The following is a 63250-nucleotide window of genomic DNA, read 5'->3' as shown; positions in this document are numbered from 1 at the left end:
AATTGCTGAAGAAGTTCATGCTGCTAAAGCTCAATGGTTCATGACTGTTTTGGCAGCAAAAGTGTATATATATATATATATATATATATATATATATATATATATATAAATAAAAAAATATATATATATATATATATATATATAGGAAAATAAGTATTTGAACACCCTGCTATTTTGCAAATTCTCCCATTTAGAAATCATGGAGGGGTCTGAAATTGTCATCGTAGGTGCATGTCCACTGTAAAAGACATAATCTAAAAAAAAAAAATCCAGAAATCACAATATATGATTTTTAAACTATTTATTTGTATGATACAGCTGCAAGTAAGCATTTGAACACCTGTCTATCAGCTAGAATTCTGACCCTCAAAGACCTGTTAGTCTGCCTTTAAAATGTCCACCTCCACTACAGTTATTATCCTAAATTAGATGCACCTGTTTGAGGTTGTTAGCTGCATAAAGACACCTGTCCACCCCATACAATCAGTAAGAATCCAACTACTAACATGGCCAAGACCAAAGAGCTGTCCAAAGACACTAGAGACAAAATTGTACACCTCCACAAGGCTGGAAAAGGCTACGGGGAAATTGCCAAGCAGCTTGGTGAAAAAAGGTCCACTGTTGGAGCAATCATTAGAAAATGGAAGAAGCTAAACATGACTGTCAATCTCCCTCAGACTGGGGCTCCATGCAAGATCTCACCTCGTGGGGTCTCAATGATCCTAAGGAAGGTGAGAAATCAGCCCAGAACTACACGGAAGGGGCTGGTCAATGACCTGAAAAGAGCTGGGACCACCGTTTCCAAAGTTACTATTGGTAATACACTAAGACGTCATGGTTGGAAATCATGCATGGCACGAAAGGTTCCCCTGCTTAAACCAGCACATGTCCAGGCACGTCTCAAGTTTGCCAATGACCATTTGGATGATCCAGAGGAGTCATGGGAGAAAGTCATGTGGTCAGATGAGACCAAAATAGAACTTTTGGGTCATAATTCCACTAAACGTGTTTGAAGGAAGAAGAATGATGAGTACCATCCCAAGAACACCATCCCTGCTGTGAAGCATGGGGGTGGTAGTACATGCTTTGGGGGTGTTTTTCTGCACATGGGACAGGGCGACTGCACTGTATTAAGGAGAGGATGACCGGGGCCATGTATTGCGAGATTAGTTCCCTCAGTTAGAGCATTGAAGATGGGTCAAGGCTGGGTCTTCCAACATGACAATAACCCGAAGCACACAGCCAGGATAACCAAGGAGTGGCTCTGTAAGAAGCATATCAAGGTTCTGGTGTGGCCTAGCCAGTCTCCAGACCTAAACCCAATAGAGAATCTTTGGAGGGAGCTAAAATTCCGTGTTTCTCAGCGACAGGCCAGAAACCTGACTGATCTAGAGAAGATCTGTGTGGAGGAGTGGGCCAAAATCCCTCCTGCAGTGTCTGCAAACCTGGTGAAAAACTACAGAAAACGTTTGACCTCTGTAATTGCAAACAAAGGCTACTGTACCAAATATTAACATTGACTTTCTCAGGTGTTTAAATACTTATTTGCAGTTGTATCATACAAATAAATAGTTAAAAAATCATAGATTATGTCTCTCACAGGGACATGCACCTACGATGACAATTTCAGACCCCTCCATGATTTCTAAGTGGGAAAACTTGCAAAATAGCAGGGTGTTCAAATACTTATTTTCCTCACTGTATATATATATATATATATATATATATATATATATATATATATATATATATATATATATATATACATACACACACACTGAACAAAAATTTTAACGCAACACTTTTGTTTTTGCCCCGGTTTTTCATGAGCTGAACTCAATGGTCTAAGACTTTTCTATGTACACAAAAGGCCTATTCTCTCAAATATTGTTTACAAATCTGTCTAAATCTGTGTTAGTGAGCACTTTTCCTTTGCTGAAATAATTCATACACCTCACAGGTGTGGCGTATTAAAATGCTGAATAGACAGCATGATGATTGCGCAAATGTGCCTTAGGCTGGCCACAGTAAAATGCCACTCTAAAATGTGCAATTTTATCACTCAACACAATGCCACAGATGTCGCAAGTGTTGAGGAAGCATGCAATTGGCATGCTGACTGCAGGAATGGCCACCAGAGCTGTTGCCCATGAATTGAAGGTTATTCTCTCTACTATAAGCCATCTCTAAAGGAGTTTCAGAGAATTTGGAAAAAATTACATCCAACCGGCCTCACAACCCACAGACCACGTGTAACCACACCAGCCCAAGACCTCCACATCCAGCATCTTCACATCCAAGATTGTCTGAGACCAGCCACCTGGACAGCTGCTACAACAATCGGTTTGCTTAACTAAAGAATTTCTGCTCAAACTGTCAGAAAGCATCTCACTGAAGCTCATCTGCATCTCCTGTTAATATCCAGCAACTTGGCACAGCCCTTGAAGAGAGGTGGACCAACATTCCACAATCAACAACCTGAATAACTCTATGTGAAGGGGATGTGTTGTACTGCGTGAGGGAAATGGTGGTCACACCAGATACTGACTTGATTTATTGTATTTTAACACTTATGTTAATTTGAACTGCAAGCTACTTATTACAAAACCCTTAATCATAAAGGTGTTGGCTGGTTTCAAATAAACAGATGAAGAATACTGAAAAGCTTTAACTTTTCAATTTTTATTTAGTTTTTATAAATTAAACACACTGTTCTAAGTCTGATCTTAGGTTTAGCGATTATATGTCTCATGATAATTTCCACATCTAATGCATTTCAGTTCAAGCCATTGTATTTAAGTGCTTTGTGCCACTATGATGAGCTGAAATTACTCATGGAGAAGGTCTTTGTTGTATTCTTCTCTTCAAAGGTGGACTTGCATATGATTGATAAGAACCACAGAAACAGCAAAAAACCTGGAAGATAAAAGCATATGTGCATCCAGTTCTTTAAACCAATAATTCATTAATAGCCAATGCATGAAGGAAAAAGTTGTAGAAAACTGTAAACAATTACCACAATGGAACTTACCCTGAAAAGCATTCAGGGTGGTAAAGAGGTAAATCCCTGGTAGGCTCAGGGGTCCATAAGTGGTAAAGGCCAGTCCCCACGGGAGTCCCAAAACCACACTGAGCCCCAGCACAGTAGCACAGTCTTTCCACAGCCTTTTTATTTTGGTTCCAGTCTGGATGCCCCGCATTTTTAACTGCCACATCTTTACCACAATCAAGACCATAATCGCTGTGTTGAAGAGTAACACCAGCCCCAAATAAGCGTTCACTGTTATGTAACTCATTGTCCTATCAGTTATCCAGCAGCTGCATAATGGGTAAGAAATGCAAATGTTATAATGAAGATATGCAACACAGACAAAAGACAATACTTTAAGGTTCCCATAACAAACATTGTTTACAGCATTAGTTAATTATTATCTATCCATGCACTTTAGCATTAATTTAAAATAAATAAAATAAGTTATATTACACCAGCAGTGACATTTTAAATCTAAATTGTGAGATAGTGTTTACTTCCATTAGTGATGGCTGGTGATAGTGATATTTTATATTACTCTGCTGCTTCTACAGGAACACAGGACATATGCCATATGCCAATCCACCTAAATATAATTTTTTTTAACTGTGTGCAATTTTTACAGAGGCAAAGTTGTAACTTTAATTATCCAGTAACAAAAAATTATTCAGGATGCTTCTGTCTTTTGAATAACCTGACTGATGAGTAAAGGATTATTTGCACCAAACAGCCATAACAATAAAACCACTAACAGACCACTAATCACAGTGATTATCTCGTACAATGGAATCTGCCAAGAGGTGGGATAAATGAGGCTCCATCAGTCATCATCAAAAATGGGCCTAAAGCAATGGAAGAAGGTGGCCTGGTCTGGACTCATGTTTTCTTTTGCATCATGTGGACAGTCTGATGCTTCCATGTCACATACCTGGAAGAGATACAGCACTATTCTGCACTGCAGAAAGAAGGCAAGATGGCAGAGGCATTGGGATTTACATTTTATTTTACAATTATCTATTTTATACAGCTGAGCAGTTGAGGATTAAGACCCTTGCTCAAGAAGTGGAACCTCACTGGTGCTTGGATTTAAATAAATTACCTTCTGATTAGAAGTCCAATGTTTTAATCACTAATCCAGCACTTCTTCTGTGTAAAAAAAAATATCCTCATGTTCTGCCATTCATGTGGATTTTACTTTGTACAGCCTGCATAAACATGGTGCTGACTACATACACCTCTTTCAGCAGGATAGTACTCAACGGAACACCGAAAAAAAATATTCAGGAATGGTTTGAGGAATATGACAAAGAGTTTAATTTATTGAATTGGCCTCTAAATATTCCAGCCTTCAGTCCAATAGAGTATCTGCTTATGTGCTGGACAAACACATCTGATCCATCGAGCTCACACCTCACAACTTAGACAACTTGAAGCGTATGCTGCATTCTGGTGCCATAAATCACAGCACAACTTCAGAAGTGTAGGGATCTGCACAACATTAGGCAAATGGTTTTAATGTTATGGCTGATGTAGTGTATAGCAATAATATAAGCGAGAACAGAAACTATAGTCAGTTCCATGACATTAAACAGGAATATAACAGTTTGGAATTATAAACAGCAACTTCGAATGGGAAAGATAATTCTGCTTTGCGCATCAAACCAAATTGTTGATTTGATCATGTAACAGCAAGTGTTTTATGAATAAACAGTATATGTGGTTTTATGGCACTAGCATATTTAAGTAGCGATTAACACGTGTATCACATGGACTTTTTATGCTAAAACAATACAACTGCATTTATTCACTGCAGGACTAAAATCACCTGTCTCAGAGTGAAAACATTACAACTTGCATTTCACTTGCCTCACAACCACAAATGTTAAAGAAGGTGTTGTTCAAGGTGATCATTGGGGACACTATTTTAGTCACTAAGGTATTAAGGCTAAAGTACATGGTTTGTTAATCTAAGCCAATACAGTAATTAATTCTAGTTACAGGAACAATGTAAAGATTTACTGTTTAGTTTAGAATGATTGGACTTACAGATTTGTTTCATTATTGTTACTTTCTGTAAAGCTGTATTTGCCATATCCACCAGCCAGTCCACAGATCACCACTGTAATTATAGGAGCTCCTATAGCAAGATGGGAAAAACATTCAAACATCTGAATAATACTTATTCAAGCAAACACCATAGCTCAAAAATGTCTATGAAAAGGATTTTTTTCAGGATAACATTTAATTAGTGGGTTTCAAAATTTCTAACCTCACAATGTATGTCAACTTACCCCAGCCCACTAAGCAGAGTTTAAGCAAATATCTCCTGATGTAGATGTTGAAGACCTGCACGAGGAGTAGGTACAAGTGGAACCCTTCGATAGCGGTCCATGTAAAAGTGGCAAGCAGGGTAAAATGTAAGATAAGGCCAAGGCACTGACATACTGTCTTCTTTTCTGCTCCTGACCACAGTGTACTCGCCAGAAAGAAGAGGTGAAGCAGGAACAGTGAGCCTGATAGTTGCACATGAATTACAACAGAGTGCTCTGACTTCCTTTTCCTGTGACAGTGGTGAGAACATGAACTTATGTGATGAACATCATGACTTTCAAACTGATTTCTCACACTGTGTGTTTTGGTACACTCTTATTGAACACTAGAAATGTGAAGAACACATAAGTGAGGAATAAAAAAACAGGCTGGTGTGATGTGTTCTAAGGTGAAACCACATCTTTGAATACTCGGAACACAATATTTTCTAATAATGTGATGCTTAACATGTTGAAATACTTTATTCCACAGCAACATTTTATTGTGTCAATTGTGAACAATTTATTCAATTTTGGAGAGTTTTGGAGAGTTTTTTTCCACACTTGAAGACAGGATTTGCTTAGTAGCTAATATTGGATATTACATTTTGGCTAGTTTGCCTGACTATCTGTCATGCCTGTTCATGTAAGGTTGAAGTAAATCCATATAGTTTATAAATTTGCTGAATGTGTTTTTTAAAATCAGTTCCAACTCTCCCACATTATAGTGTGCTACTAATTACTGAACCTTTAGCTATTGCTACTGAAAAAGGTGTGCCAGGGGTACATATTTTACACGGGCTTAGAATTATCTAACTATTATTATCAAGGTTGGATGGACTTATAAAAATGCCAGAACATTATTTCCTAAAATAATTGGTGATGATAAACCTTAAATTATAAGTTGGAAATTAGCAGGGTTAAAATTGTACTGCAGTCAACCACTAGAGTGCAATTCAGCATTTAAAAAAAAAAAACCCTTAGACCCTTACAACACTGGAGATGCTATTAAAGGTCAAATAAAAATTTGCCATAGCAAAGATTATTTTTACAATTAATGCCACTCTACTATAAAATAATGATTAAAGTGAGATTATTTACATAAACCTTGCAGTTGAATTTATTGGTATATATTAAATAAATCAACACAGAGAAGGATACTTAACAATGCTGTGATATAAACCAGTGTGATATATGTAAATAATTGTGCCTGAATAATGTGAGGATATTTCATAGCTTACATACTTTTGAATTAAAAACATTATGATGATGATGGCTGTGAACAGCACAGAGAAAGAAGATCCAATGTATGTTATATATTCAAGACGACGAACATCTTTAGCATCTTGCACACTCTCTGGGCTCTGTCAGTACCCAACATTAAAAGCAAGAAAAATACAGAAAAAGATTAACCATCCAAACATCACTTATTGGAAGATTATACATATATCATAATGTTTTCTCATAACTCACAATGAGCACTGCAAAAAAACTGAGGTGATTGCAACTGCAGACAAAATCTGTATCATTCCTGTTTGTGTTGCATCCCTCACTGCTCCAGTGACCTGTTAAACAAATTTAAACATTTAAATATACAATTAATTCATGCAAGAACATAATGATATCTTTCTATATCAACATACATACATTTTGATTCATACAAGTCTCAAAAATTGTTTTAGGACCTGTTAAATTTGAATGCTTCCAGAAGACACATTTTCCACTCATATTCTGAAAAATATAATTAAGAAAAAAAAGAAGAAAAAATTAATATTTCCAAAAAAAATTTAAACAATAAAAAACCAATATGACTCTTCATCAAAAATTATGTTATGTGCGTTTGGTTTTAAGTTTCATTTCTAATAGTTTAATTATCTATAATAATAGTAAGTGGTGGGCCATGCATATCACACCTAGCCCTTCAGTGGTGTCCTACCCTAATCAATCCACATCTTAGTACAATCATTACACCACAGCTATAGAAACCATCAGTATTATACAAAAGCACAGTATAACAGAGTGCTGCATCACAGACAGGTATCTCATGCAGTTAGAATGAATGCCATTACTAAAGCAAGAAACCCAATGAACACAATTTAACTAATCACTGCAGGGACAGCTGTGCCACATACATCATCTCTAGCAGAAGCATAAAAATTCCTTTTTTTTAAATTAAGGCAAATGATGTGTTTTTGTGCAAATTATACAGGAAAGAAAACACAAAAGTATTAATGGTTCATGAAAAAGCTTAACAACTGTTTTTAAGGGTTTTGGCTGACCTCTTCTTATGAAGTCTTTTTTCTTTAAAAAAATCTTGTAAATGTCCTTGTAAATTTATCTGGGACTAAAATAATTTCCCTTTTCTTTATCAGCCATTGTGGATTGAAAAAACAGCTATTAAATCCACATGAACATATTTAAACTTGTACAGGTTACTACAGATGCGGATTGCGAGCTCTGACTAATGTGTGCTCTGACCATTCAACCCAAAGCAAGTGAAAATGACACCATCTAGAGGACCTTGGAGTGAACTTGAAATAGGATTCGTTAAAGCAACAGCCTTCTTTCTTTCAAAACTCTGGAATGAATTGTTTATAACCAACTGTCTGCCTATCTCTCAGAGAACAACCTCCAAGACCTCAAACTCATCCTTCTCAACCTTCTTCCTCCTTCCTCCCCCTTGTACCAGGTAGCGACATCTGCCACATGTAGACTCTCAAATGGCATCCCAACCCTCTGCTTGCAGGTCTACCTCTGAATGCAATTCGTCCTTAGCAAATGATCCAAAACGCAGCTGCACCACTGTGTTCAAACTGCCCAAGTTCTCACACACTGCGCTCCCCCATTGGCTTTGGTACCTACCCACATTAGATTCAAAACACTGATGCTTGCCTACAAAAGCAAAAATAGACCAGTAAACTCTTACCTCAAACCTCTCATTACTTCTTACCCTGCACCATGCTGCCTGAGATCTAGCAGCATGCTCAACTCGTTCCACTTAAGAGGAAGGTATACATCAAGTCTTTTCTCTGTTCTAGCACTGAGAGGGTGGAATGATCTTTCACTAGAGGTTTGAACAGCTGAGTCCCAGCCTATCCTCAAACAAAAGGTGAAGACTTATCTTTTCCAAAAACACTTCAACTAGCACTTATTTTCCATGTTTGTTATATGCATGTGTAATAAGAATTAAAAAGTGCTATAATTCCTCTCAACAGAGTTTAGGCTGATGGTATTGTAAGTCTGCAACCTAGTGAACCAGTGCTGATTTATTATTGATGGAGCTTCTAAGCACTTTTGTAGGTCGCTCTGAAAAAGGGTGTCTGCTATATAGTGTAAATGTAAATGAAGCTTCAGACAGCCACAGTGTTTAGCATGAAGGGCTTACCGCAGTTCCCTTTGACCCTGGCAAAATGTGATGTGATGTCTGAAATCTGATTGGATAGAAACTCTAACACTAAAATTACACTTGGATGTGCTGCTATTTGAAGCAGTGCACCAGAGAGAAAAGCTATGAATTAAAGATTGTAGACTATTGGTTATAACGATGGGTTACTTAACGTAATCCCGGGTTCTTTGATAACAGAGTGAGGTGTTTCACTATGGGAATCGCTTTGGGCGTGACCAACTACGGAAGCTCTTATGACACCACGTCTGTCTTGACAGACAGGTCGACCTGAGATCAGGCTCAAACACATCTAGTCTATTAAACGAAAAGTTCCGTAACGGGACATCTATAGGAAGAATCCACCACTTTAGGTACAAACGGCGGGTTAGGGCGCAAGGAAACGTTCGGGAGCCCAGGGCAAACTGTAAACAGGATGGACTGACAGACAGGGCTTGCAGCTCGCTCACATGCTTAGCAGTCACTAGAGCCACAAGCAGTTCTGTCTTAAGAGAAAGAAATTTCAGCCCTTTGCCATCCACCGGCTTGAAGGGGTGATAAGAAAGGGCCTCCAAAACCAAAGACAGGTCCCACTGAGGCACTAACCGCCGAGACACCGGCCTCTTACGGCGTGCACCTTTCATAAACGGACTAATCAAAGGGTGCCGACCCGCAGGTTCGTTACCAAACCCGACATGACACGCAGAAATAGCCGCCAGATACACCTTTAAAGTAGAAAAAGCTTTTCCTCTATCCAGCAAATCCTGGAGAAAGCACAATATGTCTCCCACAGAACACGGGAAAGAAACAATGTGACCACGGCCACACCACTCCTCAAAAACTCGCCATTTATTGTTATAAAGCGTGCGAGTAGTCGAAGCTCTAGCACTCTGGATAGTGTGTTTAACCGATGGGGGTAAACCTGCCGCACTCAAGTTCCACCTCTCACGGGCCAGGCCCAAAAAGCTATTCTGTCCGGGTGCGGAGGATAAATCTCCCCGCCTGCCTGGGACAGAAGGTCCCTCCGTAGAGGGAGTGGCTACGGCTGATCTGACAGTAGCTGAACTATTTCTGCGATCCAGTGTCTGGACACCCAACGTGGAGCTATCAGAATCAGTGACAAGCTAAGTTCTCTACCCCTGGCCAGGGTGGGGGAAATCAAGCTCAGTGGAGGGAATGCGTAGAGAAGAACGTTTGGCCATGGGTGGGCTAACGCATCCACACCCAACGGTGCATCTTTGTCCCTTAGAGAAAAGTACAGAGAACACTGAGCGTTTTCTCGCGAGGCGTAAAGATCTACGGCAGCCCGGCCGTATCTCTGCCATATCTGCTCCACCACCTGGGTGTGCAGTTTCCATTCCCCGTACAGGAGGTTTTCCCTGGACAACAGATCTGCACCCTTGTTCCATATGCCTGGAACATGAGTCGCTCTGATGGACAAAAGCCTCGTGTCGCACCACATTATCAGTTTCCTCGCTAACTGATGCCACTGGAGGTAGCGCACACCCCCCTGCCGGTTGATGTATGCGACCACTGTGAAATTGTCGGTTTTCACCAACACATGCTGGCCCTTTATGAAAGCCAGAAAATGTTTCAGCGCTAGAAACACTGCCAACAACTCTAAGTAGTTTATTTGTCCGAGATTTGCTGTGGAGGCCAAACGCCGTTTACAGCTCTGCCCATAAGAGTCGCGCCCCAGCCCGCCAAAGACGCGTCCGTCGTCATAGTAACCCTTGAGGACATCGCCCCCAAGGGAATCCCCGACCGAAGAGTCGCGGGGCATCCCCATTGGCGGAGCACTAAGACGCACGCATGCGTTATTTTGACCGGCCGGTTACGATGACGTCGGGGACATAAGCGCAACCGCGCGACTCATCTCTGAAAATCTCTCATCATGAGAAGTCCCAGACGCACCACAGAAATCACTGAGGCCATTAAACCCAGCATTCGTAAGCACACTCGGAACGGGACCATAGTCCCTGCCTGAAAACGGGAGCGACACTGTATGAGAGATGCGATTCTCCTCTCTGTCAGCGTGACTCGATAGGAGAGGGAATCTATACTGAGTCCTAGATATTTCGAGCACTGCACGGGACACAAGCTGCTCTTTTCCCTGTTTATTTTGAAACCCAAGTTGCAGAGATGTGGGACTACGCTCTCCGCATCCCTGATCGCTCGCTCTTTTGACGAGGAGCATATCAGATAATCGTCTATATAAGACAAAATCCGAATCCTGCTGTTTCTCAATGGCAAAAGAACCGCCTCCACACACTTGCTGAAAGTTCTCGGAGCGAGAGACAGCGAGAGACAGACCAAACGGAATGGTTTGAAACTCGTAGGCAGTGCTTCTGTGTGCAAACCTCAAATATTTTCTGTGTGACGGGTAAACGTCTATGTGAAAATACGCGTCCGATAGATCGATCGTCACAAACCAATCGACCGACAGAGTGCTTAGTCAACATGTCAACATTCGGAATTAATATTTTGTCAGGTGCTTGTTTAACACACGCAAGTCCAAGATCGGATGTAGAGATGTGCTTCCCCTCTTCGGGATTACAAAGTACCGGAAGTAAAAACCCTGACGGCATTCAGCCACTGAGACCAACACACCGTTAAATCTGGGTGGTTTCATTGCGAATTGAAGCCTGTATCCCCGTGAAATCGTGCTTAACACCCATGGATGAACAGCGCATTATTATTTTTAAACACATTGCCCTCAGTCCGCGGCTTGGATGCGATGATGCAATCTTTATTGTGCAATCGTCTGAACTGACGTGCGAGTGAACAAATGTCGTGAGTGCTTGGTGACACCGAACATTTTCCCTTATACGTCGAACCTGAGTAGAAACTAGGGAGGAAGCCCTTACGGAACTTAGAACCGGGCTGAGCGGAGAAAGGAGGATAGGAGAACATTCGCTTGTCAGGTTGCACGCTTCTTCTTCCACTCCTCGGGGTGGGGTGGACGGTTTCTAGCCGCCACGGCCGCAAATTAATGCTTTCCCCATGGTCCCGAGCCATCCGATCTCAGAGGTTGACCAGCTTGCTGTCTGCAGGGAGCCGATCTCGCATTCCTCGCGCTTATCGGTCTCCCTCTCGCAGCCGTGGCTGCGGCAAAACCCCGTCGCGCTGCCTGAGGGGGCGGGTTCTGAGACAGCTTACGAGGCAAACAGAGGTTGAAAACTTCGTCCTCCTGTTTCCTGAGAGTGCTGGTTTCTCTCATCTTTTCTAGAGCTGAACCGAACAGACCTTTAGCGGGGTCGTAGGCAGCATCCATGACCTCCGCTTTCTGTGTGTCACCCAAGCCTGACAGGTTAAGCCACAGCGCTCTCTCACCTAACACAGCCAAGCCCATCACATGGCCGCAGCCCTGAACCGCGCCTCGTGAAGAGTGCAGGTTTAGGTTGTTTACTACACAGATCTCGTCCCAAAGTACCGGGTTAGGTACTCCCGTGTCGAGCTGTCGTCTCATCTCCTCTAAAATCTCCTCCTGGTATGCGGACAGCAAAGTCACCGCGTTTAGCGAGCACACTGACTGAGCTGCGTATTTATACATCCTCTGATGGATGGACGCCATCAATCTCTTGATTTTTCCAGGCAGCGCAATTTGAGATATCCAAGTCGAGGAGGTCTGAGTTCGCATCTGCATCCTCGTCGCACGGTCATTCCTCATCCTCCGCAAGGAGGTTATCATACAGAGGCGGCATGACCGGCGAGTCGGCCTCCATCAGGTCCGCCCAGCTCGTGGCTCGTGATGTTCGACGGCCGTAGACCTCGCGGCGGCGCCGGACAGACACGGGTCCTGTTGGTTAGCCACCGCTACTCTCAGCCGTCTCTCTAAGTGTTTCACCGGCATTGATGCGCAGTGAGCGCATGCTTGCGGGTCTGCGAGCGACGTTTGAGCGTGCTTCGGGCCCATGCACAGGATGCACATCGGGTGAGGGTCCCTGCCCGAGATGGTTGCTCCACATGATGATGGACATGGGCGGGATGCAACCTCCCTGATCTTCGACTCATTCCCTTTGGTGGGGGGGATGACCGTTGACATGGCTGAGGACGGAGAATACTAGACTCGTCTGCCGATGTTCGCAGGGTAGTTAGCTCTCCGAAGGCTTCGCCTTGACGTGCTAAGCCTGTAATTAGCTTGACGCTACTACGTCCCTACCGTGTAAATTAATACCCAGCAGGTTGAAATAGGAATAGCTCGCCTCGATGCGGACGCTATTCCTTGATGTCGCTAGTACGATCCCGTATGACTGACCTTGCGTTCGGTGGCGAAATCCAATGACGGCCCGCACGATGAACAGTTAAGTGAAAAACAGCCGAGAACTGGATGTGCTGAGAGAGCTTAGTGTAGTCCCTCACAGGAAGAAAGAGCGAATGATGTAGAAGGGGTCTCAGGTCGACCTGTCTGTCAAGACAGACGTGGTGTCATAAGAGCTTCCGTAGTTGGTCACGCCCAAAGCGATTCCCATAGTGAAACACCGAGCGAAGTTAGAAAAAGAACTTAATACATATTCAAAGACAAAAATATATTTAAACGAAGGTCAGTGAAAGTCTTGCTGGCCCTGACGGCCCTCCGCTAATAACAGTGTACTTTGCATACAAGTTTTTGTATGTGTAATAAGTTGGAAAACAAAGAATTCTTACTTGATTGGTATTAACAAATTGCATTTGAACAGGTTCAGAAAGGTTGTGAAGGTCTTCTTTACCAAGCCACACACCTAAGACGCTTCCATGAACAGATCCATGAACAGAAAGATCCTGCGAAACAATGAAAGGATGAAGAGAAGAACAATCAAGCATGACTGGTATAAATGGGCATCACTTGCCCTATTTTTTATCAAAAATAAAAAAAGACATCAATATAATGTTTCGGGTTTGGTAAACACATCAAATTATTTTTTACTTTTGTGCAACTAAGCACAACACCACCAGCAGAATTGGTCAGAAGCAGACATGGCAAAAGTACACACATTCTTCACTCAAGTAGAAGTACAGATACTCATGTTTTAAAAGACTTTGGTAAAAGTTGAAGTACTGACTACACTTTCTGTAGTCAGTACTGTAAAATGATACATATCAGTCAGTGGTCTATTAAGAAAGCAGCACAATGACAAGAAATAGGTTGATGGGCTGAAAACGGCACGCAATGAGAGAAAAATAATATTGATAATCTTACCAAATTTGTACTTTTTTTTTATTTGTACTTCTCACCTTTGGTCAGAAAAAGCAAAATTGGCGCTGATTTTTATTAAACTCTATTGACAGGTGGCAGAATCCGAAGTTTAGTGTCTTTTGGTCTTTTAGTTTTAACATAGCTGGCAATTGTCAATGATTTATTGCCCTGCTTGAACCCACTGGGTACAGCGAGTGGTTGGTATATGATAATTATAAAATCTCTTAAAGGGGCTGTAACATGTAAGCACCTGCCAATCAGTGAAATAGTAATGAGAATTACTGACTACTAAAAATAAATTATAAGTATTGCCAGTCGGGCTTACAGGGTGCTCAATAGTATGTATTTTGATGCTTTTACTTATAAGGAGTGTTTGAAAATCAAACAGAAGTCCAGACTAAAAGACAAAACAGATAAAACACAACACATCTTCTTCATTATCTAACATTTGTGTTTCTGCTATTTTTAACATCACCACAACCCACTGAGTTTAGTCTAACCATAAGTTGCTTAATCATGCCCTTCATGTGCAGCCAGTCTTTGTTAAGAGCATTAGCTGTGTGATTCCTTTAGTAGTAAATACAAAAAACTTCTAAAATGTATACAATCTAAAATCTAATGTTACATTTTCTTGATTGTCCTATTTGTGCAAACCTTAGAAACTCAGTATAAACCCTACAACAGAATATCATAAAAAAGAGTTGGACCTTTTAAGGAAGTGAAATAATATTTTCATGCAAGCATGTTTTTATGACTGAATGAACTTCCCTTCTGTGTTTTTTTATTTTAATGAATCGTCCTGTTGAATCCGTCTGTTTGATAATTTCTTTGCTACTTTTGTAAACTACAGACCAAGGATTTCACTTTGAGAATGTGAGCACATGTGGGTAGTCTCAATCTGGGTGACTCAAGGGGTTGGTGGTTGTCCATTTATAATAAATAACTTGATATGCAAAACCTTTTTTTAAAATTATGCAGGTGTGATTGGAATCAGGTGTATGAAACACTTCAACTGCTTAAGTATCTGTTGTTGTGGTACTCCCAGACCGAACACCCCCCCCCCCCCCCCAAAAGAAACAAACCAATAAAATAGATAGCAAAATCTATCACTAACCTTGAAAATGCTTTTGTTGAGTACTGAGACTATCAGGGACACACTATTGTTCTCAGTCACACCACTTTTCATCAGGGCTTCAGTGGGAATTTGGATCACATGCCCATAAAACGTCTTCAGATGGGCCTGTGAAAGCAGTGCATTGCACAAGATTTACAAATTCACTTCTCAATACCAAAAAGTGGTCAATTTCTCAACGTATTTCTCAACTTTCTCAAGCTTGATACATTAGTCGTAAGTCAGCAAAAAATGTTTGTCAAATGTGAAATGTGATATAGCAACCAAGAAAATGAATTCAAACAAAACAAAAAAATATATTACAATAACCTGGATATACAAATGTGCACAACCTTTCATACTGGGATTTTCAAAATTATATTAAAGACGTAATTGCCCTAAACCTGTCATCAGTAAAGTGTTTCTGATTAACCTCAAATACAGAGAACTGTTTGTGTAGAATCTTCTTATATTTTATTAGTTTCATACATGCTGTAGCTTTGTGTAGTTCACAAAGAGCTTATATTTCCCAAGACATTAAATGTGAAATAGAAGAATATAAACAAAAAATGGGCAACAACCATGACAATAAAACCGAACATGGGAGGCTGCCAGGAGCGCTTTGTTACATTCACAACATCTCAAAATAGACACTGTGCATCAGGTTTATCTTTATCCTTACCAAGCTGTGTGATTAGTGTTTCCCTCTTTGTTCTGTCCTGTTTTTATCCACATTTATGATTCCTGCCTGTGCTAGTCTCTCCTGTTACTAAGTGCCTGAGCTTTGCCTGTTTTTTTTTTTTTTATTTGAACTTAATTCTCTGTTTAGATTTGTATCCTGTGTTTATCATTAAATTGCACAATCCTGCATCTGTCACTGTCACTTAACAATAGGGCTGCTGCTCTTACCTGGGCCTGAGAATATAATCAATATTAGTTGAACCATGGATCTTTCCAAATACCAGTCTGCTTTTGCAAAAAACATTTAGTAGTTGACAATGAAAAAAAGTCAAAATCCCAATTAACAAAGAAATCTTCAACAGATCAATATTTTGGAAATATCCATGTAAGAGATAAGATCTAAAAGTTCTTAAAACATTGTGGAATGACTCTGAGGGTGGATACATGATCTCCTAGCAATATAAAGACCTGGGGCATTTTAAAGGAAGAGTGGAATAAATAATACTAGATCAAGATGTTCTACATTGGTAGACACATAAAAAGTCTGTATTTTGTATTAAAAAGCAAAGTATTTAGTAAGGTATATGTACACTTGTGCAACCTGTTTATTTTAAGCTTTCCCCTTTTTTCCCTTCCAGCATTTCTATTTATTTTTTACTGTTTGTATTTAATCAGTTTTGTCAGATTGTGATATCACATTATTTTATTTCACAAATAAAGATCATAAGATTTATCTTTAGATGTGAGCTGTCACCACACAAGCACAGTGGTTGGGTCAGCAAAATGTGACTGCAAATCATGATTCAAGGGTTTGTTCATGGGAAATGCACATGTCTTGAAACATATGAAGGAAAGAAGAAGAAACTTGAAGTGATAATGTTCTTGATGGAAAATGTTGCAATTGAATTTTAAAGTTATAGTACCTTCCAAAAGTATGCAAGCAAATGCGTGACCCCTACCAAAGTGATGGAAATGCCAAAGTGTGGAGAAAGAAATGATCTGCTCAGGATACAATATATACACTTTAATTTGCGAAAGATCTAATCTTTATTAGGGCTCATTAACTAACTATCGGGGCTAACTAACTTTATCCATGATGTAAATCAGTTCAGAAGCAGAAGCAGTTTAGAGTCTACAGAAACATTTTGTCTGATAATTTACAATAAAATGTATCCAATCTGTGATGAATTGTGAGGAACTTCAACATGCAGCAAGACAATGACTCAAAACACACTGCCAACACATTAATAGTCTGCATAGTCTAATACCTTTTTTTTTTTATTTTTTTTTATCAAAGATAAGTGTTTAAGTCTGTATCCACTGACATATGAGTAAGCACCACTAGGCAAGTACATTTTGTGTTGTCTTTAATCTAAACGTGAAAGATTTACCTCTGAGAAGTCCATTTGTTTTGCATAAAAGTCTGGCCTATTACCTCTCTGACGATTTTCACAACTTTTCATTTTCTGTTCAAGACACCTGTTCAAAAAGTTTATCATTAGTACCGCAAATTATGCACATGTTTGCATACCTACTGTATTAGCTGAATTGCCTCAATAATTAGCTTTACTGGCTTGTAGTCAGCAATACATTGTTTACCATCAGTGTGGAACATATAATTCAGAGTTTTACTGCAGAAAGTTACAGGCAGGGCATGCATGGTGTGAGGCAAAGCTACTGTTGCCAGCATGAAGTCTTTTTCTCATGAGCCTCTCTTATTTATTCTTAAAATAAATTATATCAAGAAATCAGCTTGACATGTTACTGAAAATTCACAAACCTCGTTGTTCTCAAGGGTGACCTGTGTCTAAAAATGCCAGGGAACAGAATTTCTCTAAACACTAGAGGCTACTTCTATAAATGTTAAATAACCCCCTGCTCACACAAAACTTTACCATATCAACAATTACACATTTTCAAAATGCATTAATATGGAATGTCCAACATATAAAATCCTGTGTAAGTTGTTAATATATACATGATAGTGTCTTATAACAAGTGGTCAACAGCTTTGCCTAATTAATTCACATGATAATCTACATTTTTAACGTTAAGAAAAAAGTAAATGGGTAACATTCATAATAAAACTGATAAATAATTAAATACATAAAATATTTCAAATAATTACAATCCACATTAACACCTTAAACTTGAACAGGCCATCAGTAGGCAAAGACTTACATATAAACATTTTATAGACTATGGATTTTTCTATTAGTTTCAATGTAAGTAATTATTTATTTTAGCAGTTAAAAAGAACCTAGTCATTTCTTCTAAAAGTTTAAGAGGTTAAATACTTGATTTTTTACAACTCACAGAGGGATGTTGCTCTTTTTGCTACAATGTTCAAGAACTCGAGAACATTCTTGAATTTCTTGAGCTGTGGGAAAACAGAGATGAGTGGGTAAACATAATATTGTAGATTGATAAAGCTATAGTTTTCTCTGTCATCAGTTGATCTTTCAGTCTATTTAATCTTTCACCCCTTCTCTAAAATAACTATACATAAATATTTACATTATTGTCAAACATATAAAAACAGTTTACAAAATATTGCCCTGCCATCATATCTTTATCTTTTAGTCATACTTATTATTGAGATAAACCAACAGACATGACTATTTTAAATCAAACAGAAATCAATTAAAGTAAATGAAGATGTAATTTATCCTACCTTTCATGGGCAATAAAATAGAGAAAAAAATTAAAATACAAAGCAAATCAAGTAGACACATTTTTTCCAGATAGGAACTCAATAGGTCTGCTACAACTATTATTGATGCAACAGAGTTTGCTTTTTTTTCTTGTTTCCTGTTCACATTGCGCATAAGTCACATGGTGCATCAACCTCATTCGGCAACAGTTAAAACTGAACCAGAAACATCACACGAAATCAGCTATGAAAGGTTTATGGACAGCAGGTAAAAAAATCCCTGAATTTATTTTGAGGAACACAAAAAAGGCAATTCTCGGGAGGAAGTTAAGCCTTATACACAGGAAACAACATGGCAAAAAAAAAACTCTTTCCATATAATAATTCCATCCAGTATCAGATTAATACAGTAAAAATAAGATAAATAATCAAAATACAGATAGCATAATATATCCATGTGTGATGATTAATATAAAATGTTATTACAAACATTTTTTGAAGTTTGATGATAAATGCAGTTTATACCAGAAACACAAGATCTGATCTATGTAGTGAAACGTAAAATGAAGATGGAAATGGATCAAAAACTGTAATGGAAAATTACACCTATTATACATTGATTTCTCTAAAACAATGTGCATCATTACTTTAAAAAAAAAGGAACTCAAGCACAAAATGAAAAAAAGTGAACCATGCAACTAATAATGAAACTCATGATAGGTTACAGAGTGAGGTGCTGAATGTAGTTATGGAACTGTTCTCATTGTTTGGCCTCATATCTATCAGTAAATAATGTATAAACTAAATGACTTAAACTGACAAAATGACTTGCAATATCTGATCATTGGGCAAAGCTGCTTTCATAGGTATTCACTGTAGCACTGGTTGGCTCTGACATAATTGTTGTTTGTGCCTCCACATGTCTGTTCCTCTTCATTGTACCACAGAACCACAGAAACAGAAACAACCCTGAGAATCAACAAGATAAATAAAAGACTGTCATTTAACAGCCTCACTGAAAGAGTTCCTCATTTAGGATATTTAGACATGTCACAATGAAGTTTCAGTCCCTTCTATATCTAATTTCTGTAATGGTAAGTTGTTTTTTTCTGTTTAGACTAATCGGTTTTCATTGCAACTCTGACCGCATCTAATATGTTCTTGTTAGGTCAGCTAAATCGTGTTTGCATGACTAGCACTATTGTGAAAAGATGTCTTCTGCTGATTGGTCCTTGATGTTTAAATAGAAATATGATGCTAAGTTTAATGCTGAAAGCAAAATAATTGCCCTCATGCCCTGCAGTGGGGCAGGGGTCATACTTTAATCCCATCATCACTGTTCTAACTTGATGATTAATTTTTACTGAAGTCATCCTCAAAAAGGAAGTAAACCAAAGAGACTGTGAGATTATTTCAACATGCATGATGCAAAACATCCGGGTTCATAGCAAAGTCCACTAAAGGCGGTAGATCATTCTCACATTTAGCTCCTAAACTTTGGAATAGTCTTCCTGACCGTGTTTTGGCTCGGACACACTCTCCCAGTTTAAGTGCAGATTAAAAATGTATCTCTTTTAGCAAAGGCTACACATAACATACGTCTCACATCATAACCTTGTGCTCCAGAACATCTGATCACATGCACATTATCAACTTGTGCTGTTAATATCATGAACAGCAGCTACGCTAATTTCTCTCCATTGCTTCTCTTTCTCTCCCCATCCCGAGGCATCCTGAGGTTTGGCCAGCTCCAGTCATGTCCCACCTCATGAAGATTATGGACCTTTGAAGAAGTAGATGCCGAACTCGCAAACATCCCGAACCATCTAGAGACGTACCAGTGCCAATTGGATCCCACTACATGTGTGGAGTTTTGACATTGGACCTCCAGGAGTGTTTAAAGGCTCTGGCATTGAGAAGAAGGTGCTGGATCTGTGATGATCACAAATGTTGAGCTATTTTATGAGTTGCTTTGTAGCTCCTAGTTTTATAACCATAAAGACTGTATAGGACTGTAGAAAGAACATTACTTATAATCTTATACTCCAGTACTCATGTTAGTTCTCACTCTCCAGTGTTCTGTATTGTTGAAAGATTTATGATCAAACTCTTGATGTCACCCAAATGAGGATGGGTTCCCCTTTTGAGTCTGGTTCCTCTCAAGGTTTCTTCCGCATAACATCTAAGGGAGTTAGATGCCACAGGGAGTTTTCCTTGCCACAGTCACCATGGCTGCTCATCAGGGACAAATGCACACCATTCACATTGACTGTTGATTTCTGTAAAGCTGCTTTGAGACAATGTCTGTTGTGAAAAACGCTATAGAAATAAACTTGACTTGACTTGACTCATACTAAATTATTGTTCTGTTCATTCAATCTGTCTGGGGGTTTAATCCTGATGGAGATGTGCAGGTATTTTTCATTAAATAATTACTGTGAGAAACTAATTCCATGAAACCAAACTTTTTTCCATAAAATATTTGCTGGTAGATTCTCACATTCAAAGTAAACTGCTCCCTAAATGTAAATACCTCTATAAAACACAATATTTGTAGGCATATTTATTTGCATTAAGAATAAAAAATAGAAGTGAATAAATGTTATATTAATTGAGAATACTTTAGTTCTACCTTGCAGGGAGTTGCAGATACAGAAGAGGTACAGAATGGGGTAGTTTGTGTATCCTGAGGTGAAGAAAATCAAACCCCATGTCGTTCCCAGTAGCATGTTCAGACCTAGAACAGTGCAAATGTCCTTAGGAGATGGCAGCCTTCTTCCTTTGTCATACAAGCATCGCAGCTTAAATATCTGATGGGTCACTACCACCAGAAGACACGTGTTTAACAGGAATGTTGAGGAGAAGTAGGAGATGTTCATGCCGTACAGAAAATGAGTGTTGGTAATCCAGCAGCTGTTTAGCAAAAATGTTAAAAAGATTTAAGATCAGACAGCACTTTTATTGTAATAGTGCCATGTACATGTTGACTGGCTTTTCACCAAGTAATGTATAAAGTATATTATATGCAACAAGCAAGGTGTTTTAAATGCATAGTTACAAGTGCGTTGTTCCATTTGTGTTCGATAAAATTAGCTCTTTCCGGCCATAAAAAGGCGTACTGCCAAACACACACAGGCTTCCTCCAACAAGGACAGCTGGCACGCCTGGGAAAAATATCCAGAATATCACAGGTGCTTATGTATTCTACACCAATCCAATCAAACAATAATGTAGGTCAAGGTAGAGGTAATGTTTACATCAAGACAATGACTATGAACTGGTTGATGGGCTGGTACAATTATTTTATAATCTGCTAAAATCCTTATGTAAAACAGTCTTTAGCGTCTACACAGTTTACACAGTAAGTAGCAAATCTCAAGGTGTGATTGCTGCTATTAGACTTGTCTCTAATTGGAGGACATAACAAGATGATATGAAAATCATGGGACATCTATGATAGTGGTAGTAATGAAACGTAAGCCAAAATGTACTGGTTTAAAAAAAAGAGCAGTATTGTACAGTAGTTTAAATAAATAGTCATTACTTTTTAAACTTGTACTGTAGTGTGTTTTTTAGGGTAGGCCACTCACCCCATCCAATGAGTGACAGCTTGAGAAAGTAGTGCTTGATGTAGATGTTAAACACTTTGATTAGAAGCAAGTACAAGTGTAAAGCTTCAATCGCCATCCAGGAGAAACAGGCCAGGAGACTGTACTGTATTATTACTGCTATTACGACGCATGCACTATTTTGAGACCATGTCGCTCCCCATTCAATGAACAAGAAGCTGGTGTTTAATAGGAAAACAGCTAAGCACAAAGATACATGGATACCCATGGAACTGTCTCTGTTTGAGACCCTGTAAAAACAGAAAAAATGACCTCATAATATTACCTGTAAAAAAATCTATCCATCTATATACAGTTTAATTCTGAGCTTGGTTGTACTGTTTAGGTGGAATGTTCCATGCTCACCCTGTATCCACCTTCATCTCTCAAAGAAATTCTGTGATAAATGTGTGTGATGACCTAAGATGGACTTGTAACACAACAAGTGTTTTGTGTCATTTTGATGCTTTTATCCAGTGGAAGTTAACTTAGATTTCAAAATCTGAGAAACGCCAAAAGCAACTAAAAAACTGTAAAAGCCCCTGTCACCACAGGGGTCCTTGATAGTCCAGATAGGTTTTTCTATGACAATAACATTAACTTTGTAATCCATTATGATGGATAAGTTTTTTGGTCTACCACAGTCTCTTACTTACAATATCGCATTTCAAACAGCATTCTTATTAAATGTTTATACATACATTACTTTTTATATTTGCTTTTAGCCAGTTAACAGTTCTCAGTTGCTTTGGAGAGTTGCTCAGATCAGAAATTAAATTCTCAAAACTCCTTGTTCAACTGTGACGTCATTTAGACATTTGTGCACATCATAAAAACATTTCTCGTTGCTTTGATCAAATTGCGAAAGCTTTAGTACATTAAATTAATAGATTGTGTACAAGTGTTTGCTGTTTTCTACATTATCAGTTGTTTATGTCATGTTTATCAAAATGTATTATACTAGTTTCACCTAAATAGTCACCCAAAACATCTAATTAAATGCACAATGGTTAAACAAGTTGTCATAATCTGTCAATCTTAAATTTATATGAAACTTTTTTTTGGTAAATGTTTCTTGAATTGATGAATTGTGCAGATGAATCTTGAATTTCACTAATGAAGGAGAGTGTATGGCATCAGATCAACCAATAAGCAACTATTTCTCAGGTCAAAAAAACAGGTCAAAGGTGAAATGGACAAACAACCAAGAAACAGTACAGTAAAAGTGTGAATCCTGTCCGGTCTCTTGCAATCAATGTAAATCAAATAAGCACACAAAGAGATTTGTCCTGCTAAAATTCATAGATGAAAAACAGAAGGAAGTCAACTTTGATTATTTTCAATCATTGTAATCCAAACCATAGTTTATATCAGGAAATACTGAAATTGTGGCATACTGCCAACATGACTAAACGATTTTGACTAACTTGTTTGTGACAAAGCGATGCACTTACTGGTTTGCAAATATCAAGGATGATTCGAGAAATGCTCCAAAGCAACTAAGAAAAACTGTAAATAAATTGATATGATTGGTAATATCATGATATTTAAATACTGTACTCACTTCATAAAAACGTAGAGAAAAATGGTGACTACTGTGACCGATGTAGGTAAGATAGGACAGGATTTCCCACTGTTGAGGATCAATTTGTTTCATGTCAACCTATTAAGACACACACACACACACGCACACACAAACACACACATGAAAACAGCCATTGAATACATATTTTAAGCAAAATTACAGTATAATTACTTTTACTCCCTTGATTTCTGATAGAAATTCAGTGCTTACCAGAAGTACAGCAAATGGGGTCATATGATCATATGAGCAGATTACAGTGTTGTTGCTGTAAAAGATTTCCAGGCTGGTAAAAGAACCTTTGTCATCCCAATTGTTCTCTAATGAGGACCAAGAAACAATATATGATTAGTTTTAATTTCTGGTAAGATCATTCAATTTCTGTTTTTTGTGAAGGTCGAAGTGTTGTCATGCAACTGCAGTCTTCAACTTAATTTTATTATTCAGCTATTAATATAATTTAGTCACCTCTGTCAAATATTAAACAAAAATTAAACCAATGTAACCTAGTCAAGAGTGTACGGAGAAACTAAATAAATAAAAATTATACAATTGTCAGGGATTCACCCTGCCACGCCCCCCTCCGTAGCATTCACGCTGCCTCGTTATCCCGTGCCTGCCTTGACGACCGACAGCTGTGGCTCATCTAGGTTTAGACTATATAAACTCATTTTCTGGAGTCACAGGCTGTCGGTTCTTGAATTGTCATGCTGGTCATCTCATGTTCCCGCGACCTCTGGTTCTGGTTCTGGTTCTGGTTCTGGTTCTGGTTCTGGTTCTGGTTCTGGTTCTGGTTCCGGTTCCGGTTCCGGTTCCAGACTCTGTGTCTAAGTGCGGATTACTCTTTGCCGTTGCAGCTTTACTTTCGTTTTGGATTACTCGTCTCGAGCGGATATTCTTTGGTTGTTTTCTCGCCACGGCAACTGTGAGTGTTTCTTTGTTGAACTGACTGAATAAACTATGATTGAGTTATTTCCGCTTCCGCATCCTGTCCATCAGCCTGACAACAATGTAGCTCAATTTGCACAACTTGTTTTGTATTAACGTTACAATTTAACTTAACTTTAATTTACTGTTGGTTCTCATCATTTTGCACCAATAATAACACGTTTAAACTCTGTGGCACGTGAAAAAAACCCACATACCTGTTTCATTATAGAACTGACACGACAGGGTCTGGGTTTCCTATGAAAACAATATAAATTCAAGAACGTGACATAATGAGAACAATAAAGATCACATGTAACAATAATCATGTAAGGCAATCACACCTGAAGCCAAACGCCCTAGAAGTGAAACAGTAAGATGTGAAAATAAAGTAAATGTATGCAAAAAGCATATTCGCTACATGTGATAAAATAATGTAAATATACACTATAAGATATGTACTGTATGTGATATTTTCTAACATTCCATATTACATTTAATCCACATTTGAAAATATAGATATTGCAGTGTGGTTGTGGAGATTTGTAGCCAACAGCCACAAAGCAATTAGTAAAGTCAGGTAGTGATGTAGGGAGAAGTGGCCTGGGTGCAGCCAGCAGTCTAATTCATCTCAAAGGTGTTTAGTCAAACTAAGCTCTTTAGCAGGCCACTTAAATATTCCACTTTAACCTATGTACTACCACATAAAATAGAATAGAACAGCCTTTATTTGTCACATACATTCAGCACAGTTGAAATTGTCACTCTGACCCCAAACAAGCATATATCTCATATCCCCATAGCTTCATTATGCTCACTTTGGGGCACTTTCATGCTGGAACCTGTTTGGGTCTCCAAATTCAAGTGAAGGGAAAATGTAATGCTACTGTATTCAATGACATCCTATACAATTGTGTACCACATATAACAACATATGGCTGGAAAAAGTCCATATAGTGTATTAACATATGTAAAAATCCTTAAGTGCATGTTAAAATGAAAGTATTGTTATGTAGTACATGTAGTAAATTTTTAAAACATTAAAAATACACAAATCATGTAAAGATCACAATTCCACCCATATTTATACTGTATATACTGTATGATACAGTATATACAGTATACTGTATATACTGTATCATACATACATTCATGCTTATACATAACTATATAATGTCATTTGAGTATATTATCTCCTGGCATGTCCATCTATGCATAATCTTTGCACAGTATATTGTATATTACTATATATATACACCATATATTATTACCTACTGCACCATTTGTACATTATTCACCCTCACCCCTCTATATATGGACATTATACCCTATTGATCACATTGCTATTTATTGTAAATAAGCCACTTATGCATTCTGGTTAGATGCTAACTGCATTTGATTGGTTCTGTACATGTGCCTTGCACAATGACAATATGACAAAGTTGAATCTAATCTAATCTAATCTAATCTAATAGCATTTGAAATTAAATGAGAAAAAAATAAATGCGACAAATAACATGCACTGTATGTGAAAGTCATTATACTACATGTGCCTGATCAAGATCTTAAAGGATGCCAAAACTAATGATCTAAAATAGAGATTACTTACAGATATTGTTTTACTTCTGTTTAATGGAAAATGGATAACAAGTCGATTGGACAAGTCCTTAAGTTCACGCCCAAGAGCTTTAACACGTATGACTTTGGACATCAACACAGTGCTTGAGTTATCCTGTGAAAATGTGCAGAAAACAGACATTTTTATAGATTCTAATAGATAAGATCTAATAAAAAAAAAAGTTACTTAAGCATCAAACAAAAATGCACATTATTTAATCAGATGATAAAGGTTTCTGTAAGACTTACTATATAATGTTGAGAAGAGATATGACACTACCCCAATTTTGGCCTGCTCCTTTGAGACATTCAGGAATGCCTCAATCGGGACAAATACATCTATTGGTGGATCATCATCAGACAGCTATCACACAGTAAAGACAGACATAATTCAGATCAGATGCAGACACTGAAATTAAGTATCTTCTTTATTTTAAGTTTTAAATTTTTCACATGCTTTCATTATTAATATTCCCAAAACAATGTATTATATCACAGTGCTCTCAAATCTGATCAGTTTCTATAACAGCAGCCCTGATAGTAGTGACAACTGCAAATCACATACTTAATTTCCAACTTGTGTGACAAATACTCCACATAACCACTTATTGTTAATAAAGAATTAAATTAAACTGTGTGATTACTGATAAAGTAAAGTTTTCTGAAAGTACATATTTATTTAACATTTATTGAAGGTGTTCTGAGAAGAAGCCTTTTTGCAATTTCCAGTTTAACTCTAAGATGATGTGTGTTTATTTCAATTTATTTAAATTAAAAAGTCCACCAATACAAAGATTTTTTTTTTTTGTAGTGTTAACTTCGAACATTAAGGATGTTAGGAAATAAGATTGTTTTTAGACTGCTATTAATTTTCCTCCACTTGTGGACATTACACAATATTAAATGTAACAATAAAGAAAATATTTTTATACAAATTGTTCACGTTGATGTGCAATAATTGGGAAAGAGTCAATTTTGTGGTAGTAAAAGTAAATCCACCAAAATAAGTTATTTATTTTTTAATAAAATGCATACCATTTTGTTTAATTTATCTTAGAATTAGCAATATCTTAAAGTTACCTTTGGAGCAGAGATCTTTACATGCTGGTCATTTGTGGTTTTCATCATATTCAACTTAACTAGAGTCAATTTTAAATTCCTGTAGTCACAGGTAATGAAAGACTCACTAAACTGGGATTTGATATGCAGATTGATGAGATTTTTCTCTTCCCTGTGTGTCAAAGACAGCAACATTTATTTTAGTTCACATTTTGAAAAACTATTTATCCTAATAATGTCTGAATTTAACTTTTTTCTTACTTTATGTAATTTGATTGACAATATTTGGAATTGCAGACTGGTGTATTGGACATGTGTGAAAGGCAGTTCAAAGGAGGGAAGGATGATTGGACTGCTAGACACCACCATTAAAAAAAAAAGGTGAATTGAAATAATAACAATTGTTTTTTCTTCTACTGAGTACTTTTTATGTCTTAGTGCTGTGAGACAACACTGTATTAAAGCTTATGTAGGATATGTTTAAATTTACTTGGTGTAGTCAACAGGGGTGACAGAAGCATAAAGTAGAGGAGTATCATATTAGCATCTCTCTGCTGTGAATACATCAATAAATATTAAAGGCAAACCATGAATTAAATAATTTCAATTACAAGATTGTAGGCTTAATAATTGTTAGCTTAAAAAAAAAACATTTAAATGAGAATGACAATACAAAATTATATAAATTAAACAATCAGCCTCATACCACTTAGTTCATGTACTCCTCACTCTCAAATAAATCAAGACAATAAAACCATAAAACTTACCCACATCATATTTAAATAAAAAAATAAAAAAAAGTTCAGATCTCAGATATTATGTAGTACCAGGTGATTCTTCAACATTAGGGCCGTTCTTGATGTAATTGTGATTCCAATGTGTTGCATGTTTTCTATCTGTTATAGAACCTTTTTATTCATTTGCATACACAAATACAAGAGCATCAGATGTTGACAGGCACATTGTTAGAGTCATTCAATATTCAGAATAAAATGCTATTTCTGTAATGTTGTCTAGTTTATTCAAATATGTCATGCCTTTCAACAGTAAACCTTTCTCTAGAATTGCAAGTTGTATGTAAAACAAAAAAAGTGAAATATTCTTTGGTATCAATGGAACTATGTGGTGGATCCTCTGCAACAATTCACAGATAATTTGTTTAAAACGTTCTGGTACTAAAATGTAAAACATTCTATATCATATCACTTAATACAGGGCTGTCTTATTATTTATTCATACATGCTTACAAGCTTTCAAACACTCACCCTGTTATTATTTTAGATATGAAACATTAGGAAACATTGAACATATATGTAAAATTAGTCTTACAATATGCATACAATATTAATCAAAACAGTACACTCAAACACGCATACATTAACCTTTTATGTAATAAGTTGATGTAATGATTATATACAGTACAGACACCCTGTGTGTCCAAACTTTTGGTCTGTACTGTATATATATATTATTTATACAGTACAGACCATAAGTTTATATATATTATTTATACAGTACAGACCAAAAGTTTGGACACACCTGCTCATTTAAAGAGTTTTCTTTATTTTCATGACTATGTTGTAGTCACACTGAAGGCATCAAAACTATGAAAAGTGAACTGAAAATGTCATATTGTAGGTTCTTCAAAGTAGGCATCAAGAGAATGCCAAGATTGTGCAAAGCAGTAATCTAAGCAAAAGGTGGCTACTTTGAAGAACCTAGAATATGACATATTTTCAGTTGTTTTACTCTTTTTTGTTATGTTTATAATTCCACATGTGTTAATTCATAGTTTTAATGCCTTTAGTGTGACTCTACAATTTTCATAGTCATGAAAATAAAGAAAACTCTTTGAATGAGAAGGTGTGTCCAAACTTTTGGTCTGTACTGTAAATTGTACGGAACGGAAAAAAATGTATTATATAAATTCTTTGTGTTTTATTTAAAATCATTTTCAAATTAGAGTTCAGAAAGGACTGCATAATGTAGCAGGTTTTGAAATAATACACAGTGTAACAGCATCACTTTAACACAGTGTAAGAGAAATGTGTAATTATATTAAAATCAGTTTACTGTACAATGTGATCACATACAAAAAAAGACAATTTCTGCTAGTTTAAAGGATATGAGCAGTTTCTATATATGAATATGTAATACCAGGTAAAATACCAAACCAGACCACTGTAGTCAAACAGAAGTAGTGATAAAGAAAGTCTTCAGTGTAACATTTACTGGATTTTAGATCCTATAGACATAAAACTTTCTTCAAAACAATGAGTGAACTCAGCAGTTAAAAATGTAAAAAAAAAACAAAAGGAACTGTGATAATTATAAAACTTGTGATGGATTATGGAGTAAGGTGATGCAATATAAAGATTTGAAATCAGTTATAAAACCTGTTGCAGTTTTTCTCTTTAAATTGATCATTATGTGGTGTAAAACCAAATCACCATAACATGTAATTGCTCATCAGTTGGAAAAGCTGGACTCATGAATATTTGCTGTCACTGTGGCTGGCTTAGACACTGTTTCTGATACCAGATGCCCCTTTCTCTTAATTGCACTGCAGATCCACAGGAACAGAAACAAACCTGTATATAAACGGTATATCAAAAGGTAAAATTAACATCATACAACCAAATATTAATTTCTATTTATTGGTAGGATGCATTCTTTCCAGTCTGATCAGCTTTTATTTCACACTAAAAGTGTTTCTCTTTACACAATAACAAAATTCTAACAAATTCAACCAGTTGTTTATCTGAGAGCTCATGAACAAAAAAATAGGAAGTAAACCAAAGAAATTAAAATGTAAAATCATTTCAGCATAATTTAATATGTACAAACTTTTGAACTTTTTCTTTTTTATTGATCTGGTTGAGAGAGTTTTATCGGTGATAAAATGGCTGGATATTTTCTTACAGTGGAAAACTAAATCCATGAAAACTGAATTTTCAGAAATTGGTGGAATGGTTTATGCCATGAGCTTTTATAGGAAAATTATTTAAACAAACTGTAATTTAAAAAATATTGCGAATGATGTTTAGGATGAAGTTTTAAAAGCAAATGGGACATGTCCCCAGTCCCCCTCCAAAACACTTGTCAAAATGTTAATCCAATAAAATTATACCACACATAGCAAATAAATGCAGATTCAGTTTTTTGCAAATATTATTTCTGTATTTCGAAAATCATTAATAGAAATGTCTACAAAGCACTCTTACTGTAAAGTATAAGTACCTTGCAGGGAGTTGCAGATACAAAAGACGTAAAGAATGGGGTAGTTTGTGTATCCTGAGGTAAAGAAAATCAAACCCCATGTCATTCCTAGCAAGAAGGTCAGGCCCAGGACAGTGCAAATGTTCTTATAAAATGAAATCCTTTTTCCTCTAACGCTCAAGTGTCGCAGCTTAAATATCTGATACATTACTGCCACCAGAACACATGTGTTGAACAGGAATGTTAAGGAGAAGTAGGAGATGTTCATTCCGTACAGAAAATGAGTGTTGGTAATCCAGCAGCTGTTTAGCAAAAGTAAATTTAGGATCAGACAGCACGTTCATTGTAATAGTGTGATGTTCTGTACATGTTGACTGGCTTTTCACTCAGTAATGTATACAATATATTTTTATGCAACAAGCTACACAAAGCTGTTTTAAACATGCTTACTTACAAGTGCGTTGTTCCGTTTGTGCCTGATAAATTGAACGCTTTCCGACCATAAAAAGGTGTACTGCCAAACACACACAGGCTTCCTCCAACAAGGACAGCAGGCACTCCTGGAAAACAAATCTAGACAGTCATGCGTTCTTCCCACATGTCGCTAATGTGGCTCGTTCCTGTCGATTTCTTCTCTACAACATCTAAAGGATTCGACCATTTCTGTCCACACAGGCTGCCCAGATGCTTGTTCAGTCCCTTGTCATTTCGAGACTGGACTATTCCAACGCTGTGCTGGCAGGTCTTTCTCTGAACGCTATTCATCCACTGCAAATGATCCAAAACACAATCTGCCCAAGTTCTCCCACACCACCCCACTGCTGCGCTCCCTTCACTGGCTTCCAGTAGCTGCATGTATCAAATTCAAAACACTGATGCTTGCCTACAAGGCCAAAAATGGACCAGCACCATCTTACCTCAGAGACCTCATCACATCTCGCACTGCACCACGCTGTCTGAGATCCTCCAGCACTGCTCGACTGGTACCACCTTCTCTCAGAATGAGAGGTAAGTATACTTCAAGCCTCTTCTCTGTTCTGGCACCGAGGTGGTGAACTTCCCCTAGATGTCCGTACAGCAGAGTCCCTGACTATCTTAAAGCGACGATTGAAGATCTACCTCGTCCTGCAACACTTAAATTAGAAGTTTCCAAGTTTGCTTTGTAGAATTCAAGAGTTATATTGATATTATGTTTGTAATCTTGCGTACCAGTGTAGATTTACTTATTGCTAGAGACTCAAAGCACTTTTGTACGTCGCTCTGGATAAGGGCGTCTGCTAAATGCCGCAAATGTAAATGTAAACGTAAATAGAGAGCCTGTAAAGTAGAACTACAGCATTGGTGTGTGGTCAGGGCCAGCAAAGCCTTCTATGCTAGCCTAAACACTATCAGAAGCACTGACCTACATTTACAACCAAAATTCTAATAATTATTCCATGAAATTGTATAAATTTATTCCCAGCAGTTTATTCTCTTTATTTCGTAACATTTCTCTTGGCTGCACTGCTTCTAGTTCGTGTATGTGGATGTAAAATGTTTTGTTCAATGAGATTTCAGCCTCTATGTGCTGTCATGTCAATCTAATCTGCCCAGGGCCTTCAAAGTCTGTACTGCTACCCTTTCTACCTTAGTCTCTTTTAGCAACAGGTCTGTTTCTTTAACCAATCAGATTTCATATACGCCTCACATAGTCGCCTTTTTTATGCCTACAGAGGAAGAGAAATTGATTTGGTCTCAGACATACTTAAAAATACATTTTCAAGAAAAGCTAGACATCGTGAGGAGGTCGGCCAATCCCGAAGCTAGCTAGCGTGTCTCAGCCCAGGAAAGGGTTTGTTAACCACTTCCAGACCAGTAAATAAGAGCCATACCACTGGCTTACAGCCTCTGAGGAGTGATGCAAATTATGAGTCTGCATCTCTGGTGAGTAGGTTGTATTTTATTTTATTTTCTGTTTTTGTCATGTTATTAGACAAATATTGATTCTGAACTGCTCCAGATGGTGTAGGTGCACAGTTGTGGTGGGAGTGTAGAGGTTAGGAGTTGTCTTAACTGGGTTTCTTGCTTTAGTAAAATGGTATTTACCCTCTATATGTGAAATGCCTCTCTCTCTGTGTAATGCCACACGTTGTTATATTGCGTTTTTTGTATTGTATTGATGGTTTTTATATTGTGACGTGATAGTGGTGGTATTAAAAGGTGGGGTAAGTCCCCACTGAAGGGCCAGGTACCAAATGCACAGCCAGCCTTTGGTCTACAGAGTGTTGAAAAGTGAGCCAAAACTGGAACGTTTTGTTGAAGATTTCCCTATTTTCCTACTGTCCATATTCATTTTCTTTGCATTGCACTGCTGACCCATAATTGGCTGATTGGATAACTGCATGAAAATACACAGGTTCTGGTGTTTCTATTAAAATAATATTTTTTGATAGTGCAAGTGTACTATAATGTTAATTAAAAAGTTAGTTCTTATTAGACTTATACTGCAACATATTTTGTAGTGTAGTCCAAATGCTTTCCTCACCCCATCCAAAGAGTGACAGCTTGAGCAGGTATTGCCTGATGTAGATGTTGAACACTTTGACTACAGTCAAATACAAGTGAAATGCTTCAATGATCATCCAGGAGAAACAGGACAGGAGGCTGTACTGTATTACGACTGCTATTATGACACATACACTGCCATATCCAACTCCCCATTCGATGAACAAGAAGCTGGTATTGAGAAGGAAAACAGCTACATTCAAAGACACATAAATGCGGAGGAAATTGTCTTTGTTTGTGCTCCTGTAAAAACAGAGTACAGAGTATATATGTTTGTGCTGTATTTGTGACACTAATTAAGAAAAAACAGGTTGCTTTGTTATACTGTGGTGGTACTGCATTCATTGTTAATTTAGATGGAAGAATCACTGTTAACCAGGCGCTGATTGATCGCCATTGAAAGGTTTAAAAAAAACTAATCTTCACCAAATATGAGATTCTATGCATCTATGAGTATGCATTTTCATCCCATATTTATTTTAGATTTTCTCTAAATTCCCAAATTTCTCACAAAATATATGCTGAAAGGCAGGTGACTCTAAATGTGTATGATGCTCAGATCTAAACTGATGCCCACATCACTAAATAAAACAAAGAGTTTACTAAAAAGGTGGATGATCTACGGTTGTGTGCTGATCTGTTTTTTTTTACTCTTCACTGAATATATCTAAATCTCAATAGTTGAGAGTTGGTTATTTGGCCTATGCTTCTATTCAAAAGTACCTAACAGTTAATTTTGCTCATTGACCCAACAATAGAATAATAATGGTGCTTTGACATGAAATTGAAAAAACAAAACTAAAAAAACAACAACAAAAAAAAAACACCATCATGTTACATGCAAAGTAATTGATTGGGAAAAGTACTAGAATAGTAATATGTAAATTTTAAATGATTTTGAAATAGTAGATAATGATATTTACAATACCCACTTAATGAAAACGTAGAGGAAGATGATAACTGCTGAGAAAAAGGACGAAAGACTACAACCAATGTAAGTAAGATGGGACAGGATTTTCCACTGCTGACCATCAATTTGTGTCACATTAACCTAATAAGAAACAAACACACACACACACACACACACACACACACACACACACACACACACACACACACAACCCAGCAGACAACACTTTTAGTATAACTAGTTTACTTACTTGATTTCTGATAGTAATTTAGTGCTTACCAGAAGTACAGCAAAGGTGGTCATATGATCATATGAGCAGGTCACAGTGTTGCTGCTGTTAAAGCTCTCCAGGTTAGTGAAAGACCCAGTGTTCTCCCACCTGTCCACTAATCAAAACAAAATAAAAGTATCATTCAAATTGTAAAATGTATTCACATTGCTGTCTACTTTACTTGAAAATGAAAAATTAATGCACTACAAGCAATCTGTCTTCTACACTTTTCTGCAGCGTGAATCAATTTGAACATAACAAATCCATTTTAATTTGATACTGCTAAAATTATAGAGGAACCATAGTGGATGGTGGGCAACTGACCATTAAGACTTCTGGTGTGTTATTCCTCTATTAATTGTAAAGCATATTATTTAGAAACTGGTTTTTCATTAATAATGACACAAATAACAGGTCCTTCAGATTAGTTAAAGACCTTGACATCCTATTTCTATGCTGATCAAATAAATATATTTAGTCAGTTTGAACTCAATAGCTGTAGGCAAAAACAAGTAGAAATTTATTTATAAAAGCAGTTTTTATTAGATAGATATGAGTCAAGTCATTTGAATCTGTGATGGGCCTGAGCTGCTGTGGGTTATCCTGATAATCTTGTTAAATTAATTAAGATTGCTTTCTACTCGTGTAAATATAGCAAGAAAAAAACAAACGCGGTTGAACGCCCTTAAAAAGGCCCTTGAATGCATATGCCATGTAATGGAAACATGTATAGATGCAGTTGGAGGTTAAATAGTTTTTATTAAGACCACGCTTAATTTCATCATAAAGCAAACAATCTTTTCTACCTCAATTTACACACCTCATTTTGTGTAAACAATGCAATTTTAGATTAAGCTTGCAGGCCATGTATCCATTTCTAACATTTCCATTTCTTTTAAGTCCAAACAATTTTTGCACACGTTAATTATAAGATCAGGTTCACTGTTAGTGCTCATCGCTGCTTCACCAGAAATAACAAAAGCTTTGCACCTTACATACCTGTTTCATTGTAAAACTGACACAACAGGATCTGATTTTCCTATGACAATAAACACAAATGCAAAATTACATATAAATAAAAATTTTTTTTGGAGTTTTCCCAGTGCAAGTGAAATGTTCACGCTCTAAAGTTGCACATGTGAATTCGAATAATAATCACTTATAAGGTGAACAATAATTGTACGTGACATTGAAATCTAAAAAATTTAATTTTGCAAAAATCCCGTCAAATTTTACATGAAACTAAATGATTCACATTAAGCATGTGTTAATCTAAAATTAATTTCGAATATAGGAGAAATATAAACAAAATAAGTAAAAAAAAAGTGATAAAAGTGTGTCATATTTATTCGTTAATAACATCATTAGGCTCGTGTTAATTTCAGACAGACAGACAGACAGATAGATATTTATTCATCCCCCCCTACAATAAAATTTAATTTTTTTAAGGTTTTATAAGTACTTTAAAAAAAAAAAACCCACTATATATATATATATATATATATATATATATATATATATATATATATATATATATATATATATATATATATATATATATATATATGGTTAGTTTTGTTAAATAAACTAATCCTGAGAAGCTAAGGATGACAAAATTATGATCTGAAAAATATAAACATTTACTTACATGTATTATATCAGTGCTGTTCACTGTAAAGTTGATAACAAGCCGATTGGAAAGGTCCTTAAGCTCATGTCTAAAGGCTTCAACACGAATGACATTGGACTTAAACACAAGGTTTGAGTCTCTCTGTGAATAAATGGTGAAAGGAGATATACATTTATATCCCACTATGTATTTACAAGACACTTAAAGAGAGTTACTTACAATAAGACTTACAGTGAACTGTACACTGGAGGGGTATGTCACTACAGCAGTTTTGCACTGCTCTTCAGAGACATTCAGAAATGGTTCAATAGGGACAAAAACATTTATAGGAATATCATCTGTATCAGGCATCTAACAGACAATAAAGACAGTTATGATATTTACATAAAACACTTGGCAATTACAATATATTCATTATATATTTTAATGATACAAACATATAATCATTTTACTACAGTCCAGTTGTCCAGGTCTGGTAAGGAAATGACTGTTTATAGCTGTTACATACAGTAAAAAACAATGAACTCACTTGTTTTACTGACATTTACCAACCTTAAATATGATATTAAACAGATAAAATGCATGACACTTTAATATATTGTTTAATTAAGTGCTCTTTAATATAATAAGACTGGTATTGCTGTGGTAAAAGAGAAATAAAACATTTTCCAATATTAACATGCCCCTACATTGGTACATGTGAAAAAGAATGTTACCTTTGGTGCAGAGATTTTTACACGCCCGTGGTCTGTGGTGTTCATCCTATTTATCTTCACTACAGTCATGTTAAATTCTTCTAGGTCATAATTTTCGGTTGTTTCATTAAACGGTAGGTTAATGAGGTTGTCGATGTACTTTTTCTCTGCACTGTGTTGTACAGACATTTATATATCTTTCACTCTATATTTATGGACACATACTGATCTTAGCAGTGTGTTCAAGTTTTACAGTTTGCTTACCTGATGAATGATATTTTTATGGACTCATCAGAAGCAAACAATTCACTACACATCTTTTGTATTTGTGTAAAATGTTTCCAGTCACCAGAGCTTGAAAAGATCTCTATCAATGTACTTAATGGATTCATTTCACACACTGTGACTTTGCATGTGGTCTCTTGCTCACCTAAAGGTTCATAGAAACACAACAACAACACTGAAACCATAATAACCCATATTAATAGCAAAGAAATAAAAATAACTGATTTATCAAAATTAAAAATTTCATTTATAATTAATTCAGGTAAATTCAAATAACTTACTTATGTTGAAGACAAATGTTTTGTTTTGATTGTAGTTTGAAGGTATTATAGCAGAAGGTATGTTGATAATACCAGTTAGGTTTATGGTGAGATTGACAGCGGTGCACTCTACATAACACTGAGAACCATTCCATTTGCAGACTACTGTACTGAGATTCTCCGCAATTTGTATTTGTGTTGTTGTAGTTAAAAATTTTCTCACCACTATTAACTGTACAAACAGAAAACAAGCAAATAAATAATGTTGGGTGAGAGGTGAGTGGCTGAGAAAACAACAGCAGCAAAAGACAACAACCTTTTTTACTATTACAGGAAAGATTTGTCTGCTGCTGCTGATCAGTTTGTGCCTTTAAATTCTGAGCGAGAGAGAGAGAGAGAGAGAGAGAGAGAGAGAGAGAGAGAGAGAGAGAGAGAGAGAGAGAGAGAGAGAGAGAAAGAATACATATTCAATAGCAAAACAACTTCTTCACTCACTGGATTTCTGATAATAATTCAGTACTTACAGAAGTACAGGAAAGAGGAACCTGTGATCATATGAGCAGGTTATAGTGTTTTTGCAGTATTTAATTTGCATTAAAGGTCAAAAAGCACTTTTTTTTTTTTTTTAAAGTAAAACAATATTGTTTTACTAATGAAAATTACCACAAGAACACAATAAAAAAAAATAAAAACAAAACAACCCTTTTAGATTTATTAACTTAAAAAGTTGGTGAAAAAAACCTGCTTAAAACTGAATGTGAATGTAATGAATGTGATAACTGGTGTGTTTTTTGAGGAATAAATCCCTTTGTGAATATTATCAGAAGAGGTGCATCACACATGACTATGTGCATATTCCATAATTTAAATTCTTTATTTCAGAGTTGTAGTCGATTGTTACCTTTGAAAAGGAAATTGTTGCACACCCATCAGCTGTGGTCTTCTTCAGCTCCATCATATATAGAGAAATAGAGAGAGAAAGAGACAGACAGGGAGAGAGACAGGGGGAGAAATTAGTGTTGAGAGTATGCATATTTATTATTAAAAATAGTATAATTTTTTTTTACTCACTAATAATAATTGACCTTCCCGTGGGCTCACCACCTGCAGGAGGGACCGTAAGGGACGGTGCTGTGAGGATTGGGCAGCAGTCGAAGACGGGGGCCTGCTTAGACTGCTGCCCCCGCGACCCGAATTACAGATAAGCGGGAGAAAATTAATGAATGAATAAATAAAATTTGACATGAATTCAGTGCTTACCAGATGTATGGCAAATAAATTATTATCTGAGCTGTTTACATTTCTGTCAGTGCAGTCATTCTCTAATTAGAACAAAATGAGATGTATACATGAGGGGATCATGGTCATAATAATTGAATGCTGTATACTTAAGAAATTGTTTTGATAAAAGTTGAGTCTGTCAGGATTCAGGGTGGGGGGGGGGGAGATATTGTTGGGTTTCTACCTTTTTTTCTTTACTTGTGTTTCCCTGTTCTCCTCACCAGATGTCGCCCTATGTCGTTTGTTAGTTCCTATTGTTTTCACTGTGTCTGATCTTTCCTGTGTATATTTAGGTTTCCCCTTTGTGTCAGTTCTTGGCTTGATTGTTAAAGGTGTGTGGTCTATTTCCCACATTTGTTTTCCCAAGTCTTCTGTCCTATACTTAGTGCCACGTTTGAAAAATCTAAAATTACAAGAACCGTTATTTTTCCACCAAGTTTGGTAAAGATATCTTATTCCGTTCATGAGTTATTGCCATTTTTGTCAAAGTGACCCCTAAACTTAGGACTAGTTTGCAAAAGTTAGTTTTTACCATAACTTTAATTTTAAGGAAAAAGCTAACTTTTTGTAGAACAAATACACCAATAGGTATTTTCTTTGTTTTAACCAAAATGTGTGAAATTGTCTTTTTTTTGTTTTGTTTTTTTTGTGCCAAACAAAAGAAAGTCTTTCTTTAGGAAGAAGGATTTTGTGCATTTTCAGTCACTGTGAGAAATGAGAAATGCGAGAAATGTTCCAAAGCAACTGAGAAAAACTGTAATATTATGCAACAACCTTACCAAATATTCAAATGATAGGCTTTATAGTGTACTATTTATTTCATTAAAACTAACTTATCACAACGCAATTTTTGTCTTAACTACAGTCACGTTAAAGATTCCTAGGTTAAAGTTTTTTTTTTCCACATTAAATGGTGAGCATATGGACTCCATGTATACTTTCTTTGCCCTGTGTTGCACAGACATTGACAAATTTTTTAGTCTAACCATATGGATACACATTAATAGGATAAGTGTTTGTAAGTTTTACTGTTTGCTTACCAGTTGCACATAGTTGTTTCCACAGTATCTGAAGCAAACAATTCAGTACACATGTTTTTTCATTTTCACTTCATTACAGTAAGACAATTAAAATTTTAAAACAATTATTTCATTCAATCTACACTTTGTGATTATACAGTATGTGGGTTTTTGATAAATTAGAGAAAAAGACAAATAACTCTAACATGACACTTCTCTCTAAGTGCTTGGTGTCAAATGCATGCTGAACCAAACAAAATGTCATATCTTGTTTTTCTATCTATTTATATTGTACTGTGTATATATACATACATGTACATGGCATTTTGTTTTTGTGCCATATGCATCACCAATAAAGATTCTTTGTCATTATACCATATTTAAACAATTTCAATTGAAATTTCAAATTTTAAGTTGTAAATCTTTTATTAAATTTAAATTACTGTACCATTATTTTCAGGTGATGTATTGGAGACAACTTCAGCTCCAAAGATAGAGAGAAGCATAAAGTATAGGAGTTTAATTTCAGAAGCTCTCTGATAGATGGTCAGACAGAGAGAAAGACAAACAGATGGACATACAGACAAACTGATAGATAGATAGATAGATAGATAGATAGATAGATAGATAGATAGATAGATAGATAGATAGATAGATAGATAGATAGATAGATAGATAGATAGATAGATAGATAGATAGATAGATAGATGTGTAACTTTAGTAGTGATACATAACAATAGGTGAAGACAAATTGAATTTCAGATGATCGACTTAATAAAAATGTAAATGAAAATAAGAACCAAAAGAATATTTAAACAGTTCTATAAATTCAGATAATACAAGAAAATTAATAGAGCCAAAAAAAAACTATACAAAGCACCTGTGCAGTTACTTAAATCTTTACTGCATTTCTGTCAGCACTACAATAAAACTACAAAAACAAATTAAATGGCAGAATTATACACACCTCTAATTTCATTTATTATTTCTGAAATGCCAGCCTCATACAGTTTTGCTGATGAACTCCTCAGTCATATAAATTGAGTTAATCAAGAGCTAACTTGGCATCTGAAAGCAAAGATTTTAACTAGAAAAAGTTATTCATTAATTTCTTTTCTTTCTACCTGTTACTGGACCTCCTATTTATTTGCTTACACAAATACACGAGTATCAGATTTGACATGTACGTTCTTCGGAACACAAGGCCTTATTTTGTATTATGTGGTAAATTCAAATGTGTTTATTCAAAATCGCTTGCTTCAATTCCATGAATTACATTAACTTTCATATAAAAAAAACTGTTTTTAAATTATATGTAAACATACTGTATCATACAATTGTCTGTTATATTACTTAACATAAGGCCGTTCTATCATTTCTTCATACACGCTTAATGTTTAAAGAAAAAAGTTTTAATCCTAATACAGAGCACATGTGACACATACAATACATGCAATTTCTGTAATATTATGTAAAACACACACATCCTATAGACCCATAGACAAAAGCAATACATTTTTATATATTGAAATGAATTGAGGCAATGTTTATAAACTGATAATTACAATTGGAAAGAGGATTTCTGTTACTCTGATACCTAAATATGTTCTTTATACATAAACCCAAAGATCAGGTAATAGGAAAAAACTTTCTTTCGGCTTCTCCCGTTAGGGGTCACCACAGCGGATCATCCTCATGTTTGATTTGGCACATGTTTTTACGCTGGATGCCCTTCCTAACGCAACCCTCCCCATTTATCTGGGCTTGGGACCGGCACTAAGAGTGGCTGGGGTTGGTTCCCTGACCGGGGATTGAACACGGGCCGCAGCAGGGAGAGCACCGCATCCTAACCACTACACCACCAGGGAACCCATCAGGTGATGGGAAGTGATGAGAAATTATTAAAACATTTATAAGTATCTATTATGTTTTAGACCTGAGACATTACCGTATTTTTCGGACTTTTTCCCCACGTTTTGAACCCCGCGGCTTAAACAACGAAGGGGCTAATTTATTGATTTTTCCTGGGTTTTTCCCGGTTTCACAAACTTCAAGCCAAAAAACTGAACCCCATAACATTAGAACAATGAAATTTCCGAACGGAAACGAAAAAACGCACCTCACCTGTGTTCTGAGCTGCACGGCATCGGAAGAAAAAACTTCCACCGGTGTTGATTTTTAAACGCACGACGATGCCAAAAGATAAACTCCTGAGAGAAAAACAGTAGTTGTGAAAGGAAGGAGGAAGACAGTGAACAATGACTTTCTTGGTAGGCTACTGTTTACATACAAGCCGTTGTAACGTGTTGAGTCTGGGTGAAGGGAGAGCTCACTAACTCCAGTTGCAAATGAAATCATATAAGCACAGACAGGTTTCCAAAACGGGTGCTTTTTTATTTTTCTTGGCAACAGCGTTATGGGTTAGACAAAGAAACTTAGAAATGAGCATCAGAAAATAATAAACACATAATCCTCAGTCTCACTCACACACACACACACACACACACACACACACACACACACACACACACACACAGGTGCGGCTTATTTATGTTAAAAATAAAAATATTTGTAAAATTCAGCGGCTTATATAAGGGTGCGCTTTATAGTCCGGAAATTAGGGTAATTTATCAGGTGATAGGATGTGATGAGAAATTAATGTCTCAGGTCTAAAACATAATAGATACTTATAAATGTTATAGTGCACAATCAATGTTTCTGAAACACTGTGTATCATTACTTTTGTAACGTCAATAATAAGGAACTTTTAGCTCAATATGGAAAAGTGAACTGCGTATTTGATTATGAAATTTGTATAATTCAAACAAACCCAATTTCTATCAGTATTCTCTCAGTGGTAACATGATATAAGTAAATATTTATGTATCTATCACCAAATCACTACTAAATAACATGTAGCACTAAATAACACAATATATAATCAGTCGGTAAAGCTGCTTTCATAAACATTCCTTATTGCTCTAGATGATGTAGACACAGTCGAGTTTTCTTTCTTGAGAGTCTTGTTCTTCTTGACTGTACCACAAAACCACAGGAACAGAAACAAACCTAGACATCGAAAATTTAAAAATTAACATCATGCACTCTCACAGAACATTTTTTTCCCATCAGAATCAGAATCAGGTTTATTGGCCAAGTGTGTTGACACACACAAGGAATTTGGTTCCAGCTGTTTGTGACTCTCAAAAGTACAGACATAAATAAAACCTATACATGACAAAACAGACAAGACAAGAAAAAACAGACTATATAAGACAATACAGACAATGTGAGACAGTATAGACAGTGTGGGTAATAAATAGGGATACAGGGATACAGATCAGTAATGTAATGATTGGTTCCCTACAAAAAACATTACAAAGTAGTTTCCTTTCTCAGTTTGATCAGTTTTTCCTTCATCTACACCAGGTGTTGTCCAAAATAGGCCCAAACTGCGGCCCGTCATACATTGTCAATTGCCATTTATAAAAGTCTGAATATATAAGGGTCTATGGCTCTCACCTAATATTTGCACTTAACTGTATTGTACTTCTTAGGTTTAACACTAGGTAGCGCTACGGTCTTGAACAAAGCAACTTCTCCACAAAGCAAACAATCAAAGAAAAAGTGAAAAATGAGTGCAGAAACTTTCAGACTCAGTGGAAAAATTTCTATTTTTTCATAAAAACCACATTTCTTATTTCTCCTATTTTTCCCTTTATACAAGACAATGAAGAAGGATCAGCATCCTGAGAATTGATCTTAGGCTGTCACTGAGAGCATGACCCACCAACCTTTTTGTAAAATATAAAATAAAAATCTAAATATTAGTGCATTAAAAGTGAGGCAGTATACCTCACGACTAGTGAGTGGCTCAGTTCTTCGTATATTTTTCTGTATGTGGCCCTCAGGAAAAGAATGTTTGGACAACTGTGGTTCTCTGTTTAGATTACAAACAACCTGATTCACGCAAAACTTATTCAGGTTCAGGTGTTAACTGCTAGCTTTCTGGAGGCGAGAGTTTTATCATTAAACAGACATGCAAATTATTTTTACATGTATCACACTGATATAAATACAGACTTTGTTCAGAAATAAGTAATTGTATGATCAATTAGTGTAAATGTATTATATGGAAAATTTTATTTCAGTTATTGGTTAGGTCATGCAATTAGGATGTAATTGTTATAAAAATTTTTAGCCTTATTTTCATATAAATCCTTGCATATGTAGTGTTTACACTGTAAGAATTTACAGAATGCCTCAACCCAGTTTCCACCCCACGCTAAATTAAAATGAGCTCATCCGCAAAAATGTAGTTTACTTTCAGTTGGATCAATCTTAATCATAGTCTTAATTTAATTATGCTCGATAGTGGAATCACCCCACCATGTTTACATTTCAAAGCTAAATCCCATCTACACTTCAAAGGGAAGAACAATATAAAATGTCTGGGCAGAGTTTGTTTTGCGTTCTTTCTGACTCCGTTGAACCCAAAGTACGTCATGTATTTTGTCACTGCTATGCTGTTATGAACTACTTCTTCATTACTGTCATCATTGTTCTCATCTGTTTTTCTTACAACACTTATGGACAGGCTCTTTTTTTCAGGAAAATAAAGTATGTAAATCACCTCTATGACATGACATAGTTATATATTTACACAGTCTAACTGCAATCTCATTTTATCGATTTTTGCTGCTTTTTACACTATTAGCTGTATTCAGTGCAGCATGCCTCTAGTTTATCTTGCTTAATTTGTCTTTGAATTTTTTCTTTAGTTTGTTTAAAAATGTGTAATATTTTTAATATTTATATAATGAAAAATAAAGATGTTTGTAATATGTTGGCTCTTCTAATTTGGTGTTAAATGTTTTAAACCTGAATATACATTTTTTTCACAAAGACATCAGAAGGTTTTTCCAGGTATAGTGTTTTATCCTTTTTGTCTCACTGCTTTTTATGGTGAATATAAATACTGTAAACAAATCCAAATGTTATGGTATGAAAGGGTGAATATAAGAAAAGGAAATCTATAAAAGTTATACGTTTAATGATGACTTTAGTACAGTGCTGTGTATTGCAGTACCTTGCAGGGAGTTGCAGATGCAGAAGAGGTAAAGAATGGGGTAGTTTGTGTATCCTGAGCTGAGGAAAATCAAACCCCATGTCATTCCTAGCAAGAGGGTCAGGCCCAGAACAGTGCACATGTCCTTAGAAGATGGAAGCCTCCTGCCTTTTTTGTTCAAGCATCGCAGCTTAAATATTTGATGTGCCACTACTGCCAGAACACACGTGTTGAACAGGAATGTTAAGGAGAAGTAGGAGATGTTCATGCCGTACAGAAATTGAGTGTTGATAATCCAGCAGCTGTTTAGCAGAAATTTTGTGTTATTTAGGATCAGACAGCACATACAGTTAATCATTATACGTATATTGTAATAGTGCCATGTACACATTGACTGGCCTTTCAGTACATTTTTAAGATTTCTTGCTACAAGCTACAAGTTTTTTTTTTAACACATTTACTTACAAGTATGTAGTTTCGTTTGTGTTTGATAAATTGAGCTCTTTCCGGCCATAAAAAGGCATTCTGCCAAACACACACAAGCTTCCTCCAACAAGGACAGCAGGCACTCCTGGGGAAAAAAAAACAACAAAAAAAACAATTCAGGACCTCATGTGTGTTATCTACTCTACACTTAACTCAGTGGCCACATTAAAAGGAACACCTTCACGCACACTATACATTCATGCAAATATCCAATTATCTATTTATGTGGCAGCAGTGCAATGTACTAATCATGCAGCTCAAATTTTTTTTTTAATAATAATATTGTAGTCTAGAAACATCCCTCTCTAACGGCAAAGTGCATAACTCTAAGCGTATTTTTAGCTCTTCAGATGCAGTGAGTCTGCATTTCACTGCTGACACCTTATTATTGAATGAACAAGTGGGTTTGTATGTCTTCCTAATAAAGTGGAACTTTTAATGTAACATACTTTATTTGAATTAGATAGTCATTACTTATTAGGCTAAAGCATAAGCTATTGCAGTGTGTTTTGCAATGTAGAACACATGCTTTGATTCCTCACCCCAACCAAACAGTGACAGCTTGAGAAGGTAGTGCTTGATGTAAGTGTTGAACACTTTAATTAGAAGCAAGTACAAGTGTAAAGCTTCAATGGTCATCCAGGAGAAACAGGCCAGGAGACTGTACTGTATTATCACTGCTATTAAGACACAGACATCCCCTCCAAACAATGTAGCTCCCCATTCAATGAACAAGAAACTGGTGTTGAGGAGGAAGACAGCCACACTCAAAGACATGTGTATACCCATGGAAGTGTCTTTGTATGAGCTCCTGAAGAAAAAAAAAGAGTATACGTATTTATCTTTGTGTTGTATTTATGGATGGTGTTGAATATTATCTACTGACAGATCATGAATATTTTTGTATTTATAGAATGGTTTGGATCCTTTTTTCATTTTTGAAAGTAGGAGGATTCTTCAGACTGATCACCTTTACTGAAAAATGAAGCATTTTTATTCTGATGGAAGTTGTTTCTATCATGATGACCATAAGTGCTCATGAAGATAAAAGTTGGAATGTTTATGGAATGTGTTTTGAAACTTGGTCTGACTTTTTGTATTTGACTGTGATCACTAGATACATAAATAAGATAATGAGATTACTGAAGATGAATCTATAGGTTCTGAAGTCAAAAATATGCTATTTTCCTCCTTACTAAATGTTTAATGTACTTTTGACATTTGGTCATTTGGCTAATGCTTTTTTTTTTTCTTCATATAATTGGGCATTTTTGTGAGTTATGGCTCTTGCTCACAGGCCCAAACATTGTGATCTTAGTGGTGCTTGGATTGAACTCACACCCTTTCTGGTCTGTAGCCACAAATCACATGAACCTTGAACCACAACTGACCACTGCTTATTGCCCGAATTGTGGAAATACAAGAAACAATTATTGCTTTCTCAGCTATGTACACATCTCTTAGCGCATCTGCGAAAATTAACTGTGTAATCCTATTTCACTGTTTTTGTATTAGTATTAGTTACAATATCACATTTTAAAAGAAACATATCACTTAAAAAGTAACTGATTAGCCAAAATTGTGTATTGCTATATACCTTTTTTTTTTTTTTTTTTTATATATTTGCTCATATACAGTACTTATCATGCATTTAAAATGGCTATCATAACATTTATAATACCCACTTCATGAAAATGTAGAGGAAGATGGTGACTGCTGAAAAAAATGATGAAAGACTGCAACCTATGTAGGTAAGAGAGGACAAGATTTTCCACTGCCGAGGATCAATTTCTTTCATGTCAACCTAATAGAACACAAACACACACACACACACACACACACACACACACACACACACACACACACACACACACACACACACACACACACACACACACACACACACAAAAGCAGAGAGAGAATACTTATTTTGTAGCAAAAAAATTATATAACTTCATTTCAGTAATTCAGTGCTTACCAGAAGTACAGCAAAGGGGGTCATATGATTATATGAGCAGGTTACAGTGTTGCTGCTGTTAAAGTTCTCCAGGTTAGTGAAGGAACCCATGTTATTCCACTCCAACCCTATTCGCAACCAAATAAAACTCTGCAGTTAGTTTTAACTTAAACCTACCAATAGCTAGGGTAGTATGTGTACACATCATAAATGGAAATGTAAAAATGTATAATACTAATAATTGATAAAAACATTTTTATTATTTTATTTCCTAAGTTTATTAACCTGACACATGTGTCATTACTAATTCAGAAGAATATAAAGCTTGTAGAGCACTCTTGATATCATCATTTTCAATCAATTCCTACCACTTATAACTAAAACTTTGCACTACTGCAAAAACCTACATACCAGGATTAGCATTCACATCATAGAACTGACATGACAGGTTATAGTTTATCTGTGAGAACAAACACAAGGGCAGAATGAACAAAAATGTTCCTGTGATTATGTAAATAAATATGTAAAAGGTTTTCTACACATGAAAGTGTAGGTTGTAAACATTGGAAAAAATATTTAATCACATGAATTAATTATATATATATATATACATACACACACACACACACACACACACAAAGTGCATTCAGTCACAACTTGTCACAAACAAAGTTATATGCAGTGAAATAAAAAGTGGTTAGCAGCGAATGCTAGTGCTATTAATTCTTTCGCGTTTTATGTCCAGCTTCCCTTAAAAGGGAAAAAAACCTGACAATTCTGCATATCAAGAAAGTAAATAAATGAAGGCTGGAAGGAATAGACATTTGTTAAAGTATGCTAAAATAAGCAGAACAGTTAGTAAAACATAACTTTAGAAAATTTTATATTTAAATACAAATCTGTCAGGCGCAAAGAACATACTGGAAACCAAAGTGATTTCAACGATGGCCTTTTAATAAGGAACAAAAAGGGCAAGGCAGAAAGCACGAAGAATCGCACCAAACAAAGGTAAACTAAACCAGGAGAAAACTGTGGCAGAGTGAGAGAAAAGCTGTAGCCTAAGCTGTAGAACGGACAATGAGCTTGTGGATAAACGGGGTTATTATAGTGTGGTGACTGATTTGGACCAGGTGTGGATGATTAGTAAGTTGGTGAGCTGCTTGGAGTGATTGGAGGGTTTGGCGATGGTGTGGCTGGTGGATCGGTGACAAAATCACACACACACTTACATACGCATCTGTATTAGCCAAATGGGGTCTAAAAAATGTAAACTAATTTATATTCCATTTATTTAATCAATTTATATATATATATATATATATATAATAGATTGCATACAGATTTGCAACGTGTCAGTCTTTAAAAAAAAAAAAAAAAAACGTGTAAAATTTATATCACATGATCGTTTTATAAATGTAACTAACTACAGATAATCACTTACAGGGATTATGCCACTGCTTTTCAGTGTAAAGTTGATAACAAGGTGATTAGACAAGTCCTTAAGCTCACGTCCGACAGTTTCAACACGGATGACATTGGACTTCAACACAGTGCTCTCGTCATCCTGTGAGGTGTGAGGTAAATGAATATAAATTTTAAATCATGGGGGGAACTTGAGTTTAAATGTATGTCATTTAAAGAAATTATGAAGGTTTATAAAAGTCTTACTATAAACATTTGAGCAGAAGTATATGTCAATATTCCAACTTTGCTCTGACTCTCTAAGACATTCACAAAAGGTTCAATTGGGATAAATACATCTAAAAGCTGATCATCACCAGGCACCTATCACACAGTAATAACATGCCCATTAATGTTTTATTCTTTAGATATTAATCACCTGCACATGTGAGGTAAGTGTTACCTTTGGAGCAGAGAGCTTTACATGGCCGACATCTGTGGTGTTCATCATATCCATCTTCACTACAGTCATGCTAAATTGTTCTAGGTCATAATCTTTAGTTGCTCCAATAAAAGGTAAGTTGATGAGAGCATCAATGTATACTTTCTCTGCCCTATGTTACACAAATATTTTTCAATTTCAGTTTGTGGACACTTACTGATAAACTAATAAGTGTATTTAATATTTTTCATACCTGATGTAAACTTTTTTAATGCTTTTTTCTTTAGCAAACAAATCAGAACACATGCGTTTTATTTGTGTAAGTCTTTTTGAATCTCTCAGGTTTGTAGACTTTGATGAATTTTCTATCAGTGCTTTTATTTCATTCACTGCACACATTGTGACATTACATGTGATTTCCTGATAACCTAAATATTAGTCAAAAATAAACAAGCAATCAAGAAAAAAAACACAAAAAAACATAAAGCACAATTATCCTTTTTAACAGTTACCACAGGAAAGTTTAAATTAAACCAAGAAATTACAAACTCTTTAAAAAAAAATTCTTATTATAACTTACCTATTTTGAAGACAAGTTTTTTGCTTCGCCCTGTGTTTGAATGGGTTTCAGATACACTTGTTGTATTGAAAATATTTGTTATATTTATGTTGAGATGATCAAAATTGCATTCTACATAACACTGAGAATCCACCCAGGTACAGAGCACTGTACTAACGTTCTGTGCAATTTGTATGTCTGAACTGTTGTAGAGAACAAGGTTCTCAGTTAAACCTTCATAAACAAAAGAAATAATGTTAATAATGTAAAATAGTTAGATTAAAATAATAAAGAAAAATGAAAGAAAAAGAAAAAAACAAGCAAGTGTAACAAAAGCTGATGAAATATTGTTTGATACTGTACAAAAATGTAATGTAAATTAAAGACTTAAAAAACACACAAAATAATAATGCATAATTATTTTATTGATCTTATGTCTTTGACATTTTGCATTTTTTCATTTGATGTCAGAAAAAACACATTTGTTTAAAGTCTATTTAGTGTGAACTTTCATACTTTTATATCTTTACCTAAACTTTTTGATGAATTACAGCTTGAAATACCATTGACTTCAGAGACCAGCAAAACCATAAAGTAGAGGAGCATCATATCAGTGGCTTTCTGTTATGAATAGACAGATAGATAGACACCCAGACACCAACAACACATTTACATTTCAGACATTTAGCAGATGCCCTTATCCAGAGCAACATACAAAAGCGTTTTTTGAAGTCTCTATTAATGAGTAAATCAACAATTGTTCACTAGGTTGCAAACTTAGGATACCACCAGTAAAAACTCTGTTGAGAATAATGATGGCATTCAGTTTACTTACTTTTTAATTTGCTTTACACCTTGATTTAACTTTTTCCCTTTGGCATTCTTTGTCACATAATGACACATCACACATACATACACACTATACAGACTATACAGACTAAACTATACACACTATACAGACTATACAGACTAAACTATACACACTATACAGACTAAAATATATACTACATATTTTGTCTTCAGTAAATTGTACATTTTAAATAAGCCCCCCCATACTTTTCCTTTTTTCTTTTGTCGTCTGATTTTTTGTAGTGCTGTACTGTACTATACAGTACCTGAGCTTCTGATACATTCTGATGTACAATTGTCACTGACAATTTTGTATCACAAAATCCACTTGCGTGATCACAAACTCATCATTGTTACTTTGTTCAGATAAAAGAACAATCTGTCTAAATAATGTCTAAATAAATAATCTTGCCATTCTCTAAAAATAAAACAATCATTCAACTTAGTTCATGAACACCACATGCCCATGCAAAATTAAAAACAAAGTGTAAACTTACCAAAATCTGTGCCGCAAAATAAATCGCAAAATTCATACAGTATATGACAATCAGTCGCTTTGTGTAAAAATAATGAATGATGTTGCCTTATGTCCTTTTGCTTTTAACAAGTCAAAATTTTATTTGCATTTCCAAATACCAGAGCATCAGATCTGGACATGCGCATTGTTCCACATATCCAGAATACAATGCTTCTTTTTTGTGTGTAGATTATTCAAATATGTCATGGTTCTTTCTGGTAAACTATTCTTTAGCATTAGAAGATGTTTAATGTAAGCAAATTTGTGGAAAAACTACAGTACTGAACGTAGCTGCAGACATTACCAAAGATCAAACTACTGTACCCTATATGGACAAACGTTTGTGGACACCTGACCATAAGAATCATATGTGCCTTTTGAACATCCCATTTCACATGTTATAATAACCTCCTTCATTCTGGGAAGATGTTGCACTAGATTTTGGACTGTGCTATGGGAAATTTGTGCTCAATCAGCCACAAGAGCTATTACTTAAATTAGAAAAGTCCTGGGGCCTGGGCTGAGTGTTCCAATTTAGCCCAAAGGTGTTCAGTAGGGTTGAGTTCAGAGCTCTGTAGCAGGCCACACAAGATCTTTCACTCAAACCCATGAACCCGTAAAGCATATCATCATGGAGCTCACATTGTACATAGATTTTGTCATATTAAAACAGGTTTATGTGCCTTAGATCAAGTAAAGAGGAACGTCAATGCTACTGCATCCAAAAACATTCCGGACAATTGTGAGCCTCCAAGATTGTAGTAACAGTCTGGGAAAGAATACATTTTAATGGAAATGTCAGGTGTCCATATATCTTCATTTACAAACAAAATGCAACATTTAAAGCAGAGATTAAGTTAAAAGTATTACAAAACCCTCTTTTAGCTAAGACCTGTATTTGAGTCAACTAATAAGAGTGCAGTAAAGTCTGAAATGAGCCAGAATTTGTGAAGTGCAAAATAGATGCTCCATGGACACAATTAATAAAAAGCCATCGAATTGTTTACTACAAGGTTGATAGTACATTGGGTATAGTGCAGTATATGGCATAAAGGGTCTGATATTCTGCTCAGTTCTTCCCTGATCTGTTCCTTTACAATTACAATTAATATCATCTGACATCAGTGCCTGATCTCACTAATGCTCTTGTGCCCCATTCCAACGCTTCAAACCATCGAGTAGAATGGCTTCCCAGAAGAAGAATTAAATGTAGTTAAACTTTTGGCCAGAAACTTTTTGTACTTATTCAAACAAATACAGTTATGTTGGAATTCTGTAACTCAACTAGGGTATGTTGTTCTTGACCTTGTCTCTCTACCTATCTTACATTTCTTCCCTATCATCCTCCTTCCATTCTACAATAGTTTTTTGACAATTAGAATGATGCACAATAAACAAAAAGCTTTGTCATTCTTTCGCCAGCCAAACCAAAACAAACATTTATGCGTGACGTGAATTTATTTTAATAAATATTCAAATCACTTAAAGAGGAATATGTTGCCACTATGATGACCAAACTATTTGCATGGCTTTTGAACCAACCTGCACGAACATTTTATTCCTATTAATATGCTACTTTTTCATGAATTAAGTAGAAAGAATTCTCCATCACATAATAACTACCAACCCAGGGAGGGTGAAGACTGACACATATGATTTGTTTTGCTCTGACAATTGATACCTGTCATCTTTGGGATTTTACCTCATTTGTGCAACGTGAAAGCATCTGTGCCATGTTTTTTTCAGTTTATTTAGTTCTGTAAGGACTATTCATTCCGTTCAGATTCATTGTTTACACTTTTTATAATGACAAGAAAATACATTTACAAACTATTAATAATGCAACAAAAGTGGAATAGGTAACATACCAGTGTCATATCAGGAAGCAAAATACATTCAAATTCACAAGTAAACTTTTTTTTTTTACTTTATGAGTAATCAAACTCAGGCTAACATGAGCATTGACTCAAAATTGGACAGAGTGGAAAATGACTTGTTTTTCTGGTGATTTGTTTTTCTTTTAATCTTTTAATTTGTTAATTCTTTTAAGCTTTCTGGATGGGTTTTCTAATAAGAGGCTCTTGGCTGACAGAACTAGAACCAAATTATGTCTTCTGATGAGGCCCATCCACCTCAGGGTCTTGTGTTTTGTGCATGCTGAGATGACTTATTGCCCACCATAGTTGTAAAAAGTAATTATATGAGTTACTACACTAATTGTGCAACTCAAACTGATGTTTCCATCCATAGAAATGTCACTCATTTTAACATTCTGTGTAAAGTGTTTCAATATAAAAAAAAATAAATTAAGTGATGGTTCCCAAAATAACAACAACCATTTTGGTATAACCATGCCATGAGGTCATACTTCTAATTCATTCTGATATATGATGTGAACATTAACTGAAGCACTATACAGCAATATTCATCATAAATTCACTAAATTGTAGAATATATTTAATTAAGTGATATGTTATCATTCATGACGGATAGTTCAGGTTATAAGTTAATTCATAAATTCTATATGAAAGTCACACTGCTTTGCTGTAGCAAGAATACTGTCAATCCTCCTATTCACATTCACCTTCACACGTAAAGTAAATGCCCATTATGGCCAGCAGGAGGTGCTCTGATATCAGCAAAATTATTCAGTATTTTTTATTTTTTTTTGCATTTTTTCTCTTCTAACTACAAAGTTCAGTCAATGTGCATCTTAGTTATGTGGTGAATTATATGATGTATAAAGCAAACCTTTATTTTGTGGACTTTAAAGGAAAAGGGATAATCAACATCACATACATTCACCACCGCATAGGTCACTCTCTCACACACCCAGAGCATCAGGATTTTAATGCTCACAGCTGGCTCTGTTTGTGTGACCATATACCATATGGAGCCATTATACAGTACGAGATCTGGTTCATGTTTTGTGACAGCACTTCGAGATGACTCAAAGAAATGTGCACTTTTTAAAGAAAAGCATTCAAAACAATACTTTCATCTGTAAAAAAAAGAAAATCTAAATAAAAAGAAAATCAGGTCAATTAGTCTTTTAGTTTACTATATAGTATATAGACTTATAGTTTACTATTCAAGAATCCTGTAAATGTTTGACTTAATGCGTAAGCAAGAAAACAAATTATTTTATCAGGTTTATTATCGTTGTTTTTTAAACAGTTTGTTTTGTGATCACCTTTTGGTGAATCTTAGTGTCTTTAGAACTCATGAGTTCACTGAACTGTTGAGTACCTTCCTGTCTCATTACCTCAAACCCTGCAGGTATGCACACCTCTAACTCCAGTGTTCTGGAACAAAGCATGCTTGTGTGTGTGTGTGTGTGTGTGTGTGTGTGTGTGTGTGTGTGTGTGTGTGTGTGTGTGTTTTTGCTTGTGTTTGTGTCTGAGTTCGTATTTGCTAAGCGACTTGATCTGTTCGTGCTGACAGGCTTTAAGATTCTGTCATTCTCTCCAGACACTCGTCTCCTGTGTTCGCAGAACTTGTCAGCAGCTTTTTTGTCTTCAAATGCAATCTCTATACCATGCATCACCATCAGCACAGCATGAGTGGGTGTTATTCAAAACTCTTAAAACCCGCTTATTTGGTATTTGGCTGCAACACAAAGTACTTTGTTTTCTAAGATAAATATCATGATTTGTACATTTACTGCAGCCCTTCTGTCTCTGTGAACAATTTGTCGTCCTCTCTACAATGTCCATCAAAGCAAAGTGTCCACTATTTGCCAGATATAATATAGGACAGGATTCTGCGTTGACAGTGACTGAATGAGTGCCATCTAATTTGACTATTTGGACACATCAGCACAGTTGCTCCTTTTTGTCCAGTTAAACACTAAAGCTGATCTCTTCCATGATTTCCTGAACTCATCAGTGGTTTCAGACTAAAATATCCTTGGGATTTTTAAGGTTGGTGGACTGGTCCCAGCCCAGCAGTGATGATAAGGTGTGTAAAAATCCAAGCATTCGCAGCATCACACATTAGTCATCGCATCAGTGTATTGTTGGGCTAAGAATGGTGTGCTAGCCCAATAATATTGATTCAGCTGCAGTTCTGGAGTGGTTTTACGCTGATGGATGGGGAAGGGGGATAACAAACTGTAAATAGAAACACATGAGCTCCAATAAGTAATAACGTAAGGTATAAAAATGTGCTGTTATAGGAAAGTTGTTCATAGGAAAGTTATCAAAGTAATTGTGATACTGCAATTTAGTAAAGTCCAATAATAAAATATCCAGAAGGATTTGATTCTAATTATTGTCCAGCAAATGTTATTTTTTTGATCTGTAAAACAAAAATAATTTATTTTTTATTTGTTTAATGTTGTGTAATGGTTGCAAAATGTTTGCAAGAAATGTCTGCCTGTTATCATTAATGTTATAATTAGACCAACCTCTGTCTTTTTTCTGCTTTAAAGTGAATACAAGAAATGTGCTGTCTGAGTAAAATAATACGTTCTGAAGACTTTCCTGTCATGAAAAGCAACCCGTAACAAATCACCCACACTGGAGATTCATTTCATAAATGTTAAATAAACATCTCATCAGCCACTTCAATAGTCTTTTCTACACTTTTTTCTTTATTAAATGTAATTAATATTAGACTTAATATTAGGGCAAGTCCTGAAATGGTAAACTTTGAAGCTTTTTAAGGTCTTTGTCATTGGTAAGAAAAATTTCAACCACATATCAAATAGGTAGCTTTCTCTTTTGATTTCATGGCCCTGTGAGTCAGTTACAAGAGAAACTGTCATAAACTGCATTAAATAAGCACATGGTATAATTAGATAGATATTATTAGACTATTGCCAGAGCTGTTACTATGGAAATGTAATCAAAGCCGCCTGAACAGGCCGAATGGTGTATTGTAGCAGGTTCTGGTAGTAATACATAAGTATATTTGATAAACTAAACGGCACAGTGTGTAACTTTATAGCTGCATTCTATAAGTGAGTTTGTGATTTTAATGCACGCTTCAGTTATTCGTGTTGGAGGGTTAGAGCTTTAAATAATTGCCGGCAGTGAATAATGTGTAATGAGTGCACTGTGAATAGAGCAGGGGGTGAAATATCCGCCGGCATCCGCTCTTGTTCGCGCCCCTCCTCCACGCGCGCGCGCACACACACACTCACACTCACACAAACACACACACGCACGTGGGTGAGAACGCCGGATGCGCGAGCCGATCCTTCTGCATTAAAACAAAACAAAAAATCCTGAAAATATATATTTTTTAATGACAGCCCTGATCGCACGTGAGACACAGACGGCTGAAACCAGTGCGCGCACGCAGTCCTACTCTCAGTAGCTACTCTTCTTGTTGCACTGACGGAACTGACGTCAAGCAATTTATGTTTTCAAGTCAGGGGTGTTTTACATGTGTGTGTGCGCCTATTTATATGAGGGTGTTTCTTTCTTTGCTTACAAGAAGACGGGATCGGGGATTCTGTTCACCGCGCGCACCTCTGATTTACGGCTTGGATGTGACTGTAAGTCCGGCTTGTGCGTGCACGTGAAAAAAAAAAAAGGAATACAAAGCGGCGTGGACACACCCGCGGGATATGATACGATCCCCACGCAACTTGTGCCAGAGAAGCGGAGCTCTTAAGAGTTGTTGGGCCCAACCCCTTTGCAGCTCGACTACACCTATTGCCTCTTGTCATTTAAACCGATAGAGTGACAGCTCGCGCAGGAGAAACGTTTTTGAGCAATTGGTCCTGAGAGGACAAAAGAGGAGAAGTAAAGACCACACACTTCATAGCTTCGAGGCAATGCAGTCTTTGTAGACTTGAAGGTATTTTGCAAGTTGTTTTTAAACAAGGACACTCGAGATTATTTTGAGGATCTGGCATCCTGCAAGATAAAGGAGCAAATTGACTCAGAATTGTGAACATGACATCATCGTGGCATGGGATGCTCTGGAGATGGACACTGGTTGCTTTATTCCTGGTGCTTTGTCTGAGTGGGACACACACATATGGCGATGACTTCAATTCAGAGGTAACACTTGCCTTTTTTTCTTTTATGTTATGTTTTTATTTTTATTTTATTTATTTTTTTTTATGTTTACTCATCTAGGTAAAAGTAAAAGGACCCAATGCCTAATCAGCTGTTTCTATCAAAATGAATCTGTGTACTTGCTCAGGTTCCAGTTAGACCAGTTTATGGAGTGTATAAAACTGTACACACCTTGTTACATCATGGGGGCACTTTTCCCTTTTTAGGATGTCTTCGACCAGGAAAAAGACTTGTGGTGTACCTTTAATTCACCTTCAATTTCAAATGAAAAACATCAAATATTTCTTAAACCATAAACTATAATAGTGTACCATAGCATATAGCATACAAAAGTCCTTAATTTCAGATAGTGTAGTGCAGTAAAAACGTGTACATGTTTGCACAATACGGTAAATAAAAATACCAGAAGGCATGAAGGTGTGCACTAAATTTTGTGTTTGCCTGCCCATGTGTGAAGGAGATAATGTTTGGACTTTACCCCAAGCTGCACCTTGTCGTTCTTATTCTGTTCACCATACTCCTTTTTAGGCACCGTTTCAGGATTTAGCAAACAAGTTTGTGTGTATTATGTGTAAGTGTGTGTCTGTATACTGTTTAGTCACACTTCTGCATCAATTTGTTCTTTTTCTGTCTTCTCTATGACAGAACCATGGCTTGGGAAGGACACTTCTGAATGAGCATGATGTTTGAGTTCATAAAGAAAGAAAACTGCATGTATGTGTCCTGCTGGTGGTGTGTGAAGTGTGGGTTTGTTCATGGTCTACCACCCTGTGCATAAGAGGTCTAGTGTGGTTCGCTCCCTGTCATTAGTGGCCTGGCACACAGGCAGTAGAACTGACAGGAATACACAACCCAGTCGCCCCAAACTCCCACAAGTGTGCAAACATTGCTGTGGAAATCTATTAGGTCAGAAAATACACAAGCGCTCAATGAGTATCTTTGGAAATAGATTGTACCGGAAAACACAAAGACATCTTTTAGATGACGTCCGTTTCCTATACAGTATGTAGGTGAGCTTGAATTTGACTAAAACCGACAGTGATGAAGGCCGACTTAAATAGTAGCTTGTGTCATCCTCTTACTGGACGTGTGTAATTTCCCCTGCAGATGCCATGTATGGATTTCCTGCAAACATGTTGGTCCAGTGTGCAATAAGATTATTGGCAGGAAGCGAATATGGTTAATTATTTTTAGGTGTGTGGGTACCTCACTATGAGCTGTCTGTCTGATTCCTTCCAGAATCACACTAGACATACACTTAGCTAGCTGTCTGCATTTATAAATGAGTAATGCACTAAGAAGCGGCATTGGACTCTTAGCAAATGGGGAAACATTTTTACTTATTACAGCTTACATTATGCTATTTTTATGCTTAATATCATTATGTCCATCAGTCAAAAACACCATTGCTTACTAAGACTAGGGTATTATGCTATTATATTATTGATAAATAAAATGTTAAATTTTTTACTTTCCATATCAATTGTTAGTCACACTTACAAGTTTATTGGCACTTGATTTATTATCCGTTTTGTTTCTTTTTGTTAGAAGTTTTTAGAACTTTGCTTTTACCATTTATCTAATCATCCGATATTTTGGGTAAAACTGCCAATCTTTGATGGAAAAAATATTTGATTTGTGTTTAAAAGAATATCCTGACACAGAATTGGAGAATCAGTTGTTTCCCATCCCTAGTTCAGCCTTTGTGATTCTTAGCTTGAACATGAAAATCCTCCTGGGTTCAATCAAGACAGAATCAACATGTGAAGCTGATTAACTTACACTGGGAAAGAGTAGACTTTTTTCATACTGAATCAGACACGCCCATGCAGGCCACAGTGTTAATTCAATGCTGGATTGTGTAAGCAGTAGTGAGACTGATCCAGCCTGAGCTTTGTGTGTCACACAAACTAGAGGAGTCTTAAAGATGTGCCTGTTTACTTAAGCAGCCATAATGTCCATTCAGCTCAGCTTACTAAACAAACAGTGTCCCGATTAAGTCTCCTGACAATGCCACACAGGTCAAGCTTTTAAGACGTGATGACAACCCCAGAAGGACAAGTCGTCTCACCTTGTCTGGCTTGCACAAAGCTGTGGATCAGACAAACCAAAAACTCTGGGGGGGGGGGGGGGGGGGGAAGAAAAAAATGGCTCAGAAAGCATGCTGGATTTATAATCCATGCTGCTGAAGCAATACAGACGTCTTGGGCTCTGTGTTTACTGTAATTTTTTCACCTAAACCCTAAAGGTCATATCTTAACAGGGCTTAGGCCTTGTGTTTCAGCTATTCTGTCTACATCTCTTAATTAGTTAAAGAGTTCTTTATAATGAGAATTAACACACAATATGCTTTACAGCATTAACTATCGACTTCTATGACTACTTTCTTTGACTTTCCACTACATAACTTCTTTTTAAGCAACATTTGTGTTAATGCTACAAGGAATGAGGTCAATTCCTTGGCCTGCTTTAGTGTTAGAAAGGGAAAGGTCAGGGCAGTGGAGGCTGGGAGTCTGCTTCAGGCCAGTTCATTTTTGTTGCATGGTGATTAGTGAATGCAACAGCTGTTTTCCAAATCCACAAACAGAAACAGAGAGGGATGATTTGGGCTGCAGGGCTCCCAGGCAGCTGAGGCGCAACAATGACACGTTTTGTCTTTGGCCGACTGTATCTGAGAGATGCAAAAAGAAAGAGGGAGCAGAGCGAGGTGTAGGCGGGTGGGGAGGGTTTATGAGGCCTGTAGTACACAGGGAGCTGACTGTATCAATTCCTGAAGGCCAGTTTCTGTCCATTTTGGATAGTTAACCCTTTCCTTGCCTTGTTCAATCCAGGACACTTGTCTCCACATTTGATGTGTTTGTGGTCTATTTCTGTTCCATTTCTATTGAAGGCCAATTTTATATTCTTCAGTGTGAATGTTTCCTCATCCTGATTGACATCAAAATCATTTCAAAATGAATTACTTTTAAAGCTATAAGTATACAAATGTAATTTTTTTATGTATCAAATAGCTTTTTTATTTTGAATCAAAACATTTTTCTTGAGCCCCTTTAAAATATGCCACTTCTACCACCATGAACAAAGAACCAAGGATTAGGCTTTTGATCCAGATATCCAAACTCTAAAATCCAGGCTATATCTGATACAAAGATCTAATACATTTTATTGAACAGTGTCACAAAGGAAGTGTAGCTTTGCTTAATCCCTATTGAGGTGACCGTTGTAATACAAAACACTCTGAGAGAACATCAGAGAGAATCCTTGAGTGAAACCAGATTTAAAAGGGAAAACTCTCGACTACTGGGTGACACAAGACGGACAAATGGCTTCTGATGCGAAGTCACATGCATTATGATTACATGTCTTAAGACTATGTCCTATTATCATGTGCATGATCTGCATAATGTCAGTCTGTATCACACACCTCCAGAGCATAACATGCGTCATGTGATTGGACCAAAACATCAGTAAATCTTGATCACCCACATGGTCAATTAAGCACATAGAAAAAGTCCCTGTTATATTTAAATCAAAGAACATCTACATTACATTTGTTAAAAAGCATAAGGACATGTGGGATCAGGGGCCTGTCTAACATTCTAACATTCCCAGCTCTCTCTGTCAATCATTGTTGGCCCTTGGCTCTGTATGAAATTTGGCACGGCAATAACAAATTTTTTGATGATTTTTTCTCTCTCCCTCTCTCTCTCTTTCTCTTTTGCACTGTTTTTCCATCTTCCACTTGCTTTTTCACTTGATCTTGATTGCTCCCACTCCCTCCCCCTCTCACTTAATGACCAGAAAGATGGCTTGCGCCCAAGCCTCAAGAATAAAAGCGCTTTCCAGTCGTTAAGAGTTTTGGCTGACATTGTGCTGGACACACACACACACACACACACACACACACACACACACACACACACACACACACACCAAATTAAAGTCGTTTTACAGCACCCTGCTTTTGAAGGACCAGTAATGCAAGTGACTCTTAAGGTCCTTTTGAAGGAGTAACCAGCTTTCTGCCTCTCAGCTGGCACTTGCTTTGTATGCATGGTGGAGGATCCTGTGATACCACTAAAATGCTTTCTCTTTTTGAAAGCTTGCCTTTATATATCTACTGCTTAGGGCTCGAGTTCTGCCTTTATTCCACCACACCACCCTACAATAAATACTTATCAGAAATAATTTTTGGGAGAGTCAGACAGAGATGTGTGCTGCACTTTTCAGGGAAACTACCTAGAAATGTACACTTAGCTTTGCAGAATCTTTTTAACCACACTGTAAAGATAATTACAGCACATTTGTGTACAATAAATCATTTCAAGGTAAACTATATAAACTATATACCTGTAACTGAAGGATACACTTTAAAGCTAAAAAAGATATTCCATTTATAAAAGGTAAATATTACATTGCAAGGTAGGTACACTTTAGTGCTATTTTTGTAAGGATAATGTTCATACATAGGGTTGACATTTTCTTAATGAAACTGGAAAAAAAGATTTTGTTTCATTATAAACTGACTAAATAACATTAGGCAGAAAACAAAAAAAACTACTTTTATTTATCCAATTTGTATTGTTCTTTTTTTGGTGAATCAAGACATTGGCAGTTCATTATGTCATTAACAGGATCAACATTTTAAGTAAAAATTTTAAAGGTTTAATAGGTTAGCGAATAAAAGTTGAGAGTTTAAAATATTTTTACATTTATAAGTGACGCATAACAATCCACCTATCTAATACTTTATTTAGCATAAACAAAACATGGACATCTAATCTAAGTAAAATTTTTAATCTTCTACAGCCCTCAATTTAGACTTTTTCATTTATTTGGCAAAGTTAACATACATATGTAAGTAGTTAACACATTAGCTAGCTTGGTGTCAGGGGATAAATTATCTATTCAATCTATTTAATCATATGATTTTGTTAAGCTTAAAACTTTATACCCAAAGTAGTGGCAGTATTGTATTGTTGAAGCTAGCTTTACACTGTATGATACTTGACCCAATTTTGCTGTTACAAGTAAAATTGTTCATTGTAAAATCTCATGTTGTCTCCAATTAGAAAGTGTGTTCCTAGAACATGAAATGTAATGTGCTAACTGGTTTCCAATACATGATTGAAGATGATCAAAGATTTTGTTGATTGATGTCAGCAAAACCTAGAAATGTTTGCAGATAGACTTGATCAATTGACAAACACTTTACTGGGATCATTTAATACCACGTGACAAGTAATAATGTGAAAAGAGTTCTAAAATGTCACTGCAACTGGCTTAATTAAGTTGACCTGATTTATGAGTTTAATGACAGAACAAGCAAAGTTTCTTCAAATTGAGTGTGGATTTTGTACAGTAAATCTGATAAACTGTAAGTAAAACAGTTAGATGGCAATTAAGAACAATACAAATTTTATTAGTCAAAACCATCTGGATGGAAACAACACAAATGTAGTTAAACAGGCAGTAAGCCAGACTGTCCTGCTCTGTGTGGTGAAGGGGGAGAGGGCAGGACAACTACACACTCTAGATGGTAGCTATGGGGGGTTTCCCTGCTAGCTGTGCCCAGAAACAGGGCCATCTATTCAGCTGTCTACAACACAGAGAGGGGGTACAAAGGCCTGTCTCTTCTGCAGCCATGGTTAAGGAAGGCAAGTTCAGGCTAGATAACCATGCAGAAGCCCTGTTCCCAGTTCAGGAAAAGAGGGGTCATTATAAAGGCAGTGACCCCCCAAACCTCCTAAGTCCAGAGGGACATCTCTATTAACCTTAGGATAATTAAGGCCAGCCTGCACAGAGGTGGGACACAGGACATAAGAAAATGGAGTTTGAAGCAATGCACCTTTGTTGATGCTTTGGTGGCCCCTCTGCTTTGGTTTAGACACTGCATTTTGGTGGCCAATTTATTCCGAGTCCATCACTGTTTCTACTCAGATAGTAATTTTTATTTATTTTTTATTTTTTATTTTACAGTAAAAACGAGTCTTTGAAACAGAGCCTGTTTTGAAAGAATTGTCCAGTGACTCAGTGGACATGGAAATAACTTTTGTATATTTTTCACTAAGCCTTTGTGGTTTAAAACTTAGCATGATATATAATTTGCTGAGTATATATAATGCTATCATGAAGATGGCTACTTAGGTGGGGTAATGAAAACCAGAGATGTGTAAAATAAACTCTATAAGTAGTTGTCAGTTGTTTGTACAGTGTTGGTTTTTCTGATGTGTCCAGACACTGCTGCATGGGGGCAGGGCTGAGCCGGAAGGCCTAATTACTATAACCACAGGGCAGGAAAAATGATGTGGGAGTTTAATTATGTAATTTTACTAATTGTCTAATTAGGTCAAGCCACCTACATTGCACTACAGAGCCAAATCAAATCTTTAATTCCACCATAATTTCCTATTTTTAAGATCACAAGGCTCTTTTGCCATTGGGAGCCCAAAACACCCACATATGCTCTGGCTACATTCGACTATGCACCATATGACCTATCCAATCTCAGTACACTAATATAACCCACCCATTAAGGGATTTTTCTTTAGTTGTATTAGGTATACTATGTTAGCTTGATTGGTGAGTATAGATTGTTCAGATGGACAGCCCCTATTGATCACTAAATGTACATGCCAGTTTTTAATGTCTTTTTATGTAAAATTTTGGGAACACCTTAAACGTGGTAA

General features: G+C 36.4%; 4 protein-coding genes and 1 long non-coding RNA gene across 6 annotated transcripts in view; 1 reads left to right on the top strand and 4 right to left on the bottom strand.

Annotated features, from left to right (window-relative positions):
- Window positions 1-2666: 2666 nt before the first annotated feature.
- Window positions 2667-18681, bottom strand: adgrg3 (adhesion G protein-coupled receptor G3). The gene is made up of 12 exons (XM_083559627.1): window positions 18365-18681; window positions 18007-18070; window positions 17082-17169; window positions 15013-15138; window positions 13370-13483; window positions 7026-7071; window positions 6814-6905; window positions 6586-6704; window positions 5323-5591; window positions 5078-5168; window positions 3032-3318; window positions 2667-2916 (listed from the first exon to the last, which is right to left on the bottom strand). Exons 1-12 carry the CDS (start codon window positions 18516-18518, stop codon window positions 2813-2815), a joined length of 1554 nt encoding a protein of 517 aa, XP_083415753.1. The 5' UTR covers window positions 18519-18681; the 3' UTR covers window positions 2667-2812.
- A 4864-nt stretch (window positions 18682-23545) lies between these two features.
- On the bottom strand, window positions 23546-37931 carry LOC310736236 (adhesion G-protein coupled receptor G6-like). 2 transcript variants are annotated; one of them, XM_083559625.1, is made up of 22 exons: window positions 37852-37931; window positions 37475-37495; window positions 36972-37182; window positions 36670-36835; window positions 36427-36577; window positions 35942-36061; window positions 35729-35851; window positions 35080-35119; window positions 34089-34195; window positions 33832-33950; window positions 32880-33142; window positions 30810-30915; window positions 30377-30657; window positions 29587-29727; window positions 27627-27690; window positions 27398-27491; window positions 27158-27308; window positions 26327-26441; window positions 26070-26192; window positions 24679-24718; window positions 23747-23853; window positions 23546-23614 (listed from the first exon to the last, which is right to left on the bottom strand). In XM_083559625.1, exons 1-14 carry the CDS (start codon window positions 37906-37908, stop codon window positions 29606-29608), a joined length of 1887 nt encoding a protein of 628 aa, XP_083415751.1. In that variant the 5' UTR covers window positions 37909-37931; the 3' UTR covers window positions 23546-23614; window positions 23747-23853; window positions 24679-24718; window positions 26070-26192; window positions 26327-26441; window positions 27158-27308; window positions 27398-27491; window positions 27627-27690; window positions 29587-29605. The 2 variants fall into 2 exon arrangements, with proteins under 2 accessions (XP_083415751.1, XP_083415752.1); XM_083559626.1 differs by lacking the exons at window positions 37475-37495; window positions 37852-37931 and adding an exon at window positions 37267-37398.
- Window positions 37932-39085: 1154 nt separating this feature from the next.
- On the bottom strand, window positions 39086-41207 carry LOC310736243. The gene is made up of 3 exons (XR_014536494.1): window positions 40218-41207; window positions 39272-39838; window positions 39086-39179 (listed from the first exon to the last, which is right to left on the bottom strand). It is a non-coding gene; the product is annotated as an uncharacterized lncRNA (long non-coding RNA).
- Window positions 41208-41853: 646 nt separating this feature from the next.
- LOC310736234 (adhesion G-protein coupled receptor G5-like) lies at window positions 41854-50580 on the bottom strand. The gene is made up of 14 exons (XM_083559623.1): window positions 50510-50580; window positions 49694-49784; window positions 49185-49397; window positions 48858-49032; window positions 48626-48776; window positions 48430-48546; window positions 48203-48325; window positions 47173-47221; window positions 46783-46889; window positions 46490-46608; window positions 45347-45615; window positions 44784-44889; window positions 44340-44620; window positions 41854-42319 (listed from the first exon to the last, which is right to left on the bottom strand). The coding sequence occupies exons 1-14, from the start codon at window positions 50543-50545 to the stop codon at window positions 42192-42194; spliced, it is 1965 nt and encodes a 654-aa protein (XP_083415749.1). The 5' UTR covers window positions 50546-50580; the 3' UTR covers window positions 41854-42191.
- Window positions 50581-55671: 5091 nt separating this feature from the next.
- mmp15b (matrix metallopeptidase 15b) overlaps window positions 55672-63250 on the top strand; it is a 20826-nt gene continuing 13247 nt past the window's right edge. Inside the window, exon 1 of the mRNA XM_083559624.1 lies at window positions 55672-56543. Within this exon, the coding sequence (XP_083415750.1) occupies window positions 56436-56543 (108 nt within the window). The 5' untranslated portion in view covers window positions 55672-56435. The remainder of the gene's footprint in view (window positions 56544-63250) is intronic.

This window comes from Silurus aristotelis (assembly GCF_946808225.1).
Source record: "Silurus aristotelis genome assembly, chromosome: 13".
In the NCBI taxonomy this organism is placed as follows: domain Eukaryota; kingdom Metazoa; phylum Chordata; class Actinopteri; order Siluriformes; family Siluridae; genus Silurus; species Silurus aristotelis.
This window is presented reverse-complemented; position numbering and strand designations above follow the sequence as displayed.

Excerpts from the sequence above, each read along its gene's own strand:
- adgrg3 (XM_083559627.1), bottom strand. The coding sequence starts at position 18,518 with ATGCGCAATGTGAACAGGAAACAAGAAAAAAAAGCAAACTCTGTTGCA. Across the intron at positions 17,170-18,006 it reads AAAAAGAGCAACATCCCTCT|GTGTCTTGAACAGAAAATGA; the intron begins GTGAGTTGTAAA and ends CTTTTTGAACAG. Across the intron at positions 15,139-17,081 it reads AACAAATGGACTTCTCAGAG|GCCCATCTGAAGACGTTTTA; the intron begins GTAAATCTTTCA and ends CTGCTTTCACAG.
- LOC310736234 (XM_083559623.1), bottom strand. The coding sequence starts at position 50,545 with ATGAATTTTGCGATTTATTTTGCGGCACAGATTTTG. Across the intron at positions 47,222-48,202 it reads AAAGCAGTGGCATAATCCCT|ATAAACTATAACCTGTCATG; the intron begins GTAAGTGATTAT and ends TTGTTCTCACAG. Across the intron at positions 46,609-46,782 it reads CCCCCTTTGCTGTACTTCTG|GTTGACATGAAAGAAATTGA; the intron begins GTAAGCACTGAA and ends GTGTTCTATTAG.
- LOC310736236 (XM_083559625.1), bottom strand. The coding sequence starts at position 37,908 with ATGATGGAGCTGAAGAAGACCACAGCTGATGGGTGTGCAACAATTTCC. Across the intron at positions 36,062-36,426 it reads TAAAAATCTCTGCACCAAAG|ATGCCTGATACAGATGATAT; the intron begins GTAACATTCTTT and ends ATTGTCTGTTAG. Across the intron at positions 33,143-33,831 it reads TTCCTCTACGTTTTCATTAA|GAGCACAAACAAAGACAATT; the intron begins GTGGGTATTGTA and ends CTGTTTTTACAG.